Source organism: Podarcis tiliguerta (assembly GCF_965153285.1).
Source record: "Podarcis tiliguerta genome assembly, chromosome: 6".
In the NCBI taxonomy this organism is placed as follows: domain Eukaryota; kingdom Metazoa; phylum Chordata; class Lepidosauria; order Squamata; family Lacertidae; genus Podarcis; species Podarcis tiliguerta.
The window spans coordinates 22,986,176-23,054,545 of record NC_139539.1 but is presented as its reverse complement, the minus strand read 5'-3'; the positions used below and the strand labels follow the sequence as shown (position 1 = coordinate 23,054,545).

Here is a 68,370-nt window from a genome sequence, read left to right as displayed (position 1 = left end):
TTAGGTTTCTGCCTCAACGCTTATCCCACCATTCCCCAGAACCACTTCTCTATTCCCCTTACCATTTAGAAGCAGTTACATGCCAACTACGTGAGAGCAGCATGTGAGAGTGATATAGAACAGGTTGTAGCAGCCCTCTCACAGAGTCCCCCACTCAATATCCATGAGGAAAGAGAAATTGAGGATTGAGAAACCAACCATGCTTGTTGATTCCAGATTATCTGGAAAAGAGATACAACAAAGCCCTAAAAAATGACATCCTGTTCACTTCCGAAACACACACAAATCCAGTTTGGCACTTTCAATACTTTAATGTGGAAACAATAAAAAGATGACTGTTTTGCTGATAACTAAAATTATTCTCTGCTGGCTTGATAAAAGAAATTAGGATCTTCCCCTTCATGCACCATTAATAAATACAACTGATGACAGGAAACAACTCTGTCAAAACAAAATTCAGCCACTAGGAATGTGCAAAGGACAGAGCCTCTACAGCCCTCAAGTAATCCCTGTTGCTCCAAAAATTATCCTTGCTGTTCTTATGCAGCTTGTAAAATAAATAAAAAATGAAAAAACACTTTAGCAATTGCAGCTGGAGGCCACTTATTAAAATCTACCACCAAGGTCACCTGGACTGTAAGTAAAGTATGTTTAATAGTAGCAGGGGAGTAGACAAGGTAGATAAAAGCATGCTCAGCTTCATCATAAATGATGTCTCTTTCCCTGCTGCTTCCATTTCCCTATTCTCTTTGGTGAGGTTTCTGGGAGTCACGTCACTCTGAGATTACCCGTAGCCTTTACTACATTCTCTCTACAGGTTTTCATGTCAATATACTTCAATTAGCAAAACAAGATATTCAGCCTCAAAGGTTTTCCCCTTTTCCCTGTAGCAATTGCATTCTTAGAAGTTTAGAGGATGCTGTTTTACTGTGACAACCACACAGTAAGAGACCGAGATTTCAGAAAAAGAAGGAAGAACAATTATGGGTGCAAGATGTGAACTTTAATACCCAAATAACTGTTCTCTAATTTCTATGAACTACTGTATAAGGAAAGATGGATCACTAGTTAGTAAAGCATTCCTTCTAAAAAAAGGGCATTGCGTTATTCAGCAATATAAACTTTTTGAATAAAAGAGAACAAAAACCTGTATTAACCTGCTTTGCAATTACAGTGAAGTAGCTATCTTGAGTGACTTTCTTCACCAGATAAACCTCAAAGGGAACAATGGAGAAATGCTTAGAATCCTATGGGCTTTATACCAAGATTGACTTCAAGGCTTTATAGGCAAGTTGAATTTTCCCTTCACATTTTCCCCATTTATATAGTAGCAGCTGACAGTGGCATAATGCAAAGTAGTTTACCTGTGTCAAAATGAATGAAGGTAAGCTAATGGGCTGGCACAGGTGGAGGGAAAATAGAGAGATTTGTACCTCCAATTTGCTTAGTGTGCTTGCTGGCTGTGGGGGGTAGCATTGTAGTTAGATGCAGAGGATTGATGGGAGGAACCAGTATGGGAGTGGCGGTGGGACAACTATGAGTGGTCAGAGGGAGAAGACTAGGAACAGAAGGTGTCAGTAGCTGAATGGGTAACAGAGCTTAGCGAGCTGGGGGAGTCTGTGGCAGAGTGAAGTCAAGAATCAGTAGTTAAAGCTGGTGAGTGGGAGGAGGGAGGTCAAGAGGCAGATATGAGCCAGGCTGGTGAAGAGTCATGGTTGTCTCCCTCTCCTACTACAAAAATCTCCCTTCCCCCTCTGACTGCCAGAACCAGAAGAGGGCTGAAAGGGGCAGAGCAGTGACAGGATGCCCACAGGTGCAGTCTCCAATTGCTTGGAAAAAAACCCTGAAGAGGAGCAAACTTAGATGGCTATGGGGAGGCAGGGACTTTCAGTCTCAACATCTGCTTTAATGGAGTAAGACAAACAGTGAATGAATTGCTGTGTTCGTTAGGCCTGACACTTAGCCAAGAGATCATGTGAAGATCATGTTTTCCTAATACAGAGCTAGCTCCAAATTTGAATTGTGTGATTTACTGGCCGGATCACTCTGTGACAATCACCAGCAAAAGAACTGTGCTATCAAAATAGGCAACTGGGTGCTCTCCAGATGAGGTGGACAAACTCTAATCCCTAACTCTTGGCTATGCTATCTGGGACTGATGGGAGTTGTAGTCCATAACATCTGGAGGACACCACATTGACCACCACTAAAATTTTTTTTAATGTACTGCAGCCTTCAGCAATCTGATACTCTCCAGATATTTTGGACTACAACTCTCATCAGTCCCAGCCAGGATACCACACATCTGGAGAGCACCAAATTGCTAAAGGCTGATTTACTGAATGTGTTAAGCGCATGCATGGTTCAGCAAAAATGCTGCTTCAGTACCTCAGCAGGAGAGAGACAACTGTTACACAATTGTCAACTTCAACCTGGCATCCATGGAAGAGATTTTTGCAGGCTGATATACTTCTGTGCTGAAGACGGTCACTCGGGGGAGGGCGAAAGAGGCAAGGGAAACTGGAAGAGAAAATATACAAAGTAAATGTAATTTAAAAACTGACTGGGAATTGCACAAACATGGAGATTTCTCCTCAGAAAGGAAGTAAAGCAAACAGTGACATTCCAGATTATTATTTTTTACTCTAGAATAAAGAATTGCTACTGAAGTGCACTACAGTATTTACTTTGTTCATCCTCAGTAGTTTAGGAGGAGAGGGAGGCTTGTCCACCTCACATTTTAAAGAACCAAGTCTGAGAAAATATCACCAAGGATGTTTATGATGGAGAGAATCAAACTTGAATCTCCCAGGTTCAAGCCCACCACTTCAAACTAAACTGTCTTGTGCGGCCTATAGAATTTTATTCCAGTTATCTCAAGCAGCAACATTTTAGACAGCAACTCTTGTATAGGCTTCAGGCTGTTTATCCATCATATTTGCATAGAAGCTTCACACATAACTAGCTAAAACACAGGTACCACAAAATGAACCAATATGGAATGAAGATGTAGCAGAATAGTTACTTCATGCTTCTTATGTTTCCAAGAAAGCATTAAGACTTACCAGCCAAAGAACTAAAAGCCACATGTTACCCTAGTTGCAGAAAGCTGTTTGCTTCCAATTTGCAGTTAAAGGAAAATTTCTTACTTTTAAGATCTTTAGTGCTTTTGAACAGGTGGGGGGCACTAAAAATGTATTCTCATCCCCAACCCACCATATACCTACTGAGCCACATACACACTCTGATGAAAAGAAAAAGTACTCAGAAAATGAGGTAGAAGCAAATCTAATGTTCAATGAGCTCTTCAATTAGGTCTTCATTAGGCTGCCAAAATCAAGGATTGCCTTGACCCCAGAAAACACAGGAAAGTTTTATCAAACAGATTCTGCCATTTCTACAATCTATTTAGCTTTGAAGTATTCATACTTTTAAATATTTGGTGCCAACTGTGCATGGGGTCCTGTACAGAATATAGACAGTGATCAGAAAGGAAGTTACTATGCATAAGGAGAACAATTTATTTGGGGGGCGGGCAGGAGCAGCCAGTGTGGTGGAGCTATGGAGCTCAGCACTGGTGCTGTTGCAGTTTACCTGGACAGTGCTAGGGTGGGGCATGACAGCAATGAGGTTGGGGCTACACAGATGCATTGACAAAGCTATGCTGGTGCTCCCATCAGTTTATCTGTGCGGCTCAGACTAGCTGTCACTCGGCCCTATGTCCACACTAGGCATAGGCAAACTCGGCCCTCCAGATGTTTTGGGACTACAACTCCCATCATCCCTAGCTAACAGGACCAGTGGTCAGGGATTATGGGAGCTGTAGTCCCAAACCATCTGGAGGGCCGAGTTTGCCTGTGCCTGGTCCACACCATCCAAGTAAGGTGCACCGCTATTGGCGGGGGGAGAACTTGCAGCCCTTGGCCTAATGCCATGCATGCATGGCCATGAGAGGGGGAAATGGGGAGAGGAGGAGGAGGGATGGCAAAAAAGAGAGAAAAAACAGGGCAGAGGAAAAGAGAAGAGTGGTGCCACACCCACTGTTCATTCAGGCCCGCCCACTACTGACATTTAGTTTCTGACAGATCACACACAATGGAATTTGGTCAACTGAAAAAAGACTCACCACCCCTGATTTAATGAGAGAGTAATATTTTAGGATTAGGCAAGTACTGCTACTTGGCAACAACAGACCATAGTCTTCTAGTGACAGTCCACCCTCCTCCTTTAATCATTGTCCTGCTGGATGCCTCTAAACAGCAAACAGGCATTAAATGAAGATGTTGCTCTTCTCCAGCACCTGGTACATCAAGGTTCCATTTAACTATCTTGGCTAACAGGCACTTACAGACACACAGCTTTGTCTATTCCTTTTTTTTAAAAAAACACATATTTAAATACACATGCACAAACACTTAGACGTTACAATTTAATTTGTGTTTTAAATGAAATCTAGGCAGTTGTAGTATACTGGCATGCTGCTGTTTATCTTACTCCCCATGCAAGCTACTTGAGCCATTTCTTTTGAATGGGAAAGCAGCAATGTCTTGCAGCCCCTTCAGATACTATTGCAACTCCCAGCCCCACTGATTATCACCTACGCTGGCTGCGGGCTGATGGGAGTCCCAACAACCCCTGGAAGGCCACGAATTCTCCACCAGCTAGAGATCGGTCTTAATAATCCAAGCGCACAGTCGGGAATTCGATATGCCAGAGGTTGCTAACCTGTGTGTGGCCCTCCAGATGCTGCTGAACTCCCAATTCCCACCAGGCTCTATCAGCACATCCAAGGGGCCAGGAGTCCACAGGGCAACGACACCTGGAGGGTCCACGATGTTAGAATTCCTGGAACTCCTGACACACAACACCTGACACGAGCCGATCATCACTTTTAAAGGGGGGGGGAGGGCAAAGGAGCAATTCATCTGGTCCACCCCTGAACCCCGACACACCGCACGTCAATTTTCACTGGACGCAGAGCGGGCGGAGAGGGGGCAGGATCGGCGCCTGGGCCGTGTCCGGCCCACACCTGTGGACACGGCGGAGCTCCCAATGAGGAGGCCTCGGTTCAAAAACACCAGTGGGGGGGATTGAGGGGGGTGGCGCTCCCCATGGGGCACAAAAGACGAGGCTGGGGATGGGGAGAAGCGAACAGAAAGGAGGCAGACATTCAGCGGGGGGGCGCTGCGGATTCCTCGCCGCCCCCCACGGCCGAACCCTCGCGGGCTCCTCGTTAAGGTTCGGGAAAACGGCACTTCCCCACCCCCACCCCGAGGGACGGTTCCACCCTCAGAGCTGACGCGCGGAGCAGAACCACCCCGGCAGGAGCTGCCCCCTCTACCGCGAAGACATTCCCTCAGTCGCCCCTTCTCCGTTCCCCTCATCCGCATTACCTGCGCTCCTCGCCATAGCGCTGCCTCGCCGCTGGGCCGCTCTCCCTCCCTCCCTCCCCGACGCCCTCGGCTCCGTCTCTGCGTCTGTCACTCCCCGCAGGACCCCTCCTCCTCTCCAACTGCCCACTCAGGACCAGAGCCGGGCCGCCCGCGCCGCTGCCTCCTTTCAAGGCGCAAGCAGCGTTACACACCCACTACCCCTTACCGAAGGGCTGGGCGGCCTGCTTTAAAAGCGGGTCTCGTTCCGTCCGGCGAAGCGGTGCCTGGTCACCAGCTCAACCGTCCCGTTGTGTTTGAAACAGGCATTGCAGTAAACAGCCCTTTCAGTTTGGCTCTAGCCCGTCGGCGTAACGGGCCTTCCGGCTGGCTCGACAATTCCACGATGATGAATATGCAATAAGGGGGCGGGGCCCGGACTTGGTTGCAGGCAGGAGGGCGGGTCGTGCGCGAAACTGGCAGCCGAAGTTGGTTCCTCGTGTTACACGGGTGCGGAAGCAGCAGCCTGAATAAGCAGCCAAAGTTTTTGCTCCTGCGCTCCTAGAAAAGTAATTTTGTTACCCAGAGGCTGGGCCCAGGATGGGTTCCGACCACTTCAGGAGACAGGCATAGATGGTGCTTTGGAATTCTTCTTTCAAATTATTTTTCATTAATCTTCCAAATTATTACAAATCAAACCAAATTTATTACAATTTCTTAAATTCAGGTTTCCCGCTCCTGTTGCAAACATATGTTGATCTTTTCCTCTCGTAGCCGCATCATCTACTTTTGAATGCTTCTGTTGTCTGTGCCAAAAAAAAAAAAAAAAAACCCACCTTGCAAAAAAAAAAAGTGAATCGACACGGTTCTCACCAAGCCCTCTCTCTGCCTGGCGCGCTCCTATTCTGGTTGCTGAAGCTTTTTGAAGCGGGAAGCGATGGGAAATGCGGTATCTGCAGTCTGGAGTGCTGCAAACGCTCCCTCACACCCGTGTCTATAAGCGAGAGAGCGTGGACCCGTGATTTCCTGTTCCCGGTTTTGTAGAACAGCATCCCCTTTTGAGATGCAACGGGTACCCGCTGTACTGTATATAGTTTTCAGAAGCAATTGGAAGACATTTAGGTTTCAGTAAACTTCTCAAACTGGCTGAATTTTTATTTTTAAGGTTTTTCTGCCTCTGGTGTGTTTCCACACCCCCGCCCCCCACATGTTTAAAAAAACCTATTTTTATTGTATGCTTGCAAGTCAGGTTGCAAAAAGCATGTGAGGAAAGCTACCATCATTGTGCATCATATAGATGAGCTAAATATTTTTGCTGCCTCTGCCATCAGACAAGAATGCTGATGTCAGCAGCTAAGGTAACACCAATACACCTGCAGTGGGGGCATGTTTATGCAATGTGAGAAGCCTTCAGGCGATAGTTGTTGTTTTTAGGCTACTCAGCAGCTCCAGATCAGCACAGTAGAGACCACAGGCAGCATCTGCTTGATCTGCAACAGGGGGATGGCAATGAAAGCAGATGGCGTTGAAAATAGTGCAATATTCCACCCCAGGTCAGTCAGTATAATAAAACACACAGCAGGGTACCTTTCTGTCAGTCAGCTAGGAGCACTCAATCAGATTTGCCTTTTCCAGACTGCTGAATCTTCACCATGGCAAAAGACATGGACATTCAAGTCTTGCAACATTTCTGCACAGCCTAATGCTGCAAACCTACACACTTCCCTGTGAGTAGGTTCCATTGAACTCAATCGTATGCATGCACTTCATCAGCCTTGTGCATGAATACTAGCTGGATTGTAAAATGCATGTGCTAAAAAATAGTCCCCAAGATAAATATATATTTATGGTGGAAAGCAATAGGAATGGGGAAGGGCTATAGGTCAGTGCTAGAGCAGATGCTTTGCATGCAGAAGGACACAGGTTGAACCCCTGTCAGGTACAGGTAAGTTTGGTAAAAATCCTTCTCTGAAATCCTTAATAGTCACTGCCGGTGTACAACAGAATGCTGAGAAAGATGCAGCAAGTCAGACTTCGTATAAAGCAGTTTCCTGTGTTCCACAAATGCTACTTATGATAGTGATTTAGGAACACCTGCTGGTTAGGAGGAGACACTGCACACAACTGGAAAAAGAGCAGAAAAAAGGTATTAAATCAGAGATAGTTGTACCTTGGTTCTCAAACGCCTTGGTACTCGGACATTTTGGCTCCCGAACGCAAACCCGGAAGTGAGTGTTTCTGTTTGCAAACGTTTTTTGGAAGCCACAACTTCTGATTGAGTACAGGAAGCCTTGGTTTTCAAACCATTTCGAGAGTCATGAATGGGCTTGCTATATGTCACAGTGTGCCAGTTAGTTATCACACAGTTCACAAAGGAGTTAACTTTTTATTACCAAAACAAAACCACGATCTCCACAGACTTGGCTAAGTGTCAGCACAACAGCTCATTCCCAGTGGTGTTCCTCCATGAAATCAGTTGCTGAGACTGAAAGTTCCACCTTCCCACAGCTCTTTTAAGTCCCCTCCTCCTCTCCAGGGGTTTTCCCAAGCAATCAGAGACTGCGCCTACACGCAGCCTATCGCTGCTCAAACCATTTCAGCCCTCTCCTGGTTCTGGGAGACAGGTGGGCAGCGTGTCACAGGAGGGGGAGATACTCGTGACTCTTCACCAGCCTGACTCATCTCTGTCTCTGGCCTCCCTCTTCCGACTCACCTGCTTTATCTTCTGCCGATTCTTGACTTCTGTCTGCCACCCCCAGTTCACTAAGTCCTGTTACCCCGTCACCATCTGACACTATCCTGACACATCTGACACAATTTGCACAGAAAGCAAATTGGAGGTGTGAGGCTCTCTGTTTTTCCTCCACCAGTGCTGGCCCATTAACTTACCTGAATGGAATTTTATGCATTCACCTGCATGGAATACCTGGCTACCTATAGCTACCAGGAGACATGTTAAGTACAAAGCTGATTAAAACCTGTGTTACGGAAGACATAATCACCACACAGCATTTATTTATTGAATTCCTTATCCATCTGTGACAGTTGGTTTTTTTTGTCTTCTTCCTCTTATGCAGCAAACAGTGGTTATTCCCATCACCAGCAGATACGAACGCAAATCAAATTGGCATCGACTCACACAGCATGGTTTCCCTTTTATTTCATAGTGTCCCCTGTACCCAGCCTGACCACCCCAAACCCCACAGTCTCAAATGAACCCCCCCTAGCAATTTTCTCAATCATAGCTGCCTCCTATCCTCACTTACTCTCTTCTCCAAAACAGCAAGAGACAGCATGCTAAAATTAGATAGTCTGAGGCCTAAAATGCTATTTATTCTCTCTGTTGCACTCTCTCTAGTTGCCTTCAGTTTTGCCATTTCCCCAAGCATTTTTTCTGCAAGCTTTTTTTCTCTGACCTGAAAAAAGGTTCAGCGTTCCAACTACATCCATTAAACGGCAGCTCAAAAAATGATAATTAGCACAGCAATCAGTTGCTGTGGAAGAAAATGAAAAACAGGTTGGTGAGTTAAGTGGTGCAGGCTCTAGTGTTTGCGCAAGGCCAAGGTGATCATAGTTCAGAAACAGGTCATGTTTATTTCCAGTGTTTTTCCAGCAAATGGAAGTTCCCCTTAAATTAGCAAGCTTCATCCTTGGGCATTTTGCCCAGTACCAGTGATTGCTTCCCTTGCTGGTGGCAGGCAGGCACAAACAGCAGATTTATTGGCTGTGAAGAAACTAGAGGGCAAAACAGGTGTTACATCTGCCTTAAACCAACCTATCCTCTTGCAGCTTTGTCCCAGCAAGTCTTGGCAGTAGAGGTCCTTGAAGAAGCGGCTGCATCGCCTGCCCTCAAAGAAGTGGGACGCCTCTCATTTTACGGATTATGTTTGCCAGTCGCTTGGCTAAGCCTCCCCTGTTAGGTTCTTCTACATGGAAGGTTCTGGTCAGCAAGTTATAGAAGGAGCCATAGCAAACAGCTACCACTGTGCAGGTCAAGCAAATGACATTATATGGCATGCTGAAGTCTGGCGTTGGCAGGTTCACTAGCAGCGGTTCTGTGTAGAGGCGCACAAAGTAGCTGGAGCCGTCCAAGGAAGGAAACCTGGGGAAAAGGAAGGAGGAGATCAGCAGAGCTCAAAGGGCTGATTCAGATAATGATGTGTTACCACCCTTGTCTCCAAGAATATCAGATCAGGAGATTAGGCAAGAGTGAAGGAGTGCCACATCTTTGAGGGCAGCCTCAAATTGCAAATCACAAATGGAATATTCATGTGAAAGGTTTTGATGCGCAAGTGCTTTTCAAATAAGCAACACCTCGTAGACACTGTGCCACATGAAGAACTCAACTGGTTCTCTTCTGCAATTCCCTCTATGCAGATTCCCCTGCAAAACTACATGTGCATACACACCCATTTCCATGCATCCCATACTTGTGGAGAGGTCTGAAGATGAGCCTTCATTGCAATGCAGCATGCAGAAGTCCAATATCTTGCAACTTTGGCTAATGCCTCTGTCTCATGCAACCTTACAACCTTAAACTTACCACAACAGTAACACTATTTGAATCCAAACGTTGCTTACAAAATCAGCACTAACTGATCACTGTTATTTGGTTTTAAGTTGGAAGTATAACAGCAACTCTGTTTCCAGATTTCTGAGACTCTGAAACCAAGGCTAGATCTACACAGCTATAAAAATGCTCTGCAAAAAACCGTTGCAAAGTTCACAATTGAAAATATCATTTGAGTTGTGATTTCAGCTCTACTGTGCCATCTGGTTTCATAATGCATTTATAACGCTATATTTTAACTAATGTAGCTGAGTCCCCGGTGGGCAGTCTCCTTTTCCGCAGCAATGAATGCTAGATTAGGAGCGTGATAACCCATTTACACCTGGGGAAACTGCACAGCTACTCTGCTGAGTGCTTGATTTGAAAGGGGGGGGGGGGAGAAAGCAATACAATTTTTAAAGTAGGGGGGGGGGGAGAACAAACCGAACAAGGAAAAATGTGAAGAGGGTGTTTTGTTCATGACATCATGTGGTTGCCCTGTAAAATGCAGATCAGCAAAGCATGGCTATTTCACAGTAAATGCCAGTGTAGAGGCAGCCAAATAATTTACTTCTTGAATCTGCTAAAAATATACATTCAGTTTGGAACTAAATTTTAGATTAACCAAGGTTGTAATTTCTGAAAACAGTTCATGAAAAGTCTTTGATATCTATGTTTGCACAGACTTCTGTCGTGCTGGTCTAGCTACAGCCTTTGCTAGGTTAATCTGAAACGTCTGGTAGGAAGCAGTTTCCAATAATCAACAGAAGTACAATAACAATCTCACACATCTCATTCCCACCCTTCTCTGTTCTGCAGCCATCAAATGCACTCACAGTGAAGCAAAGAGTGGACTTTGATCTTCATCTTCCTCTTTCATCGCAATGACACTGGGCACTAGGGCACTCAGAACAGATGGGCTACAAACCAAACAAAAAGAGATTACTTAGAGCTTCGGCCCAAGGATGGGGAATCTGTGGCCCTTTAAAAGCTGCTGGGCTCCCAGTTTCCATCATCTCCAGCTGCTTGTCATGCTGGCTGGGGCTGATGGGAGCTGGAGTTCAACCACATTTGGAGATCCATATAGGTTTCCCATTCCTTCATGGGTCCCTCTTGGAGGAGAGGGGGTTTATGAACCTGGTCACAAGGGACCAGACCAACCCAAGGCCGACAAACTCTGATGGCGAGTGGCTCGAGGACGGCTGCAGCCTTACCTCACATAAAACCCGTGGTTGGGGTCAGGAGTGTATTCTGTCCACTTCAGCAAGGCTCTCTCAAACTGGATGGTGATCTTTGTGACAGAGTTTGCCGGCAGCTGAATCAGCATTTCCAAGAGATGGGGCCGCTGTCGGTCCTGAGCTGGCTGATAGTGGATGTAACCTAGCACCAAAGACATGCTATCATCGCACACCACTTGGGTCAACATGAATAAATAAAACCCTCCCTTAATGTTTACATAATGCCCTGAGGAACACTCTTAACATAGGCCTGACTGATCTCCCCGCAACTCTGGGGAGGAAAACAAAATATTTCTCCAAACGCCTCCATTCCCCTTGTTTGGAATACGAGCTCTTACGCACTGAGATCAGTCAGAGTACTGTATGTTAAGACTGTAGTCCCGTATCCGAAGGGCAGGGAACCTTTTTTGGCCAAAGGCAGCATTAGCAATAAAAGCTGCATTCCAGTGGTGGATGAGGCCAGATCCATCTACAATCTCTCACAAACACACAGCCATTTCCCATGGGAACAGAGACATATATAATTCATAACCACTCAAGTTTCACCTTCCATTTTCCTTCTGTTGTTTTAACCAAAGTTTCTTTAAAAAGAAAAAGCAGCTCTATAGCACCAGGTCTTTGGCCAAGGCACAGTCTGACCCCCCTCCTTCGGTAATCCACAAAGAACTCTAGCCCAATGGTTACCATTAATTTGATTTTGAATTGATCTTAGAATGAATTGATTTTAGAATGCATTTCAATTAATTGATTGTGATTTTATATAAACTGTGTTACTTTTATTGTTGTTAGCCACTCTGAGCCCGGCTTTGGCTGGGGAGGGCGAGATATAAATAAATTATTATTATTAATTATTATTATTATTATTACATAGGTTAATGATAAACTGCATCAAAAGGGGGGTGGGGATGGGCTTTGGACCTCAGCAAGCCAAATCACTGAACACATAGAAAAAGCAAATTACTATGGCTTGCCTACATATCCAGTTGTTGACAAATGCATATGTAATGCCAGATGTACTTAAGAGATGCTCCTTAAGGGGTATAGATATGAAGGCAAAACTTTGTGCTTTTCAACTCAGGCCTCCCTTTCTGAATCTGCTCCATTTCCTTGGCATATCAACTTAGAACATGATCCAGTACATATACTGGAACACAGAAAGCTGCCTGCACTGACACGCAGAAGCTCTTCACTGCACTGTTGTCTGGGGCTGGTGGAAGTTGCCGTCTCAAACATCTGGAGGGTATCAGACTGGGAAAGGGTGTATTACTAGGAGGCTCCTTCTTACTTGGTTTGTTTTCCTTGCCCTTGGTGATAATGGTCAGCGTGTGGATGTAGAGTCGCAGATACCAGGGCACAGTCTCCAGCAGAAGCACAGGGAAAGCTCGGTATGGGTGTGTGTTATAGATTAGGGTGCTGATTTCTCCTGTCTCGAGGCCATAGCCACTCACATAGCGCTGGGCATGGAGCACAGGAACTGCCAGATCCACTGCAGGAAGGAAATGAAACCAGGTTAGGAGTCAAACTACAGGAGCACCACCAAATGCAAGAATATTATCCCTGGGATAATGCGAGTTCTTAACTAAGACAAGTCTGGTAGCAGTCCCAGCAGAAAAGTAGCTGTACTATTTTTCTGCTGTGACTACCACTAGATGTGTCCCGATTCATTAATGAACAAGCTTAAACGATGCACAGCACAAGTCTCTCGCATTCAAAGGGTGTCCATTTTCTACCGATCTAAGAGAGGACAATGCATTAGAGACAGGAAACCCATTGATAACTCACAGCCATCCTGAGGGCGCTTCCATTTTAGTTGCACATTGAGGCTGCGAGAGCCATTAAAAAGTCCTGGGTTCAGGAGATCATAGACTGCATATGTTCTCCTGTCTCCTTGGACGGATGCTTCATGTACAGACAAGGGAGCTGGGGAAACTTCAAGTAACTCTTTCTCCTGGAAACATAAACAAAATAAAGTAAAATCATTATTAGCCATCAAAAAGATAACCAGCCCATCTATGTCATATTTTTGTGTATATTCGGCACGTGGGCAGGGTATGTGGGGGAGACTACCTTCAACTGGCCCCAATTCTCATATTTTTAAAAAAGCTTTCTGGCCTGTTTTACAGGATAAAAACATCTCTGCAGAGCGCATTACAACATACTTTGAAATGCAGAGGGCAGTATCCCACCCTTCCCTGCAAAAGGAGCCCAGGGTGGCAAAGGGCTTAGCTCCATTTATTTCAATGGATCTACTCTTGAGTATAACTAACACTGGATATCACCCAGAAAGAAGCAATCTGTGCACCCAGCCCATCAACTGAAAAGAAAGCCTATATAAAGCTGTATTCACAATTGCAGAGGGTTCCTAATTAGGTGAATAACCTACATGCTTATGGATGCAGGCATGTAGTTTCTGCTCCCAATCACTGCTAAACACTGGTGTTTGAGGGTATAGCCAGTGGGGTGGGGGTCCCATTCCATTATCCATGCACTGGATATACACATGGAGATTATTTGAGTAACCCTCTAGTCTCAAGACTCTGTAATATTACTGGAGACACAAACACCTAAAGAACCGTAAGCATCTGGTTAAGTCCTCCCTCGATTATATATACAGTGGACACTCAGGTTGTGAACGTGATCCGTGCGGGATGCACGTCCTTAACCTGCAGTGTCCACAATCCACAGCGATGCACCTGCGCACGCACGGATTGCAATTTGGTGCTTCTGCGCAAAGCGTGATTTAGCGCTTCTGAGCATGCATGACCGCCGAAACCCGGAAGTAACCCGTTCCGGTACTTCTGGGTTTCGGTGGTCAGCAACGCTTAAAAAAACGCAACCTGAAGCGGCTGTAACCCAAGGTATGACTGTATTCCACTCAGTTACATCTGGGGTTTCCATCAAGCTTCGTTCACCCAGAGAGAGCTCTGAGTAAGGTGGGCATCTCCTAAAGGTCCTGATGTCCTAGTCCTATTGGAAGGTTACTGGAGAAAGGATAGGCTACCTGGCCTTTACTGGAAATGTCAACGTAGACTTTGCTTTGAGACGCCAGTGGGCACGCTTCAGTAAGAGTGCGGGAGAAGATCTTGAAGAGGGACCAATCTGGTGGGAGAATGGCAGAAAGGCCATTATTAAGAAGTGAGCAAACTGCTGTAACAATAGCAGAGCGGTGATGTGCTGCAGGGCGATTTGAGTTACCTTTCTTTCCATGGCCGCTGGCAAAGGAATCAAAGACAACCATGAGGGTCTGTCTGAGCTCCCAGGACATGCTCAAGCACGAGGCATCCTGAGAGAGAAGGACAAAGCATCAGAAATGGCAGGAGCAAGGGCAGCTCTAAGGCAGGCCTCCCCAAACTCGGCCCTCCAGATGTTTAGGGACTACAATTCCCATCATCCCTGACCACTGGTCCTGTTAGCTAGGGGTGATGGGAGTTGTAATCCCAAAACATCTGGAGGGCCGAGTTTGGGGGTGCCTGCTGTAAGGTAAGGCTTGTGAAATGCGATCATAGGTTTTGGCAGATCATAGGTGATTGGGGAATCCTGTCTCCAGCTCTTTCCACCAATTTATGACACAGCACCAAATCCTTCAAGGACTCACCCTGCAAATGGGGCGGATATGCACAGCTTGGGAGTGGTAACTGCTGTGGAACAAGCGCTCAGCCTTCAGCAGAACAGCCAGGCCAGCCTAGGAAGAAAAAAGAAAATATGGCTGAACTTTTGCTCCGTAGTATAGCTAGAAACAAGCCCAAGCACCATGCAACAGTGCGCACATAGTTCGCTCTCCTCCAGAGTACTTGCTCCAATTGAAAACAGGGCCCCAAAGCTTCAGATGTACAAGCTTTGGGAAGGGGGGGCTAGGATGAGGGAATCCAGAGCAATGACACAGGTTGGTTCAAGGCTCCACCTGCATGATCACAGGAATGTGCCTCACCTTTGAGCTGCATGGCAACAGCTTCTTCCAGGGTGTGAGGTTCTCAGTGCAGACAACTTCACGGGGAAGGACGGCATATCGTAGGAAATGGTGGTCTGTAACTGAAGGAGGAAGAGGAAGGGTTAGAACATGTGGCCCTCCTCCTCTTGATGTTGGTGAAATTTCCATCAGCCCCAGCCAGCATGGTGAATTCCAGGAAATAATTGGTGGTATATAAAATTTAAAATAAAATGCTCTCACTCAATGATGATGGAAGTCAGCTTCTAGAAATCACCTGCCCTCAGATCTTGCCTCCACTAGCTGGCCTTAAGAATTCACTAGCTGGCCTTAAGAAAAGCAGGCATCTGACATAAAGGGTACTACTAGATTGAATTCCTTTAAGGATTACTGAGGTCACAAGCGTGGAATACTTGGAACTACTGTAGAGTGTAAGACTCTTAATCTCAGGGTTATGTGACTGAGCTACACATCGGGCAAGAGATTCCTGCTTTGCAGGGGGTTGGACTAGATGACCCTCATGGTCCCTTCCAACTCTACAATTCTTTGATTCTACTATTAAAAGCTAGGTATTATAATCACACAAACCACTTATTTATTGAATTGTTGTCTGTGCTATCCTAATGGTTCAAAGTAATATAAACAAAACAGTCAAAGAGAATCAATAAACACATTTAAAAACTAAGTCAAAACCTATGGCATTGGCCCAATTCCAATTAATTCTTATTACCCAGTCAGCCCAAACAATCATTACAATGCTCTCAAGAAACACAGATTAATTACAAAACCAGCAACCCTAATCATGATAACGAACAAGGAGATGGGCAGATGTTCCAAAAGTGTCATGCCTTTCAGCACCCCCAAAACTTTCTGAAAATCTTATGCCAGAATACATTTGTTAACTTTTAAGCTGCCACAAGACACTTGGGTGTTTCTAAGAAGTTCCGGTCTCCCTTTAATTTCATCAACTAATGCATGCCAACAACACAAGGATTCCCACTAGTACAATGTGACTTTTCTCTCTCCTTCCTCTGCATGCACCCTGCACTCTCACCAAATCTGTGCCAGAGGGTTTGGGAACCCAGAGAAAATATTTAGTGAGTGCACAGGGGATAGAGGGGGGAGATATCATTGCACTGATGGGACAACTTAAGTGCTACGCTGGACACAAGTCTTTGTCATGTAAGTATTTAGAACAAGCTGCAATTCCGCGGTGCCCCTTCTTGCAAAACAAGCCCTTCCAGGCCAGAATAGCCCAATCTCTTACCATTTGCCAATCCCAGAGGTTTGAAGGATGCTGTTGGAACGACAGTGTTGGTGGAATCAATGAAGTTCAGAGAGGCACAGAATATTCCTGAGAGGATGTTGCTGAGATCTTTCCAAGCTTTGTCAACGCTGAAAATGAAAAATATACACATTTACTGTGAATGATTTGCCTGAAACTTGCAAGAAGCCATTTGGAAAGCAAATGTGTTTTCAAGTCATAGATCGTATTTGCAGTTATATGTCACTTCAGGTGCCATTCTAGTGGCAGGAGATGCTACATATAAAATTCAAAAATAAAATAATGAAAAGCTTGGGCTTTGCTTCAGTACTGCATTAACACGGCAGCACTAGTATATGGAAACGAGCCATGTTCACAGCCCACAGCTACAAGCACTATCTAGCACCTGATGGCCTATTCCAAGAATGAGAACCTTTTCTAGGACAAGAACTGCATTCCCTTCTGGGGGCCACACACTTGTGGGTGGGCACAGAGGCAAACGTGGACAAGGAAACGGACACACATTTTACCTTTGCATCATGGGAAACTTTCTACACACACCACTGTTTCCTTCACCCAAGCAAGCAAGAGGTATTATCAGACTCCAAGAGCACATTCCAGTCTGGCAAAAAGCAGTCAAAAAGGCTGTGAAGCAAGGACTGTGAGGGATATGGCCTGAAAATTGGCTGTTTGGTACGGAGAGTCCTGAGAGCCAGACAGAGAAGCTTAGAGGGCTACAACTGGCACCCCAGGGTCCAGGGACCACCAACCCATGCCTATTCTGATGAAACAGCAAGGGAGAAGAACTATGGCCCTTCTAGAGGCTACCACTGATTTAGGTGTTGGGATGTCCCAGGGGGCCTTGGCAGCCTTTGGCAAAATTGTTCAATGCAAAGGAAAAACCCAAGAGACATCAGAATTTGAAAGTGAAGGAACAACGTCCGCTCATTTAAACCATATGATTGCCTTCATGGAATGGACCTTTGAAATTTATCTTGTTTATGCACTTGAGGAGGTGTGCAGGCGAGAAAAGTAGAATGCAACAGCCTTCTTATGATTTACCTGAGACCCCTTCAATCAAGTAAAATCAGCTCAGGCTTACTTACTCAGAGACAGACTCCTGAAACCAAACCCAGAGCTCAGCCCCAGCCGGAGCTTGCAAGTAAGGCTGTCCCCAGCTCCGTGTCCGCCAGAAGCCCTGAGTGAGGGAGAGATGCAGTTCGCGCACCGAGTACTTGGAAATGAGCTGGCCAAGGGCTTTGGGGAATAGCCGGTAATGAGAGACTGTAGGGAGCAGGGGGGAAAAATAGGAGCATTACAACAGCATATCTTCACATCAACCTCTCCACCTGCCCCACTCCCCAATTCACTTTCCCTTCTCCTGCTCCATTGAAGAGGAATGCTGCTGCAGTCCTGCTGGCACCCAGGCAAGTCACCCAGTAAGTAGCCTATCCCTCAATCTATTATTGCTCAGGGTTCCTTGACCCTTTGCTGCACTCATTTTCCATTTGCTACCTCAGGCCTTTTATGCTTTCCCAGTGAGACTGGCTTGTACTCCCGGCAGTTCAGAGTCCCCACCGCTCCCCAATGGCTACTAGACATTATCCTCTCTACCCCTGCAGTCGGCGGCAGCAGTGCTTCCAGATACCTGTGGCTTGAAAACATGGGGGGGGGGAGTGCTCTTGCATTCATGCGCCAGAATCCCAGAATGGTAAGAGTTAGAAAGGAACCCAAGAGTCCAACCCCCCTGCAATGAAAGAACCTCGACTATAAAGCACCCACAACAGAATGGATGGATTTATTCATTCATTCATTCTTTTCCAAAGGGGAAAGGCATCAGGTGTGTGAGGGGGAACCTTGTGGAACTACAACTCCCATCACCTCTTGCCACTAGACACGCTTGCTGGGGCTGATGGGAATTGTAGTCCAACCACCCACACAACTGGCGCCGGAGAAGCCCTGTCTCCGGGGTTCACAGGGACCCCCTTTCCAGATAATGCTTCGCTTCCCCCCCAAAAAAAACCCTCTGTCGCGACAGGCCCCGCCCCTTACCGCCCTCCCGCTGCAAGTCGGAATCCCAGCGCGTCCGGAACTGGAAGGTGGCGGCCACGTCCCCCGACGGGAGCGGGCTGAGCAGCAGCTCTTCCCGCAGGGAATCCCGCGGCTGTTCCGCCCCGCTCGTCGCCAAGAAGAGCAGCAGCAGCAGCGTTCCGAATGGCTCCATTCCTCCGCTGCGCTCCCGGGAAAGCGGAGCAGCTCCGCCCACTGCCTCGGGCGCGTGTTAGCCAATGGGGAGCAGAGGAAGGAGGTTCCGTGGAGGCCGGCCTCCATTCACCCTGTGAGGCAATGGAGGCTTTTCAGGAAGGGACAGAGACGAGGCTAGAGCGACACTTCCCGTTGCTTTGTTGTTGTTCGGAAATCTGCTTCCGGGTAGGAGGCAAGGGATGCCGGAAGGAGCTTGCAGGGGCAGGTTTCTGCAGTGGCTGAGGTTGGGCGCCCCATGTGCCCAGACAGAGGCAGAAGGTAATAGAAGCAGCAGGAGGAGGGGGAGCAGACATGCTGCTTGTAGCTTGATCCTCGTTTCGTTTAATATCCTTTTACATGCCATATATAATGTAATATTATATTATATTATATTATATTATATTATATTATATTATATTATATTAATTATATTATATCGTGTTTTATGTTATGTTATTATAGTATTATGCTTTGTAACATATAACATCATTTCTTTAAAGAAAAAACACAGAGAGAGTTGCGTTATGTTGAGCCAGACTTCTTCTCTACCTTGATATTGGCACCCCCAAGTTTGTTCCTAGCTCATACCTGGAGATGCTAGGAATTGCAGCTAGGACCTTTTGCATGGAAAACATCGTCTTCTGCCTCTGAGCTAGAGCCCCTCCCCCAAACACTGGACCCAGTTCTCCTGGTCTGGGAATTTGAACCCAGGACCTCTTGGAGCCAAGGTAAGAATAATACACCAAGACTAATGGTGGCTAAGCTGTAGCATTCCAGAGGTTGTCGGACTACAACTCTCACCAGCCCCAGCCAGCCTGACCAATAGTCGGGACAAATGGGAGTTCTAGTCAGTAACACAGAGGATCACAGGTTTGCCACCCCTTTACTTTAGTTTACAGGCATCTGTTGGGGATGACAGAGGTATAGGATGTTGTTTCTCGGGACATGGGAATAGGCCAGAAGAACTACTTCCATTGTGCATGCAAGCTGGAAGTGCTTATTTATTAGTAAAGGGACCCCTGACCATTAGGTCCAGTCATGGCCGACTTGGGGTTGCGGCCCTCACCTCGCTTTATTGGTCGAGGGAGCCGGCATACAGCTTCTGGGTCATGTGGCCAGCATGACTAAGCCGCTTCTGGTAAACCAGAGCAGCACACAGAAACGCCGTTTACCTTCCTGCCGGAGCGATACCTATTTATCTACTTGCACTTCGTGCTTTCGAACTGCTAGGTTGGCAGGAGCAGGGACAGAGTAACGGGAGCTCACGCCATCGCGGGGATTCGAACCCTTCTTTATTTCTTTTCTCTGCAACTTCCATCAGCACCAGCCTGTATGGCCAATGGTAAGGGATTGTAGTCCAAAAAACATCTGGAGGGCCGCAGGTTCCCCATCCCTGTTTTGGAGCAAGCGAATTTGTTCCATTGTCTCTCTGGCAAAACTATTGAGAACTGCAGCCTTAATTATGTCAAAGCTAGGCTATGGCTTAAGTAGTTTTCTGGCAGGGTTCCCTGCAACCATTTCTTTCTGAAAGATGCCATTACTGTAACCTTCCTGCACCCAGTGCTTTTTATTACTAAGCTGTGATGGCTAAATGGAGCCTCTTCGTTTGGAATTGGTGTCAGTTCCTTGGGAGGGCTCTTTCCATAGACATCAGATTGGCCACTGGTGGATGCTGAACTAGATAAATGGTTGATGTGATTCCTCAGGGCTCTTCTTATGTCCTTCTCATTAAACACGTTGTATTTTTGAAGTGTAAACACTTCCTAATATTAAATAGAGTTTACGTAGTCTTGTTACTCATATGTGACAATAAGCCAAATAAGCTAGCAATCCTGGCTTCTCAGAAGGAAAAAAAACCATGATCCATGGATCAAAATAACACCAAGCTATACCCTTTGTGGTGCATTTACTTGTTCATGCAAAAGTAGAAGCAAAGTGACAGCAATCAGTGTGCTCTAGTATGTAGTTTGTGCACAGTATGGTTGGTTGGCTTATCATTTTCAGCAAATGTGCCCTCTATGTGAGTGGTTCTGACAACCTTTAGTATAGCAGCTCATGTGTGAGCAGAGATTTGAACTAGGGACCCAATGACCCCTAATTCATTGCTTTAACATCCTAAACCATACCAGCTTCCTATGCAATATTTTATCTTGCCAATCCTTATGCCATTGTTATTTCCAGTAGATAAGTGAGTCCAAGTCTGAAATGGGATTTAAACCGCCATTTCAGGGCTGCTGAAATGGGCATTCAGGGTCATAAGACCCCAACTGCTGTGGGTCAGTCATCTGACATAAGTCTGGAGTGGGCACAGAAGAGAAGCCAACACAGTGTAACGAAACATATACAGTGGTACCTTGGGTTAAGTACTTAATTCGTTCTGGAGGTCTGTTCTTAACCTGAAGCACCACTTTAGCTAATGGGGCCACTGCGCCACTGCTGCACGATTTCTGTTCTCATCCTGAAGCAAAGTGCTTAACCTGAGGTAATATTTCTGGGTTAGCGGAGTCTGTAACCTGAAGCGTATGTAACCTAAGGTACCACTGTACCTAGTTAGAAGTGATTCCCAAACTAATTATTCCAGCCTCCTGCTTAGGCAGGAAATCTGCTATTGCATCCCTGATAGTGGGGCTGGCCCTACCATTAGGGAGAACGAGGTGGCTCTTAAGTGGCAGATTTGGGGGTGTGGGAGGAGTGCTGAGGTTTTAGAAAACAGAAGAGTCTTTGCCACATGACCTGTCCTGTACCTTCTAAGCCGGGTATGTCCAGCTCTCTGGAGACTGCGGTCTACTTACGGTATAATAAAACTGGCAGTGATCTACTCATTGTTATTGCATTGCCCAGAGTTGTTGAGCTTTTGGGGGAGGAGGACAGAGGGTTTTTTTTGTGGGGCGCTGGCAGTCTGGATCAACCAAGAACACCTCGCGATCGAAGCAGTAGATCACGATCAACCGGTTGGACATGCCTGTTCTAAGCTATCCCACAGCCCCTAGATACAGTGCAGACGTCCCGTCACCAGCATTGAAGTAAGATTTGACTGTCAATCTTGTCAGCTTCTTCACATGAGATGGTGGGGGTACCATCTTGTTGATTGCCTCAGACCGTCAACTGTTTTGAGCCAGTCTTGTAAGGCTGGGATAAGGCCTCTTGCCTTAACCAAGTTGCTTAATTTCCCACAACTTGATAGGAAAATTTCCCCACTAGAGGGCAGGCACAGCCTTTTTCAAATTCCTGTCATTTTCTTCTAGAGCCCAGGAATGCAGTGTTGAATTTCCTTCCTTTTATCTAACTCCTAATCACATACTTAAGTGCAAGCTTCACTTGAAATAGCCAGGAAAGTCCCACTGGTTTTAAATTTCAGAATTTGACCCTCCATTTCCTGATAGATTATAGCTCCTAGTCAGCCCAGCCAGTAGTCAGGGGATGATGGGATTGGTAGTCCTACAACTTCTGGAAGGCCACAGATTCCCAATCCCTGGAATATTCTGTTGTCACTTCTTGTGAAAGGCACAGGAGCATGTCCAGAAAAGGGGATGATAACCCTAGTTGGATCAACAGCATTGAAAATTCCCGTTCACTTGAAAATTTCCACTCCCAGTTGGTGGGGGGAGGAATGCATGTTTCTGTTTGTGTTCAGAAGAGAGAGCGCTTCTCAGCTACCCAGTCATCAAACATTTTCTGGTTCTCCTGAGGCAGCAAAAGGTAATTGGCCAAACCTGACTGAGGATAACACTATGCATCTGATGACATGGACAGACATGAACTCACAGAAGCTTGTACCACAATAATAAATAAATAAATTTGTTATTCTTTAAGTTGCTATAAGACTTTGTTTTTCTGTGAAAAGCAGTGCACTTGGTGCTCAAACATGTTCCTGTCAGGAGTTCTCCCTCCCCCCCGCCCCCCCGGCACAGTTGCTAAGAAAAGTTTTCTGTGTTCGCAGTTCACCCTCTTTCCAGTTGTATTTTTCCAGTGGTTTCTTTTATTGCTTCGGGTGGGTTGTTCCTGTGGCTGCTAGATCTCTATCACTGGTCTCTCTCCCCACCCACCTGTGCTGTTAGTTCCCTGAGTCACTTCCTCCTCTCAGTCCTTCGCCCTCTATTCAGACCTCTCGCTGGAAAGCAGTTGCTGGAGTTGTTTGCAAATGGAGAAACTATGACTCACTTGCACCTGGATGGAAGCTCAAATGCTAGATGTTATTGCCAGGACCCAAGAGGGCTGGCTGATGTGTTGAGTCAATGCCGATGCCAGGCAGCTAAAGGGAGCTCCCCAGGAACTGGGCCGGCCCAAGGTTATTTATACACCAGGCTCCTTTTATTTCTTCTTGGGATTCTTCCAGTTTCACAATCAGAGTGGCTTTCTTGTTCAGTTTACAACAGGGCCAGCACCTGTCTGGTTTAAAGCAGACTGAAGACTTCAAATCGCTTGAGTGCTACTCCCAACATTAATTTGACATGCTAATTTACAGTGTAGGGGAAAGCATGAAAAATGCATTGCTTTCAGGTGTGGACCATTGCATACACATGCATTTCCGCTGAGGCTGGAAAGTTGCAATTAGCTATGGCTTCCCACTGTATACCAACCCAACAAAATCTGGTTGTGATCCTGATACAAGCTATGCATGGGGAACCTGGTCAGGGCAGATGGAGGATGAATGTCCAACAACATTTGGATGGCCATATATTTATATGGTTTGTTTTCTGTATACCCAATCAAGTGGCCCAGAGTGGTAAGACAATTTTAGACTTGTATACATTTTAGCTGCACTATACGGAAAACAGTACTAGGCTTGAGCTTGGAAGCTCAGCTGAGAACAGGTGGCTTTTAAAATGTCACTGCCTCTCAGCCTCAATTACCCACCTGTAAACTGACATTATAATTACTTGTCCTCAAAACTGACTTGAGGGTGAGCCACATGGATGGTTATTCTTGGTATTGTCCATGTGGTTTTCCTGTGCTCCCCCCCCCCCCCATTCTGTCAGTTAGGTCCAACCTCTCAGTTTATTGCACACTTCATTGCTCACTTTTTTTGCAGCTGTTGCTGCATATACCAAGGGGCTGCTAGAAGTTGGGTCGTGCAACTATTTGTGTCTTGCACACACAACCGATAGCTTGTGATCAAGTAGCGTTGCCAGCCTGCAACCCGGATGCCATTCATCTACTTTCCAACCACCTGATGCAGTGAAGATTTAATTGGGAGCACCTTTCTTTTTTAGTCAATCATGATGTTTAATCAGTTAATCTAACCAATTCATTGATAATATGTAGTGCGCCATCTGTGATAGTAGCAATTTTACACAGTGAGGTTATCAACAGATAAAGTACATTAGGCAAGTAATCTAAAGCTTGGGTGGAGAATGTGTGGTCCTCCAGATGTTGTTGGGATACGACTCCCATCATCCCTGACCACGGAACTTGGGGGTCCCAATAACATCTGGAAGTGGGTGCACAGGTTCCCCATCCCTGACCTAAAATGTCATGGATATTCAGAGCTCCACTATTTATTCTGCACCATGAGATGTTTCTTTTGATTCATCATCCCATCTCCTATGCATGTTTGCATCCTGGTTCATTTTGGCTTCTGTTTTACAATCAGACTGCTCACTGTTAATGTTAGAAGGGGGTAAGAAAGAGTTCTAGTTATGAGTAAGTGTGACTTAAGCAGTGTCTAACGATGGCACCATGAACCCCAAATTGGTGGGGGACAAACACACCTGAACACACAGTCTGCTTTTAGTGGCAGTTGCATGGGAAAGCCCTAGGCAGAAATCTTCCCCTGTTCTGCTAGCTGAGATCGTTTAAACTGGAAAAGGACTTCCTGTATACAATGCCTGTACTCTACCGAAAAGCTGTAGCTCCTCCCTAAACCACCATTTTGCTAACAGAGAGTTTTCAGGTGTGCCTCTTGAACATTCCCCATGAATTAGTGTTGAGCCTGACAGTTGAGAAACATGATGAATAATAAGAATACTTAGCATTTAGTGTTCAAAGCTCTTCATGTACATTGTTTCAGAAACTCTTTCAATGTTCCCGTAAGGTGGGTCATTGCTGCTATTCCCCCTATTGAAGGAGGAGGACAGGGCCACTGTGCAAGTTCATGTCAGAGGAAAGATTTGAACCAAGGACTCTTTGAGACTAATCTCATGCATCCTGTAGCTACTGCACCAAGTGAATTCTATTGCGTCGTTGAAAAACTAGCCACATAGCAGCAGGCCAAGGCAACTTTTCTACCTAGGGAAGGTCTACACAACTTTGTCACCCATCAAGCTGAATGCCACAACCAACCACCAATTACAGCATACCAGAAGCGTGAGAACCGATTTTGTAATCACTTGGAAACATCAGAAGGGGGGGGGAGGCAGACATGGTTGGGGTAGGTTGCATTCTGCTCTGTGTGTCAGAAGTTATGTGGGCCCACACTAAGTACATGTTATTACTGCTGCACCCCTTTTCTGAAGCCTTTCCCCCCCCATTCCTCTGCTTCTTACCTTCCTTACCTACCTGCATATTTGCAGTGTAAGAATGCAAAATTATATTTGTAGGGGAGGAAGAATAAACAACTATGCTCCACTGCTTATCAGTGCCTCCCCCAGGAATCTAATCCTGTTCAGGCATCTCTTCTTGAGCCACAATGCCTTACTGGCCCTTTCCCCCCAATAATGCACATCCTCCCAGTTGTAGACTCATTGAATTGCAGAGTTAGAAGGGATCTCGAGAGTCGTCCAGCCCAACCCCTGCAATGTAGGGGTCTCAACTAGATCATACATGACCATCTGCTTGCTTGAAAGGAATACAATTTTCTTTTATGTTACAACTTAGACATTTGTTGTGTGTATGTGGTGTGCTGGAACTGGAGAGACTCTAAGCTTGCACAAATGCCTTGCCTGAAATAATTGCAGCCGAGGTCATGGCTAACTTGACAGGGTGAGTGAACCAAGAGCGTTAGCTGTAAAAGGCTGGAGAGTTAGTTGAAAAGACCAAAAAACTGCAGTCCCTTTGCCTCACCCCTTTCTCCCTATGCTCTTTACCTTTTCAATGCATTGACCATCTTGCAGGGAGAAAGCTTATTTCTAATTCTCCCCAAGTACAAGAAATGAGATAGGGAACCGCTGTGACGTTTAGTCACTGAGCCAGACATCCACATTCCTTCTTCATCATGTCAGCTGGCAGAGTCAATGCGGTGGATTGGCAACATACACACAAACGCACACACACACACCGCTAGCTGCTGCTCTCCTGCTCCTCGGGGCCATCTTGCTGCAGCTCTTCTTCATCTGACTGCACCACGGGGGTCTCGGCCCCTTCCTCACTGGTGTCTAGGCTGTTCAGGTCTGTAGAGGCAGAGGATGTGGATGAGATCCGGGATTTGATCTCGGTCGAGTTGGGCACTTGCAGAGAAATTTCCTCCTCGTAACGGTTGGAATCTGGCCAAGGAGGAAGACAAAAAGAGAACAAGCGCTTGATGAGGCTGGCCAACATTTTGCTGCCCTCTATACCGATGTGAAGCTGTTCCTGCAACATTTCTAGCTTCTTAAGCTATGCCGGCTCTGCCTATATTAGAGCAGAAGAAAACCTAAGCTTTGTTGCTGTTTCCCACCATTGGTTATTGCAGCTAGTTAGCAGATACATGCATGCCACATCATAACAGAAAATGCAAACGTTTCAAGTTTTTTATAATGTCTGCAGCACCGAGGGCAGTATGATGGCACGTGCCTACCCCTTCCCCCGCTCTATTCCTAAATTTACTGCATGCAAGTTGCTGCAAGGGTATTGCAAACATAACATCAACATATCAACACCTACGCTGAGATTCTAGGTATTCTAGGGTAGGCATAGATAGGCAAACTCGGCCCTCCAGATGTTTTGGGACTACAACTCCCATCATCCTTAGCTAACAGGACCAGTGGTCAGGGATGATGGGAGTTGTAGTCCCAAAACATCTGGAGGGCCGAGTTTGCCCATGCCTATCCTAGGGTAATGCCTCACGTACATAAGAGCATAGGAAGAGCCTGCTGGATCAGGCAAACAACCCATTAGCCCAGCATCCTATGCTTGCAATGGCCAACCAGATGTTTCTGGGAAACCTGCAAGCAGGACCTGAGCCTAAGAGCCCTTTCCCCTCCTGCAGTTTCCAGCAACTGGTATTCAGAAGCATTACTGCCTCCCGCTGTGGAGGCAGAGTCTAGTCATCATGGCTAGCAGACACTGAGAGCCTTATCCTCCATGAATTTCTCTAATCCTCTTTTAAAGCCATCCAGGTTGGTGACCATCACTGCTTCTTGTGGGGGCAAATTCCATAACAGCGCATTAAAATGCATACAATTTCATATACACACAAGACTCAGCCTGTCATCTCACAGACAGGCTACCCAAACACAAGGATCTTGAACGATTATTTCTTGCAGTCATTCTGCAAAGCCTAAAATGGGGCGGGACAGGCTGGCTTCTTGCTGTCTGGATAAGCCTTTGTAGTGTCAGAGGAGTCAGACACAAGTTAAGACTCTGTGCATCTCGCCATGCCTGACCTAATTTAAGGTATTCGAAAGATTAGCATCTCTGGGCATTTTCTGGCTGTTGCACACACACAGTTTTTTTGAGACTGTAAACTGCAAAATGTAATCTGAGAAGGTGCCCAGAGAATGCCTTTCTATTTTGTTTAGTTTTGTTACTTTAAAAAATTGCCCAGTGCCTTGAGCAGTCATATTTCCCATTGCTGGAGCCTGTCAAATTAATACAGCTGACTGCTGCCCACCAGTTTGACTCCGCTGTTTGCAATGAGGAGATTTCAGGTGTGGAATTGGCTGAGGTTCAAAAAGGGCACTTTCTGGAGCAGCTGCAGGGACAGAGAGAAATGTGGCTACCTTTTGCATGGCATTGAAATCGCCACACAAGCACAACCTTGTAGAGTGCAAAACCTAGCTCTACAGCAATCTCACCTTAAGAAGAAAGGAAACTTATTCCTTCTCCTTTACGACTCTGGAGAAAGGCTTGCAAAACAAGAGAGGTATTTGGGTAAAATTTGAGATTGCAGGGCACCCAGGGATCCAACATGAATAGCTCAGTAGCTCCCTTTTGCTACATCGGTTCGCTCCAAGCTTTAGAAAACATGGGACAGAACACCCTCCGGGGTGGGAGCAGGGCTGTCTTAAGCATATCTGGTGCTGTGGTACAAAGATCCCTCTGGCTCCCCCCCCCATGGCAACTCCAAAACAAGGGAGGGGGCAGTGGAAAATGTCCTCTGCCTCCCCCACCGCTCCGATCCCTGGCGCCTGGTGGCAGCGATCAAGCAGGAAAATGTGCTGGGGGACATGCTCTCTGGCATCAGGGTGCCCAAGAAGGCAGCCTGGGAAGTCTGCACGCCGCATTTCGCCAGGAAACAGGAGGAGGGCAACGACCAGGAGCAGGGCCATCATTAGCAGATGCAGAGGCTTGGGAGGAAGCTGCACGCCCGCCAGCCATATTGTTGGCAGGGTGCAGCTGGCGGGCGTGCAGGGAAAGGGGAGGCTGCCAGTAAAGCCACATAGCTCTCCCACTCACTAGGGCGCCCCGAGAGGCTAGCGCCATGGCCCAACGAACCACTAACACCAATGGGAAAGACAGCTCTGGATGGGAGTAGCTCCTTCTTCCAAAAGCTGCTGAGAGGTCAAGGGAAAGCAGCAGGGTTGCGTTCCCCATCGCTTATCTGACAGAGGCCATCAATCTGGCTGCTTAGGTGCCAAAACCAGGCCTGAAACCAAGATTGGATCCAGATAAAATGCTTCCAGCTGGCTAGCCACCACGCACTCTGTCACCTTGCCCCGGAAGGGAATATTAGAGTCTGCAGGGTAGTTTTCTAAAAACTTACCAGAACATCGTAAAATGGGGACTTGCAGACAGAGCTATCTGGCACAGCTATCAGCAGGGGGGGGGGGGGCTTGTTGGGGTTCATCAGCCCACAGCAGCTGCTGAAAGCTGGGCCTGTGCTCCCTTTGTGGTTCTTATGCTCCATGCCTGCTAATGCTCATAAAGTTTACAGGCCCCCTTCTTCCTTCTATTCACCGCTCGTTGCCAAGACAACAATACAACTATTTGACAACTTGCGTTTCGAAACTAGAATGAGTTATGCAATACAACATATGGGATTTTGCTTAATTTACATCTTCCCTTTTGCTGCTTCTGCACAGAACTTGGCAGCCCAGGCTTCCGTATGGTTCATTACCTCTCGATCCTGTTCAGAAACAGCCCCCCGTGCTTCTGCGCGAAAGTTATGTTGCGCGGATGGTATTATCTGCCCTGCTAATAAATCATTAGCCAAAGACACTGCTGAACATGCAGTGCAGCGTGTGACTCCATGACAGCGGGAGCAGGTTGACCCTGCAAACCCTTTCCGTCAAGAGCCTGGCCTGGCCAGATCTCCTCCGTGAATCCCTGGCCGTGTCATTGTACAAGCCACGTGCCTCACATTCCTTCTCCATGTTTGGCAACGGGAGCTTTTGTGCATGGCTTGTGAATAACGTGGCTTGGAGACATCATCAGTGAGGCCGTTTAACTGGAATGCAGGAGGCTGTGCCGGTAAAGTGCTTGAATCACACTCTGGCTGAATCACTGCATAATAGTAGGGTCTTGTCGCCTTCTCTTTGACCTCCTGCACAGGGCAAAGAGCCTTCCAACCTGAGAGAGAACAGAGCGGGGATGCAGAGAGCTGTATTTTAAAAAATGCAATCAACATAAATTCAAATACTTTGGGAGACGGCTCAGTGATGTTGTCCATTTAGGGACAACTGGCCCATGCTTGCAGAATAAAAAAAGCTGATTAAATGGTGTGCTGGGTTTTGGTTGGTAGGTTGGTTTGGCAGTTCGTTTCCCAAATACTTTTAATTAGTTCATTCAGTGGGAACAAGCAGCCTTCTGCTGGTGGTACTGCTTTTCCAGAAAAGGCATTAACCTTCACAAAGTGGGGTGCGTGGCCAGTCTTTCTGTGTCCTGTCCCCACCCCTGAACATTTATTGAAAAGTTATGGTGCTGCATTCATATTGCACTATGCAGTAAGATTAGCTGAGGTCACAGAGTAATGAGATAGATCAGTGGTAGGAAACATCTAGCCTATGGGCCGTTTAAGCTTGCCAGACTGCCACATTTGACCCGTGGCATAAGTTTGTCCCAAACCTCATCACCTAACATCATAGAACGTCAGGCGTGGGGCAGGCAAACCTCCTGGAAGCCCGTTGTACAAGCGGAAGTTCTTCCACAGGGCTCTCTCTCCCTTGGACGTCGCTCATTAGCTCAGGGGTCAGCAACCTTTTTCAGCTGTGGGTCGGCCCACCGTCCCTCAGACCATGTGGTGGGCTGGACTATTTTTTTTTGGGGGGGGGGGAATGAACATAGAAAAATTCCTATACCCCACAAATAACACAGAGATGCATTTTAAATAAAAGGACACATTCTACTCATGTAAAGACACACTGATTCATGGGCCGGATTAAGAAGGCGATTGGGTTGCATCCTGCCCACAGGCCTTAGGTTGCCTACCCCTGCATTAGCTGAATCCCAGCCTGTGCTAAATTCTACTCAGTAGATCCATTGGGTGGAATTTAAAGTTGTGCTCCTCCAGCCATGCTGCATGCACAAGCATTGCAGCTTGGCAGGTGGAATGATCTTCCCTCCTTCCTCCTTGCATCGATCCCCTTTTTGAGGAGTGGCTAACCTGGGGCGTTTCAACTACAACTACATGCCCCATCACCCCTGACTACTGGCCATACTGATGGGGCTGGTGGGAGTTGTAGTCCAACAACTCTGGAAGGTGATTAGTTAGCTATCCTTGCTCTATTTGAGAGGCTGCCTGGTTCAAGCTTGGTTTAAACCTTAAGAACAAAGAGTTACAAGGGCTTGTCCATACTTCCACTTCCCCTGTCACTGGACAGCATGGGTCCAAGCAGTTTCCCCCTTTCCCTGTGCTTTCTAGCCATTGGTCTCAGATGTTTTGCCTTGGCCTTGCCACTCTCCTCCAGAAAACCGGCTCTTTCGCACTAAATCAGAGCAAATGGCAATTGCCATTTGTTCTGATTCAGCGCTAAAGGTCCTCCACGCCTCCGGGGGCAAGCTGAGGTGTGGAAAAGCCCTGAGTCTCACCCATCAGCTGTTAATACACGGGCAGAAGACTGAGCAGGCACAAAGTTCCCCTAGGCCCAGTGTTCTCCACTATAGTGAGATGGACTGTATGTTTATTCAGATTATATTGCTCATTTCTAAATTTGCAACCATACATATACAGTAAGTTATTTCATGCAAATTTTATGCAAGACTGTGCCCTCGTGTGTTTTTTGGTGGCATATTTCTTTTGTTGCATGGTGAGACATAAATCACCATCCTATTTCACAGATTTCTTCCGGGACTTTTTCTTTCAGCCTTTCTACTAGTAGACTAGGGGTTGTCAACCTGGTCCTTACCACCCACTAGTGGGCATTTCAGGATTCTAGGTGGGTGGTAGGGGATTCTAGGGCACAAGCTGAATCCTCCTTCCATTGAGCGCTGGTGGGCGTTAAGGAAATTTTACCATCAAGAAAGATGCAGTGGGCAGTAGGTATAAAAAGGTTGACTACCCCTGTAGTAGACAGAGGTTAGTCTCAGTTTCATTCCCCTCTGCTCCTTTAAGCAGAGAGCATTTCACCTGTACTGCTCCTCTTCAGTCTTAGGAATCTTTGCATCAAAGTCCCCATCACTCAGGCTCAGAAGAGCATACAGCCAAAATGCTGTAAATGGCAAAGCAAGCTACTTGTTTAGCCCCCAATCCATGGGAACCTCTGTGACATTTGAATAAAATGTCAGATCTATCCATCAGCCAGCATTAGATCTGTCACATTTGGTGCTTGCTCCCTCATCTATTCTTGTTTGGAAATATTCAAATGAGCATGTGGGCCCCAAAGAAGGAAAAAAATGTACTTTTCACTGACTTAGGATTTGAAGGCTTTGAAAACAGAAGAATAGTTAGTAATAGGGAGCAGGGACAGGTCCAGGTGGGGTGGAATCAGCAGGTAGGCTGAAAGGCTAAATTTGTTTCTGTGTGCTAGTAGCAGAGTTTGCGTTGATATTGTGATGGCTTTTTAACTAACACACCAACAAACTGATTAATTTCAAGCATCTGGATTTCTCTGCTACGGAGAAAAAGCCAATCAATTTTTTGGCACACAACCCATAAAGGTTATGGTCTGCTCCGCTGACTGTTTGATAATCTGTTTTGGCAATGGCAATGGCAATGGTTTCACGTCCTAAATTATAAATCCCACTAAGAGGCAGCACAATTTCACTTTGAAGAGCACATGCTCAGAAACAGAATGTGTTTGGTTTGACCTGGTCCTGCACCATCATCGTTTAAACACATAATAAAAGAGACTTTCCATTGTTTACTTCCACATTTAACATGCACGTTGCACAGAAAAAGAAGCCAAACCGATACAAGCATGACATACCAAATGCGTAAGTAGAAAGTGCATAAATTTCATTTTTATTTTTCACTAGTGTATGTGTGGGTGCAGATCAGTGCAACAGAGTACTGCTGGTACCTGAATGAGTTCCATAAATCCTAAAAGCATGGTATTTGTGAGTGTGATCCCCATAACACCTAACCATATTCCAAAATCAGGCAGAGTTTAGCTAGTTTTGAACCTCTAGCCCTCGTGATTATGGAGAAAAATAAGAATTTGGCATGATCTGCCAAAGGTGTACAAGTTAAAGGTGGCACTAGACAGTACTTCTAGTAAGCAGTACACCAAGCTTTTGCTTATCTCAATGTCTCTCCTTATTTCTCTTGCCTCTCCTCCAAACTATTGCTTCTCCTTCCCAAGCAGCAAGCTGGCAGACCGACCCAATGGCAGAGCTACTCATAAGTACCTGCAGTTGGTCAACTGAGCATCCCACTCTCCCTATCCCAGGATAGTAGGTGGGGGTGCTTATTCTCAAGTAATTCCTGTATCACCCCTTTGCACAGAAAAATGCGAACAGTAGGCTGCAGAGGGATAGTCTGCTCCACCTTGCCTTGGTAAGAAACGCAGGTGGAGCAACTTGCACAGGTGCAACCTTAGCACATGCCTGTTAATGATGTTGTTGCAGTAAGTAACCTTGGCCCCACTTGACCCGAGAGGATCCTGAGCTAAGCCAAGTCCATTTTTATTGTATGTAGCCAAAGGCCTTTACAATGGATGACAGAAAATAAAAGGAAAACTTTCCTCTAAAATCATGCAACATAGCCTATAGCAGTGTGTAACATAAAAAGAAATTTACAACATTAAATTTTAATACTGGAGTGCATTCACATAGCTGGAATAGAGTTTCTTGGCTGCCAACGCAAATTTGGATACCTGGTGTGTAATATAGATGTTTATCTGCTAGCAGTTCAACTGTCACTTCCTGTGCGGATTGACCTGGAAGCCAATTAAAAATTGGCGATATGAAATTTCCTCTGGGCGTTGTATACAGGGGGCAAATCAGCAGGTCGTGTGTGATGTCCTCTACCTGATTGCATCCATATATACATTTGCGATCCATATGGGGAATTCCCCGATATCTCCCCTCTCAATATGCTGAGGGCACCTGTTGGAATCTTAGTTCTACAAAAGCCCTGCGTAGTTGTGGGAAGGTCAGAGTCTCAAGGTAATGAGGCCTTGAAGGATTGGTCTTAATTGGGGTGTAACAAGTAGAGTAATGGGCGGCAATGATGGATGCTCTTTCTTGGTTGGCATCCTGATCAAAAATCCAATTTCTAAGGTCACGTGGGCTAAGTAGTTCTCCATTTGAAGATTATAAACCCTAAGCTTATTTTGGCACCTTTGAGCCAGCCCCCTGCCCTTGCTTGCTCTAACCAGCAGAGCTTAGTGAGGGTATGATCCTCAAAGGCGTTCAGCCTGTGCCAGTATCTCAGATAGGCTAGATCAATTCTCTCTACTAGCGAGGGGAGTCATGGTCCAAGGGCTCACTAGGCTCATTCCTAATCTCAGCTCTTCGGATCCCTTTAGTAGCTCTGCAATTTAGTTGGTCTGCAATTACCTACCAGAAATCAGAAGGCTGCCACCTGAACACCCTAAGTAGCTTTACAAACAGTGACACACACACACAAACCCAATAATAATAATAATAATAATAATAATAATAATAATAATAATAATAATAATTTTATTTCTACCCTGTCCATCTGGCTGGGTTTCCCCAGCCACTCTATATGTTCTTTCCTCATTGTAGCTTCCTCAATTGATGTCAGTGATAAACTGTGATTGGTCTAAAATTAGCTAAAATGTATAAAATAAGTAACAAATGTTGGAAATGTAAGGAAAAAGAAGGTACTTTCTATCATTTGTGGTGGGAATGTAAAAAGGTGAAAGGTTTCTGGGAAATGATTTATAATGAGATGAAAAAGATGTTGAAATATACATTTATATAAAAAAAGAAGCATATTTACTTGGGATTGTAGGCATGGATATTAACTGTTTTATATGCGACAACGGCAGCAAGAGTATTATTGGTACAGAAATGGAAGCAGGAAGAATTGCCGGCAAAAGAGGAATGGCAGATGAAATCAATGGACTATGCAGAATTGGATAAGATGACAGGAGGAATTTGAAACCAGCAGGACCAGAAATTCTTGAAGGACTGGAGTAAATATGCAAGTTATTTGAAAAACAATTGTAATCAGCTGACTACGCTTGTAGGATTACAAGAGGTTTTGTAGGGAGAACTATACGAAATATTACAGAAAAAAATTAGGAGAATGGATTCTAAAGTATGGATTATTAAAAGCAATAGTTAAGAGGAGATGCAAGACTAAGAGATGAAGGTCGAAAATCACTAGACGTGGTTGATGGAAGTCCTAGGCTTATAGCCAAAATGTGGTATAAGATGAGAGATGTTATGTTATGTTTTATGTGGAAAATATATGTAAAACCAATAAAAATGTATTTTTTTAAAAAAGGAGGAGTTATATTTCAACAGGCCCCAGAAAGAGTTGGATGCGGCTAGAAGTTGATGTGGGTCAGTTAATGGGAACTGAACAAACCTGGCAAGAGAGCAGCTACATTGTTATTGTCCTCGGTCCCGCAGCTGAGAAACACGTCCACAGTGTCTTGGTCAGAAAGGTCCATCATGTCCATCTGTTCCAGCATGTCCACATTCACCTCCATGGAGGAAATGCTGCCTAAGGGAGCTAGCAAAGAGACAGAAGCCATCAGATGTCGTGCTGCATGGCCATCACCTGTTAATTTTTCACATGCAAGCGGGGCAACCGTGTTCCATAGACTAACGCACCGCCTATGACACCTCCCCAATGGTACTTACGTCTCCTGTGCTCTATCTGCAGATGGGATACTGGGAAGAAGAAATCTACGTCATGTTGGAAAACCTCCTCAAAGAATCTCTGCCTCTCCCGTAGCTTGAGCTGCTGTTGCTGCATCTGCTCTGCATCCAGCCCTCGCTGCCCATTGTCCATGTCGGCTGCAAAGGAACCAGAGAGAGGAAAAGAAATCAGAAGCGGCTTCCTCTCATTTCTTATCTGGAGGGAAACACTTCCCAGAGCCAGATGCAGGGTAAGTGGGCAGGCAGAATTTTAATGAGAGTTTAAACTGCTTTGAGAGAAGGTTCAGTCTGCACACGTTTCTTTGCCATAATGTCACTGGTCTTCAAGAAGTATTTTATTATTATTACCGATGATGATTTGAACTTACGAGTGACTTATTAATCACTTGCTACGCAAAAAAAAAAGTCTCCAGGGGTCTTATGCATTTTTTAAAAGTGTGAACCACCATGAGACCTGCTGGTTAGGAAGTATACAAAATAAACAAGCAAGCAAGCATAAAATGAAGACATTATAATAAAAAGATGTAGCAGTTCATAAAAAGATCCACTGACAGTCCCCAATAAACCTCAGCAAACATTTCATCAGCAAAAAATCATCAAGTACAACCAACAACCAACATCATGGGTTTTAATCTGACACCAAGAAGTTGTTAGTGAGAGCCCCAGACAGACCTCACTGGGGAGAGCATGCCACAAATGGGGGGGCCACAACTGAAAAGGCCATTTCCCTTGCCATCACCCCAGACTTCCTCAGAAGAGGGACTCGGGGCAGGGCCTCAGAGGAAGATCTAAGGGTCTGGGTAGGTTTCTTAAACAAAACCTGCAAAACCTGTTTACCAAAGGTGAAAACAGAATGACCATGCAGTTCACAGGCAGCATTCTGTTTTTCAAACTACCTCAAACTCTGGGGGTAGGAAGGACCTCCTGCTTCTGTCTAACCAAACCAGCTACACTACTTGCTGCAGAGCTATAGCAGGGTAGTTGGGAGAAAGGTGATTGAAAACAGAGAGGCATTGGGCTCTTATCTACCCTTGTCAGCCACCTTTCTTTCCAAGCTGACAAATAATTTGCATCCCTTTCTTGGGTGTGTTTTTTCACATTTCTCCCACCTATGAAGAATTGTCAGAGGGCATGCATAACCTCTCTGGACAACAGCCTTTCGTACTTCAGGCTTTTTGTAGGTTTCCTAGGCTGGGGGTATCAAACCTGGTGTTCTCCTGATGTTGTGTGTGGAAACTCCCATCAGCCTCAGCCAGCATGGTCAGGGATCAAGGATAATAATAATAATAATAATAATAATAATAATAATAATAAATGATTTGTACCCCGCTCATCTGGGTGGCTTCCAACAAAGATTAAAAATACATTAAAATGTCACACATTAAAAACTTCCCTAAACAGGGCTGCCTTCAGATGTCTTCTAAATGTCAGGTAGTTGTTTATTTCTTTGACATCTGATGGGAGGGCGTTCCACAGGGCGGGTGCCACTACTGAGAAGGCCCTCTGCCTGGTTCCCTGTAGCTTTGCTTCTCATAGCGAGGAAACCGCCAGAAGGCCCTCGGAGCTGGACCTCAGTGTCTGGGCAGAACGATGGGGGTGGAGACACTCCTTCAGATATACTGGGCAGAGGCCATTTAGGGCTTTAAAGGTCAGCACCAACACTTTGAATTGTGCTTGGAAACGTACTGGAAGAAGAAGAGTTTGGATTCGATATCCCGCCTTTCACTCCCTTTAAGGAGTCTCAAAGCGGCTAACATTCTCCTTTCCCTTCCTCCCCCACAACAAACACTCTGTGAGGTGAGTGGGGCTGAGAGACTTCAGAGAAGTGTGACTAGCCCAAGGTCACCCAGCAGCTGCATGTGGAGGAGCGGAGACGCGAACCCGGTTCCCCAGATTACAAGACTACCGCTCTTAACCACTACACCACACTGGCTCTCTACACACCACAGTCCACTGGGAGCCAATGTAAGTCTTTCAGGACCAGTGTTATATGATGGGAGTTTCTGAGCACAACATCAGGAGGACCCCGGTTGGCTACCCCATTCTAGAATGATAATCTCTGTTTTGAGCAAGCCTGACAGTAAGCAGCATGGAGAGCAGTCATTAGGCTTAAGTATATTCTAAACCATTGGTTCTGAATTCTTTCTTTCTTTCTTCCATGGATCATTGGAAAATTGCTGGGGATCTTGACAGGCCGCATAATAAGGAAGTTGTTCTACCAGTCAAACCACATAAAGAGCTCATATTTTAAACCACACTTTCCCCCCACTTAAGCACAGGCATCATTGTCAAAACCAATATAGTACTGTGAAAAATATGAGTCCTAGACCCAGTCACTGAGAAGGGTTTCGTTAACTAGCAAATTGTTATGGAAAAAAATTAGGAGATTGTACCAAGTCTCTGTTATGAAAATCACATGCCTTGTTAAGTGAGCCAGCCTTGGCAAAAGAAGAGTCCTTGATCTCCACAATTGGAAAAGAATAAATAAAGTGCAGGGCCAAGTACAGTACTGATATTCTAAAGTGTTCCTTTCTGTGGACATATCCACTTGGATGGAGCTATGGACCACCAAAGGACCACAGTCCACATTTTGAGAATCTATGCTCAGAACCAGTCTTCTCCAACCAGGTGCCCAGATACTTTTTACCACAACTCCCATCAGCCCCAGCCAGAATGGTCACTGGTCAGGGATAATGAGAGCTGTAGTCCAAAATGATATGGAGGGACTCAGGTTGGGGGAAGGTTGATTCAGACCCAGCCATCCTGTGACCCAGTAGACTGAAGGAAGCTTGGGCACACAGAGGTTCACCCTCCTCTGCTATCTACACCATCTTCACAGTTCATTATCTGGTAGCCCTGTTCCATATGTAACCATTTTTTGAAATTATCAAGGGGAGAGGTTTAAATCTTTCCCTCACAGTACTAGATGGGAGCAACACCTCCAGTTTCAACTGCCTTGACCGATGATGAAAGCAGAAAACAGTGGTAGACATTTTAATATTTGCAAATTTAGCATCTGCATTCATTCAGACAGTATTTTTAGATATGTGCTAAAAAGCAAACCATGTTCTGCCTGGTTTGTGAAATTGCTAGATCAAAGCAAAGAGTCAGCTCCCTTGTAATCTAAGTGGACTTACACAAGGGCAGAGCTGGGTTCCAAAGTGTTTCACTTTGATCTAGTACTGGGCAACTAAATTGCCAATAATATGAGTTAGGGACCTGGCCATAATATTTCTAAAAATTGGCATTGGGATTAGGGAAGAATGAGTCTGTCAATTTTGGTTTCTCATTTTTCCAATCTTAAATTCAATTCACCTCTTTTCTGCATCAGTTCACAACATAAAAACTCTGTCAAATACAGGGTATTTTTGGTACGTGTTTTCTTGCCTGGAGAACTGTACTGCAAAATTTGGAGAATTTTGAAGGATAGCTTTATTTCAGTTCACAATTGGTTCAAGAAATGTGAATTAAGTAGGTTTCCAAATGAATTTCCCCTCCATCCCTATAATTTTAAAGGGAAGGAAGGAAGTGAGCTCTTGGTTACCCATTTGAAGTAGAAAAGTTGCCAAGTCTGCTTGATTATTGCTTCTTTTGTTTCATGCTCACACTTTTCTTCAGTCCATCAGCATACTTCCCCAAACCCATAAAAAGATTTCCTCTTGAACACAGATAACTCAGTTCCTGCTCAGTTTTTTTTCTTAACAACAAAAAAATGAGTCTCTTAATTCTTTCCATGATGAAAACCACAGAAGAGGCGAAAGTACCAGTCAAGAAGCTCAACAATCAATCGCAGCCTGTTATGAACAGGACAAAGGTTGGGCCAATCTCCCATTTTGGGGAGAAATCCAGAGGTCAATGATCAAAGCAACAGAGGAGGAACAACAAAACTGGGTAGCCATCGGACTTTGCCTTTGAGATTTTCCGCAGCGAATCTCAGATGCCTCCAAGCTTCTTGACTCAATAGCCATCGAGGCAGGGACCAGTCTGTCTGGTATAAGGAAAATGTGATTACTGCGTTGGGCAGTGCCATAACCAAGGAAACCAAACAAACAGTGAACATTTTAATTGTCTGTGTCTCAGGCTCAGCAGCCTTGTCTGTTGCTTCAGGGGAAATTTCAGCCAAACAGCAGCAACTGTTGAACTTTGTGTTGGCTGTGGAAAAAAAGAAGTAGGAGGAACCAGACAAGGCTGTGTCTCTCTACTGGGACTAAGGTATTCAGTGCCAAGTTTCAAGAGAAAACTCAGGAGATGGTGCAGCAGCTACCAGAAAAGGGGGATACAGCTGCTGGGCTAAGTAAGGCTCATGCAGCCTTCTTGACACATGTCCATCAGCTAACAAGCATGGCAGTCATGGACTGCTTGAATGCAGATGAGTGGTGGGAGGCACCAGCTGGGGAAACCCAGGGGAAGAAGGCTCAGAGCCATGGGAGTGGTGGTGGGACGAAGATGAGTGGTCATTGGGAGAAGAGGGAGCAGACTGACAGGAGGTGGTGTCGGAAGCTGAAGAGGTAACAGGGTTTAGCAAGTAGGAGGAGACTGTGGCAGAGAGCAGTCCAGACTCAGAGACAGAAGAAGAAGCTGCAGAGGAGAGGAGCCATGAGGCAGGTTGCTGAAGAATCCTGCTGCTGCAACTAGCTCCCCTACCCCCTGCTGCAACTAGCTCCCCTACCCCCTGGTCACCTAGAACACAGCGAGAAATGAAAAGGGCAAAGGAAAGATTGGTTGCATGCAGCTGCAGTCTATGACTGCATTTGGGGGGGGGCTGGGACTTGGGCAACTGTGGGAAGGCAGGGACCTTCAGACCTTGCAACTGCCTCATTGGGACAAAACCTACAAGCAAATGTTTATGGGATCACCTGTGTTGTTTTGGTACCTTTGAATGAAGAGTTGACTTCACAGACACAGTGTTTTTTTTTTATTGCTGATCTGCACCTGACTCTGGCTGCTGACAGTGGCTTTCCTAGGTCACCAGTCAACACTGGAATGTGTGCTGAAGCACAGGAAGCAGAGGCCACAGCTCAGTAGCAAAGCATCTGCTGAGCATGCAAAACATCCCAGTTCCATCATCCAGCTTCTCTTGGTAGGGCTGGGAGTGTACTTGGTCTGAAACCATGAAGAGCCACGGCCTGCCAGTGTGGACAATACTGAGCTAGAAGCACAAATCAGTAGACGTCCGCTTCCTTATTTTCCTAACTAGCTGATCCATAAGGGTAGTCATGTCGTTTTATTCCAAATATTACACGACTCAAGAATGGGGGAACTCGGGAGGAAGGGAAGATATATACCTCCATGGAGACTATTCTGCCAACCACCACCATCACCACCCCTGGCAGTTTTCACAGTGACTAATAGTAGTAGGGATGCACAAGTATGTATTGTGCAGTAAGTCCAGCATACTCCCAATGAAGAAGTAGTCATGGATGGAACTTACTCATGTGAAAGGGCTATAGCTCAGTGGTAGAGCACCTGCTTTTGAGGGACAAGGCCCCAAGTTCAGTCCCTGCCATCTTCAGCTAAAGCAGGAATGGCCAAACTTGGCCCTCCAGCTGTTTTTGGGACTACAATTCCCATCATCCCTGACCACTGGTCCTGTTAGCTAGGGATGATGGGAGTTGTAGTCCCAAAACAGCTGGGGGGCCAAGTTTGGCCATGCCTGAGCTAAAGGGAGCAGATGATTGGAAAGCCCATTGACCAAGACCCTGGAAGATCTTCTGCCAATGAGAATAGACAATACTGTGCTTCATTTTCAGGGACTGGCAGGACACTTACAAGTGTGCACTGGGGGAAGGATGGCAGGAGCTTGACTCAGGAGAGGGGGTCAGTGGTTTGTGGGGACCTGTACCAGCCAGGGGGCAAGAGGCAGAGGCAGGGGGAGCTTCAGAGCTGGAGGGTGGAGCACAGGAGGAAGAGGCAGGAAAGGCAAGTGAAGGGCTGGGTGTTTCCCCACCCTTTCCTGCAACATTGTCTCCCAGAAGCAGGAGAGAATTGAAGTGGAAAGAGCAGAGGCAGCTTGCATGCAGGCATAGTCTCCGGCTGCATGCACAGCCCGTCGGGGGAAGATGCATAAGCATGGCCTCCTGTTGCTGCAACTGATCTGTATAGTGCAGACCTGGGAATAGCTGCCCAGATGCTAGACTGGTTCGCATGGGTATTCAGAGCAGTAGAAATGACTGTGTCAGTTTGGACAATAAAGAGTAAACTAGCTCCTGGGTGCATTTCTTTGGCTGGGGAGCTCCCTTGACATTAATGGGGTAAAATTCCAGTCTGACCTGGAATAAAGAAGTTTTGGATGTTCTTATATCCAAGTAAGCATGCCTAGGAGGTGCTTCTGCATGCCTCTTCCACCATGGTGAGCCTTTATTCCAGCAAAGCCCCAGCTGTATCACAACTGGAATCCTTTACTAACAGGCCAGACCAGTCAGCTGCTTAGCTGAGTTTTCCCACAGAAAGCAGCCAGCAATTAAAACAAGAGCAAATGAGTGATGAAAAGGGCTTGTGGGGAGAGACTGCTCTAATAACAGGCCCTCCCAAGGCTAAACGCTGGAAGCAAAGTTGTTGGATTTCACACAAAGCCATCGACTCGGTCAGGACACCTGTTGTGTGTTCTCTAATGCAAAGCTACAAAACTTCATTCCAACAGAGCGCACGGGGGGGGGGGGGAGAACATTCATTTCCCACAAGAATGCAACTCCTGCGAAGTTCCCCAGATCGAACCAACATAGTAAGAGACAAATACTGGACTTCTTCTCTACAAAAATAAAAACTTCCAAGCCGTGGTAACCCAAATTCGGCACCAAAAAAGGCTGAATGTTGCAACATATATGAGCTAGATTGGCCAATGGTCTGGCTCAGTATAAGGCAGCTTCCTAATCTCCATTCGCCTTGTCCTCTCCCCTTTGGAAGGCAGTGCAGATTAGGACCAGCAGGAGAACCAGTAATGGTCAGTAGCAACAGTAATGGCTCCACTGAAAGCATCTTCTCCAAGGCCTCTCTAAGCCCTCCTATGCAGACTATGCGTGTGTGTCCTTCTGGGTATCCAGGCACCTTTGTGTATGTATGATGAGCCCTGCTGGATCACGCCAAAGGTCCATTTAGTCCAGCATCCTTTTCTCCCAGTGACCAACCATTGCCTGTAGTTAGCCAATAAGCAGGAGCATTCTCCCTACTTGCAAATCTCAGCAACCAGTATTCAGAAGCATCCTCTCTCTGGCCGTGGAGGTGCAGCATAGCCATCGTGGTTGGTAGCCACTGACAGCCCTATCCTCCAGGAATGTGTCTAATCCTCTCCAAGTTGGTGGCCATCACTATGTGGTCACGTTGCTTTACGTAGCACCATTTGCATCCATGGTCTTACTCCAGACAAAGAACCATATTCAGTTGGCTGGAATTCTGGCTGAGAATATTAGCAAAAACAACAACACCGTTCTCAGAACTCTGATACAGCCAACATTCAAGTTTTCTGCTTCAACGGGGCAACAGAAGAACATAAGACAACTCTGCTAATCAGGCCAATGGCCCATTTAGGTCAGTATCCTGATCTCACAGTGGCCAGCCAGATGCCCATGGGAAGTGTGCAAGATGGACATGAGAACAAGAGCACTCTGCCCACATGTCATTCCCAGCAATTCCCTCCGACAGTGGAGGCAGAACCTATTCATTGTAGCTAGTAGTCACTAATAGCCTTGCCTTCCATGAATTTGTCAAATCCTCTTTTAAAGCCGTTGGTGTCCATCACTGCCTTCTATGGAAGTGAGTTCCATAGAATAACTTTGAATAAGTACTTCCTTTTTATCTGTCCTGAATCTTCCAACATTCAATTTCTAGTGTTATGAGAGAGGAAGAAAAACTTTTCTCTATCCACCCTAGTACAGTAAACCTGCAAATTACACAGGGGCTAACATTCCAGGGATTGCATCTAAAGCCAAAATTGTGTATAGTCAAAGCCCACTGGGTTCAATGTCAAGTGGGATTGCCAAAGTCATTTTTCCTGGAACCCCCACTCCCTTTCCATCCCTTTAAATTTTTTGATATATTTTGGTCATGCACACAATGCACACACAATTTAATGCACATGTTGTGGGCTTACTGCAACTGAAATTAAATCTCCGGTCTTATTTCATAATTGTGCAATTCTGTATCAGCTCACATTGCATTCGGGCCCATTGCTCCGTGTCTGCTCCTCCTCTTCCTTGTTCCTAGCACACACACACACACACAAACACCAAGGAAATGCGCCAGGAAGCCAGGCCACAGAAAGGGTCAGGCGTCCAGACAAAGAGAGACGGGACTGATGGGTACTGTGTCAGTACATGCCAGAGCTCGCACAGAATGTCTTATGTTAGCATCGGAGAGACGTGTCAGGATTGATTCCCCGGGGTAAATTAACAAACCTGCTGATAAATTCCCTGATGAGATTTCATTAGCCATCTGGGCAGCCGGCCACTAACACTGAAATGCCATTATGTAACTTGCACAGATAGCCAGCAGGCGAGATGAGCAGCTGGTGATGGGTCCTGACCACCCCATGACTACAGGGAGGGTCAGAGACAGTGTCTTGTTCACCACTTCCCTTCCTCCTTTTATCTGGCGATGTTTACTATTCTGTCCATTTATGGATGGGAGGAAAAAGGTCTGTATGCACACTTTTCCTTCTTATTTGCTAAGGCTGCGTACACACTGCACATTTAAAGTATACCCCACCAAAGAATACCGGGAACCGACACTGGCTAAAGAGGCTGGGAAATATAGCTCTGCGATAGGGAAACTACAGTTCCCAGGATTCTTGCTGGCCAGGGGGAATGTGCTTTAAATAGATGGTGTGCAAGCAGGCTAAGACAGGAGCAGAAGAGAAGAGAACGTACCATTCTCCCTTTTCCCCTGTGACTGATGGTCTCACCATCTCTCACACACTGCTGAGATTGCCTCACTGGGATGGCATGTTCGCCAAGACTGCTAGGCATCCACACACAATGCTGCCCCTGTGTGCTACAAGCTGTCTTTAAGGAGGGGAGGGGAAAGAGAAATACCTGCCCCTGCTGCTGGGGTCTCTTTCCCATGGCAACCAGCCAATGGGGGCCTGAGCGCATTCACAGCTGGGAGAATGCAGCCCCACTCCCCCCGCCATCCCTGTCCCCGAAACGCCGACCTCCCAACCCGGCTGCCACCGAGACCATCAAATGGGCAACAGGGCTCCCTACTGCCTGCTTAATCCTTCCGGCTCTCATGGTTCATTCATTACACAGCGAAGACGGGGCCTGAATGCAAGTGTGGGGACCAAAGGGAAGGGAGAAAGAGACCTGGGGTTTTCCCTCCTAATTCCTCTATTCAGTGTACATGCAGGGAAGATTTTGGGCAAACGGGAAGAAGTTGGAAGCAGGTGGGTTGGCCGCGCCATCAGTGGCTTCACATGTTCTCAAGGGAATAAGAGGAGAAAGCCGCCTTGGATGCCTGAGTCATAGGAAGATGGGCTACAAAACGGCAACTCTTTTAATAAATCAAAGGAAGGAAGCCTCCTGCCATGTCTTCCTCCTCGGTGCCACACAGATCATATTATAATTTACAAGACTGTGTTTTTAGTGCGCTCTTTCTCTCAGGCAGGAGTTGGGAAACTTTTTCAGAGCAAGGGCCACATTCCCTCCTGGGCAAGCTTCTGAGGGCCACCTGCCAGTGGTGGATGGAGCCAGAGATGAGAACGAGTGGAGCAACCAAAGGAAATTTTACATTTTGTGCAGCAGGCTAGTTTCTACATCCACTCAAGTGCTCCCTTATTCTTCATCTGGGCAAGCAAGTAGTATTATCAGACTTCAGGGACACATTCCAGTCAGGCAAAAATGCTTGGGGTACAAAGCAGCGCCAGTCAAGGGTGTGGCCACAAAGAGGTCTAGAAGGCCATATTTCGGCCCTGGACTGGAGCTTCCTCACTCCTGATCTCAGGATCTCGGGGTGGTGTATATGGTATTCACTGCGTTTTCATCTTCACAGCAGCTTTGTGGGGATGGTGCCTAGCCCAGGGTCACCCTGTGAGCTCCATGGATGTTGGGGAGTTAATGGTCCAGTTCTTCCTGATCCTAATTCAACACAGGAACCACATAAGAAGAGGCTGGAAGGCCTTCTATCGGGTTGGACCAGCCCAAGACAGTTTGCTGCCTGAGGCAAAGAGCAAGTTGGTGTCCCCTTCCATTCCGTAGAGAGAAGCTGAGTGGATTGGCAGACAGAACTTACTTCAAAACTGGTAACAGGACAGTGCTGTCCATAGTATCTTGGGCAGTGGATTAGCTTGGAAGGCCCAAGGCAGGCAATGAAACCTCGCCACATATCCATACACTACCGGAGGCAGCCTCCTCACTCTACCTAATGGTAGGGCCGGTCCCACAATAAAGGAAGAAGGTAGCAGATTTCCTGCATCAGCAGGTGGTTGAAATAATATTATATCTGAGGTTGCTTATAACTCTTACAATTCACTGGTCTCCCTTCTGCCCCCCCCAAACTCCAGTGTTTGGGAACTGACCTCTACAGCAATTATGGGGCTTATGACCACAAATATCCATTTCAGTAACCCTAATGGGGCGCTGACCCACACACTTGCCCACCTCTCAAGTCAGCACCTGATTTAAGGTGGTTTCCCAGAACAGGACACCAAGCCATGGGGGTGCAAAATTGAGAAGATCTATTTTGGGGCGCCAAATTTTGGCCTTGCATGGAGCATCATATTACAAAAGATTACCAAAGTCAACTCCTGCCGTTGCCCTGAATGTTTGCCTGCATATTACTACTGAGATGTCCAAAATGGTGTCCTCTTTCCGCTACATGGTGTGCTTCCCATTTTGAAATACCCTGGCATATGGAATCCCTGGCTGTTTTGAGTTAATAATTGTGGCCCGCAGACAGCATTTCAGCCTGGGAACTCCACTGGAAGGAGAGCTGGAGCTGAACTTGAGGACTCAAGTCCCGTTTTAGACATGGATTTGCTTGGGCATGTTGTGCAAGTTGCTTATCTCATGGCTTCCCACCTGTAAAGTGGAAATAAGAGTGACCTACCAGGAATGACATGAGGATGTGCAAGATAAGAGATTGCAAAGGAAGCTGGCGTACCACAGGGGGTTAAGAACATGAATTAGGAGTCACTCTGGTTCAAATCTCAGTCAAGCCATGAGCTGCTACAGGCTGTCAGAATAACTTGGATAATGTAAGGCACTTTAAATACCTGAAAAGAGACACAGCAATTCTACTTGGTCTGAGAAAGTGCTCTGCGCTTTTAAAAGTGCTACGTGCAGATAAGAGTACTGCAAGCCCAGTTCTGAGCACCACAATTTAAGAAGGATATAGACAATCTGGAACGTGTGCAGAGGAGGGCGACCAAGATGATCAAAGGTCTGAAAACCAAGCCTTATGAGGAGATGAGTATGTTTAACCTGGAGAAGAGGAGACTGAGAGGAGATATCATAGCCACCTTGCAATATCTAAAGGGCTGTCACATGGAAGGTGGAGCAAGCTTCTTTTCTCCTGCTCTGGAGGAAAGGAGTCAAATTAATGGCTTCAAGTTACAAGAAAAGAGATTCCGACTAAACCTCAGGAAGAACTTTCTGACAGTAAGAGCTATTTGACTGTGGAACAGTCTCCCTTGGTAGGCTGTGGGCTCTCCTTCAGTGAAGATTTTTAAGCAGAGGTTGGATGGTCATTTGTCTTGCATGCTTTAGCTGAGATTCCTGCATTGCTGGGGGTTGGACTAGGTGAGCCTTGAGGTATCTTCCAACTCTGTGGTTCTAAGTGCCCTGCTGAATCAGATGAAACGTTCAGATCTAGTCCACATTCCTGTTTCCTACAGAGGCCAACCAGGCGTCAACTGAAGGCCTACAGGCAGCAGGCATGAAATCAACAGCCCTCCCATGCTGTTTCCCCCGATACCTGGTATTTAGTGGCTGATTCCTTCTGAAGAAGGAAGCACTAGATGGTTAACGGTAAAGAGACCCCTGACCCTTAGGTCCAGTCGTGGCTGACTCTGGGGTTGCAGCGTTCATCTCGCTTTATTGGCTGAGGGAGCCGGCGTACAGCTTCTGGGTCATGTGGCCAGCATGACTAAGCCGCTTCTGGCGAAGCAGAGCAGCGCACGGAAACACCATTTACCTTCCCGCCAGACCTATTTATCTACTTGCACTTTAATGTGCTTTCAAACTGCTGGGTTGGCAGGAGCAGGGAGCAAGTCCTAGGCTCTGTGGTTTACCCACAGCACCACCCGCGTCCCACTAGATGGTTATTGTGGCTAAATAATGAAAAGCACAGAACTTACAGCAAAACCTTCTCTATGTCGTCTCAGAAAGCAATGGATGTAGGAGATGCTGCCAGACAGTGGATAGAATCTACATGGAAGTATTGGGAACAGAGGATGGGGTGGACCCAAGAGTTCTGGAGAATGCAGGCAATGCCCTATTCTGGCCAAGAGAGTTGGCAGGAGTGTCTGGTTGCATTTCTGCTGGGAGTGGTGGCATTTGTCATTATCCCTTGTCCTGCTGGATCCTGAATACAAAACGCCCTCTATGCATCAGGCAATGCAAATGAAAGAATGGGATGGAGGGGGAGGATTGTTAATGTAGGCATAAATCCAAGAAAAGATGGGGGGGGGGAGGCTTTTCTTCATTTCCAGGCTCTTTGGTGTCCACGAAAAGCTCCCAACTGCTTAAAATGGCAAATAACTCGGAATAGAGCTGGGGCCTAAGGAACAGCTACAACCACATTTGCAAGATTGAAGAACAGCGGTGTAACTCTTTGGGTCCAACAAAGGCCACAGATTCTGGGGTTGGGATGGGAGATGCAAACCACATTTGGATTTCTAACCCATGGTTCATGGGCTGCCCACCCGGCCACAATGTAAAACAAAATGCTTGCATGTGTGAGAAAGAGACTGTTTTCCCAGACTCTATTACGGTTGCCATCGCAACCCTTTGCCCTTCTTTTTTTATTATGCTCATAATTGTTCACAGTCAACACACATGGTGCCGAATTTTGCTTCCTCAAGTTTCTAGATCTCGTAGTTCAAGCATGGAAGACAAATGGGAAATGTTCAGATAGGAAGGTTCAAAAACCAAAAGGAACTAAGCAGCCCCCAAAACGTTGAAGGGACCCCGTAAGGGGCTCCGGATCGCGGAGGGGGTAGCGGCGCTGTGGGTCGTTGCGCAAACAGCGAAGTGAAGCCGCGTTGCTGTTGCCGGTCAGCGCTGTCCTTTCTTCCTGCAACTTTTCTGAATTTTGGAAACTACAACCCGTGAGTAAATTTGGACATTGAAAACTTTCTGAAACTTTTGTCAACTTTCTGAAACTTTTTGAGAACTTTCTGAAACTTTTAAAACTTTTTTAAAAAAAGTTGAAATTTGGCTGAAAACGGAGTGAGGATAAGCAGGAAGCCCATCTCCCGCTATACTGAACTTTAAGCAAAGAGCAGGAGGAGTGGAGACAAAAAGTTATGCGTTAACTAAATGCTGGCACCCTGTTAAAGCAGTTTTCTGAGTGAAAGACTTTGAGCTATTGACTTTTGCTGGTCATATTGGGAGTGCATTGATACTCTTCTTCTGTGGAACCAGTGGATTACAAAATAAATAAGAATCTCTGGTGCTGGAGCTGCCTGGAAGAGCACCAGTTTGCAACTTTGGATACATTGAATTCAGGTTTTGAAACATTCTGAGTTGGAACTGGATACTTTGAAACTGTTGCAGTCAAGGCACTGTAAGAAACACTGTTTTGCTTTAAGTTTTACTCTGCTAAAAATAATACATTGTGGAGGCGATGGACATGGATTTAAATTTACAAGTTTAACTTGGATTTGATCTTTTCCCTGAAGACGTACTAAGCTCCCTCTAGAGGATTTTGGATTTACAGCAGTGACTTTGTCCTACTTTCCCTTTCCCGGCCTCTGTTTGACTGTTGTATCTGGGACTCTGCTTTCTCATGGGAACAACTTGGATTGACCTTGGATTACAGATAACTTTGGAATGAGTGGCGCAAGGAGAAGAGGAAGGACTAAACAAACAACTCTAACTTTATCTGCAGCCTCACAGCGCAGATCTTCTGTGCCGGCCTTGCCTTCCACTTTGCCTCCAGACATAGAGGCGGCCTCCCTAATACAGGCAGGGGAGGGAGAGACAGAGGAGCTGCACCTGGGAGATATGGCTTCAGGGACAAGTAGCTCTGTCTTGGAGAAAATTTTGGAGAAACTGGAGGCTCTGGACAAGAAGGCTGATTTGCATACAGCTAAAATTGAACAGAACACAGAAAGTTTGAATAAGCTGACTGGACAAGTTGCACGGAATGCCCAGTCTATTGGAGAATTAAAGGAGGCTGTAGGTGAAAATCGTAAACTGGCTGAAGATACTAGTCAAAGACTGGAAGAACTTGAGAAAGAAGTAAGACCACTCAGCAAACAAGTTGGAGAACATCAGATTTACTTTTCGATGACAGAACTGCGAAACAGGGAGACCAACTTGAGGATACGGTCAATACCAGAGGTGGAAGAAGATAATTTTATTGAATTTCTAACTAAGGAATTTGCCAAGTTTTGGAAGTTAGAGGAAAAAGACTTCAAAATCGTATCTGCTTTCAGGCTTGGCAGAGTCAGAAGGACAGAGAAGCCCAGAGATTGTTTGATAACACTGAGATCAAAGGAGGAAAGGGACAAGATTTTGGGCCTGCACTACGAAAAGTCACTAGACATTTTGGGCAAGAGAATTGAAATCTACAAGGACATTCCTAAGCAGTTGCTGGACCTTAGATCTAACTACACGGAATTGGCAAGACTGTTGAGAAGCAACGCAATTATCTTCAGGTGGGAGTTCCCACAAGGATTATCCTTTACCTACAGAGGGAGAAAGATCAAAATCAAAACAGTGGAAGATAGAGACAAGTTTTTGGGAGCACACGGAGAAGACCTCCACAAAGGACTTGGATTGCCAGCGCCAGAACTTCCAGGGGAGCCCGCCCCCTCGGATCCTCAAGGACCGGAGAACAAGGTACCACCCCAGAAAGAATAACCAGACCTATCCAGGATGTCTCTGCAGCTTTTGAGCTGGAACATAAATGGCTGTAACAGTCCCGAAAAAAGGTCTAAAATTTTTCATATTTTAAAAAAGGAACAATTGGACATTATATGCTTACAAGAAACACATGTGATTAGGCTCCATAGAAAGGTGTTAATAAATAAAAGGCTTGGTCAAGAATTTATATCATCGGATACAGTTAAAAAGAGAGGTGTGGTGATCTATGCAAAAGAGAGCCTTTCACCAAAATTTCTCTTTAAAGATGAAAGTGGAAGAATCCTCGCAATAGAAGTACAGTATCAAGGAGAAAAAATTTTGATATTAGGAATTTATGCTCCAAATGAAGGAAAATCGGATTTTTATAAGAAGTTGCACGAGACCATGCTGGATTATCTGGATTACAACAACGTCATCATGATGGGGGACATGAACGGGGTAGTATCAACAAATATGGATAAGTCACAGAACCAGAACATTACTAAAGAGGGAAGACTACCTAAGACCTTTTTTGAAATGACTGACAATATGGACTGGGTTGACATCTGGAGAGTTAGAAACCCCTTGGGAAGAGAAGGAACATTCTTTTCTGAAGCTCAACTGACTTGGACACGAATCGACCAAATATGGATAACTAGAAGTCTGGCACCTAAGGTGAGGAAGGTGAAAATCTGCCCTAAAACATGCTCCGACCATAACGCCTTGAGAATGGATATGACATTGATCCCAACCGGCTCCTTTAGATGGAAGATGAATGATGGCCTGTTTAGAGACCAAAGAATTGTAAAGAAGGCCCAAAAAACTTTAAAGGACTATTTTGAGATTAACTTGAACACTACGGTGGAAAAAAGAACTATCTGGGATGCAAGTAAAGCTGTGATGAGAGGGTTCTTGATTCAACAGAATTCTTTAAAGAAAAGACTGCAAAATGAAAAGAAAGATAAAATTCTGGAAAGTATCAAAGAGTTGGAGAAGAAGTTAAGATCTAACCCGAAGTCCCAACCGATTCTGAGAGAAATTAAACTCTATCAGGCACAATATTCCAAACTGATAAATCAGGAAATAGAATGGAAGATTAAAACAATGAAACAAAAAACTTTTGAATCGGCAAATAAATGTGGGAAACTGCTAGCCTGGCAGCTGAAAAGGAGACAAAGATTAAATACAGTAACAAACTTAGAGGTTGAAGGAAGGAACATTCAGAACCCGGGAGAGATTAGAAAGTGCTTCCAGAGGTATTTTAAAAAGCTATACACTCAAGGGCCACAAGATGAAATAGAGATTACACAATTTTTGGAGAGAAATGGATTAGCAAAGCTGTCAGAAGAAAATAGAACAATTTTGAATGGCAAAATAACACGACAAGAGATTGAACAGGCCATCCAGAGTCTGAAACAGGGCAAATCACCAGGGCCAGATGGACTGACCTCTAACTACTATAAGACATTGAAGGATTATTTGATACAACCTTTGTTGGAGGTCAGTAATGAAATAATGGAGGGGAAGAAGGCGCCTGAATCGTGGAAAGAAGCATTTATCACATTGATTCCAAAGTCAGAAACTGAAAAGACACAACTCAAGAACTACCGTCCCATCTCCCTTTTAAATGTGGATTACAAAATATTTGCAGATGTTTTGGCACGAAGATTTAAGAAAGTTTTAAGTGAGATAATCCATAAAGACCAGGCAGGCTTTCTCCCGGGCAGACATATGTTTACTAACACAAGGAACATCATAGACATATTGGAACTTTTACAAACAAACATAAACACTAAAGCAGTTTTAATTTTTATAGACGCGGAGAAAGCCTTCGACAACATATCTTGGAAATTTATGAAGGGGAATTTAAAAGAAATGGGAGTGGGACGGGGGTTTGAAAACGGGATTGAGGCAATATATTCAGAACAAAAGGCTAAACTGATAGTTAACAATGTGGTTACAGAAGAGTTTAAAATTGAAAAAGGTACACGACAAGGCTGCCCGATTTCCCCATTACTGTTTATTTCGGTTCTGGAAGTGCTCCTGAATATGATTAGGGGGGACAGGTTGGTGGAAGGGATTCAGGTCGGAGCGAAACAATATAAACTTAAAGCTTTTGCAGATGACCTAGTTCTGACATTACAGGAGCCGGAGTCTAGTTTGAAAAGAGTACTACAACTGATTCAAAACTTTGGTCGAGTGGCAGGATTTAAGTTAAACAAGCAAAAAACTAAAGTTTTGGGGAAAAACCTGACAGATACTGAGTTGGAACAGCTTCAGAAAGAGACAGAACTAAATGTGGTTAAAAAAGTTAAATACCTAGGGGTAAACATAACAGCAAAAAATCTGAGTTTATTTAAAGATAATTATGAAAAATGTTGGTCAGAGATTAAGAGAGACTTGGATAGTTGGTCAAGACTAAAACTTTCTTTGTTGGGCCGAATAGCTGCCATCAAGATGAATGTATTGCCAAAAATGTTATTTTTGTTTCAGACACTGCAGATTGTAGACAAGACAGAGTGCTTCCGGAAGTGGCAGAAAGATATTTCTAAATTTGTCTGGCAGGGCAAAAAGCCCAGAATCAAATTTAAAATATTAACAGATGCGAAAGAAAGAGGGGGCTTTGCCCTGCCAGATTTAAAGTTGTATTATGAAGCTGCAGCTTTCTGCTGGTTAAAAGATTGGTTACTTCTTGAAGATACGGATGTCTTGGATTTGGAAGGTTTTAATAACGCGTTTGGATGGCATGCATATTTATGGTATGATAAAGCTAAGATAAATAAGGCCTTCAAGAACCATATTGTCAGAAAATCAGTTTTTAATGTCTGGACAAAATATAAAGACTTACTGGAGAATAAAACTCCGAGGTGGCTGTCACCCCTGGAGGCTAAGGCTCGGAAAAGAGCCAATATGGAGGCCAACTGGCCAAAATATTGGGAGATAATAGAAAAGGATGGTGACAACTGGAAATTGCAGAGTTTAGAAAAGATGAGAGACAAAGTGCGAGACTGGTTACAATATGCTCAGATTAAAGAAGTGTTTAAAAATGACAAAAAGCTAGGATTCCAAGTGGAAAAGTCAAAGTTAGAAACTGAACTGTTAGAACCTAAGACTAAGGTACTTTCAAGAATGTATAACTTGCTGCTGAAATGGAACACACATGACGAAATGGTAAAATCAACAATGATAAAATGGGCGCAGGACATTGGGTATAATATTATGTTTGAAGATTGGGAAAGGTTGTGGACCTCTGGGCTGAACTTCACTGCATGTAATGCGTTGAAGGAAAATGTGATGAAAATGATGTATAGATGGTACATGACCCCTGTTAAACTGGCTAAAATATACCATTCGTCTGATAGCAAATGTTGGAAATGTAAGGAAAATGAAGGAACATTTTTTCACCTCTGGTGGACCTGCCCTAGAGTGAAGGCCTTTTGGGAGAAGATATATAATGAATTAAAAAAGGTGTTTAAATACACCTTTACTAAGAAACCAGAGGCCTTTCTCCTGGGTATTGTAGGCCAGAGTGTGTTAAAAAAGGACAGAACATTCTTTATGTACGCAACAACAGCAGCAAGAATATTAATTGCCAAGAATTGGAAAACTCAGGAGCTACCCACTGTGGAAGAATGGCAGATGCAACTGATGGACTATATGCAATTAGCCGAGATGACCGGCAGAATTCGAGACCAGGGAGAAGAAAGGATGGAAGAAGACTGGAGGGAATTTAAGATTTATTTACAAAAATATTGTAATTTGGCTGAGTGTTGAATTGGATGCCAGTGCAGATAATTGTCTACCATTAAATTAGATTTAAGGCTGAATTATATGTCAAACCAAATTAAGATTATTAATTAAGATGAGTTAAATGATAATTTGTTTGAAATAAATTTAATAATGATGTAAGTGTATGCGGGAGGTGTGGGGGAGTCCCATGTAATAATTGAGAGATGTTAAATGGACAATGATAAGTTGTGCTTATCTAATATATGCTTTATTTGAAAACTTCAATAAATATATATTAAAAAAAAAACAAAAACCAAAAGGAACTAGTGTAGGGGACCTTTTCCCTTCATGCAGGGTTAAATCTGAACCAGGGTTCAAACCCCAGACTCTGGTTCAAAAACAGCACTCATAGCTGCCATACAATTTGCCAGAATGGTTTCTATACAGCACCTGCCCACAGCATCTGGGCATGTACAAAATACCTACCAGCCAGCCTTTGCATATCTAGGACTGAGAAGGGTAAATATTTGCAGATTAAAGGCAACAGCTTCTAAATTATGTTTGAGCCCTACCCGTCTCATTTTGCAAATAAGGACTACCTGAACAACTTTTCTTCCTACTTCCTTCTTCCTCCAGGCCCCTGGAGAGCTGTATGCTCACATATGATCTGGTTTTAACACATTTACAACACACCTTTGAAAAATATTCCCTCCTCCTGACCTGACAGCGGACATGCATTCCAAAGATGTCAATTTAGCAAGCAGGATTTTAAAAATGCAAATAGCATCAGCCGAGAGCTGGTAATTATGGGGGTGGCAGAAGGCATGGTAGAAATGTAACCCTTCTATCCCTTGCTACAGTTCTGATAAAAAATTATCATCTGCAGCTGAGATTTTCTTTGCAGGGAGGAAGCTACTGGCACCAATGTAAATTAGCAGCATCAAAAATATCCTTGCCAGGTTGCACCTCATGAGACTGCAATAGTGGATCTAGTAACCATGCATTGCTACATTTCAGGTATTTAAAGGACCTTGCATAAATTAATCTTTACAACAACTATGCAAGTAGATTAGCACTGTTATTCACATATTGCAGATGGAAAGTGAAGTTCAGCAATGGTGACTTGCTTAAAGAACCCACCGAGTTCATGGCTGAAGTGAAATCTGGGTTTTTCAGCTTACATGCTTAGCGCTTCCACTACACTAATGCTCAGAGTTTAAGATCTCTGTCTTCTCTAAAACATTTTTTTTTCATTGTCCTATATTGAAATATTTTTGGCAGAAGGTAACTGAAACTATCAGCAGAACTGTACGGAATAATCTTACGTTTACAGTGTAAAATATCCTTTTGAATTATATATCCAGCACGTGGAACCTCGCAAAAGGACAAGATGAGTGGCCTCTCACCACAGCAAAAAGACTCATATTGATGAATTGGAAAAATAAAAATGTAGCTCCCTTCTACATTTGTATTGAAGACTTAAACAAACTCACAACATATTAACAACTTGCATATTATCACAGACTTGCCATGGACAAATTCAATGATATTTGGAATCCATCCTTACAAATACTGTAGAAGGTTAAGATCTGGTGAATTACAATAAAAACTTTGTAAAGTATACAGTTTGGGTTTTCCCTCCCCCCCCCCTTTGCTTTGTCTTCTACACAGGTGCTGTTTCTCGTCTTCTTTTACTCTCTTTTACTTACCATGTTTAGTGCATGGTACCATGTTTTCTAACTTTCAATAAAGATGTCTTTTTTAAAAAAATAAATAAATCTGTCTTCCAGGAACATGAAAGGGATATTCTGTGTAGTTCTGCCAAACAACTAGTTTCATCAGCAGCTGGGCCAAGAAGCGCATGTAATATATAAATTGTGCACATTTATTTTGCATGATTTATTCTTCTTTTGCTGGTCAAAAGACAACTGCAAAGAGCTGTACCAGCATCTTGCTCACATCCACTTCAGGCTTTTGAGATCCCCCAAGGCATTGCACAAGCACTTTCAAGTTTATATTTGAAACCTAAGGGGCTAGAAGCTTGTTTTAAAAATAATAAGGAAACTGGGCTGCTTTGAATTTGGTAAATTCTGCATTCCATACCAGGTTTGACACTCATAAATTATGATTACAGAACACACACAGCCATGAATATTCCACAAAAATATACTACAATATATTCCAGAAACTATGTAGTTCAGAGATCATGTGTCATCTAGAGGAGCATCCTATATTGCTCCAGCCAGGTTTATTCAACCTGCTCAACTGCAGTAGTTATTTTCACCAACGGTTCATGAGTTTATGCATCACTGGGGTCTGTCTGGTTCTGCATTTGTAGAGCAGCTGGAGAGGGCAGTTCCTCTGAGAATATGCAGAATGCCTTGCCCTCGTTGCACATAACCACTTGTGCTTGAGATTAAACATCAAGGTTTTTCTCACCAAAGGGTGTGGCTTCCATCCAAGTTTAAGTTCAGACACCATTCTTTCCCTAAAGACTGTATTTGGGCTACTGGTTTAATCCGCATTAAGGCTGTTCCTATGGCCTGTGTGAGACCTTTCAAGAGAACCGCAAGATTCAGGAAATCTCTCCCACAGGGGAACTCGTCTGAAACCTTCTTTTGATCAGTAGCCAAGCCCCAAAGTATCCTTTACAAACTGCTCAGGGAAGGTAAACAGCAATTAGGTTGAACTTAGGTGGAAATGATGGTGGTGATGATGACTTCATTCAGTCTGGATAAGGAATTAGGCAGAAGCTGTCACAGTTTGTTGTCCTTGGTGCTTGGAGAGCCTGTTGTCCTCCCGTCATCCCCTCTAATGCTCTCATGGTTTTATCCTACTCGTCGTTCTATATAAAGCAACTCCTGGCCCTGTAAATAGCAGGGTCTTATGATGTATTCTCTGCTGGAGAGGGATCTGTGGGGATATTTTTAGCTTTGAGACTTGAGGGATTTGGGGATTGGTTGGTCTAGCTTTTTATTATGAATTTGTGACAGAGAGAAAAGTCATGGGTTGCCACCTCCTCGCCCCCATTCTCTTCCTCTCAGCCCTCTGTCTATCTGTGCCAAAAGCCGCTGCCTTCCCTCCCTCCTCCCTCCTACAATTCTTCCCACAGTGGTTTGAATTATTTTATGCTTTTGCTGCAGTATCATATCCCAGAGGAAGGCTGGGTGGAGCGTTTATACAAGAGCCTTTGATGGATTCTGGCTGGGCCTCTGGTTTCAGGCCAACTCATCTTCAAATACTCTTATCTCTACGCTGTTCCCAAGTTCCCCTTCTCCTCGTCCCCATGAAGCAGAAGACTGTTTAGGAAGTCCACAACCTCTCTTGCACAGCTACGGTTCTCCAGGAACGACATAAGCAGTAGATCCCTCAGCGTCAATGTTATGGCTCTTTGTAGCCTATCCTTCAAGGAATAGGCCTTCAGCCTGGACCGGAAGAGATGCCCGATAACCCATCTCAGAAAAACATCAGTCCTGCTGACAAACGATGGCTGTGCATATACACAAGCGCACACCAAAGAATAATTCCAGTAGCACCGTCACTCAGTGTGATGTTAAATACGTCATTGCATTTAATCTGCAGTCTCTTCTCCTATTTTTTAAAAAATCTGATGGAGCAGCAGAATGTACTCTATGTGCAGGGATACACTGGGAGGCGGCAGAGTGCTGAGCTTGCCTGTGCATGAAATGACGTGAAGATGGGCACTGCGTGGCAAAGGAAGCTGGCAGCGCACAACGCGAAGTGTGTGGGGGAGTCGTGCGACTGTGTCAGAACTGGCGAGTGGGCTGCGGGGATGGCGGGTGACGTATTTCACAAGGGAAAGTGTCAAGCGGGGCAAATGAGGAAGGATGCAGCCCACCTGGCATCTTTTTGCGGGGGTGGCAAACATCTTGCTATTGTAGTAAGCAATGGAATCGGTACCCTGGCAACAGCTGCTGGAGCAGCTTTCCCCAACGTAGTGCCCTCTGGATGCTTTGGATAGCACATCCCATCACCTCCAGCCTGGGCCACTTGGGGCTGATGGGAGCTGTAGTCCGAGACACATAAAGCACCATGTTGGGGGTGGCTGTGGCACATCCTTTACAGCTTAACATGCATGGAGGATAACAGTCATTGTGTCATGATGGATATAGGCTGGAAATCAGAGGGAACATGAATATGGAATGCCAGTGCTAACAAACAACAGTGCAATGCCACTGTTGCGCTCACGGCTTGCCTGTGGATTTCCCATTGGAAAATCCCACTGTGGGCAGCAGAAATTGGACTAGGTATGCCCTGCACAGATCCAGAGGAGCTCTCATGTTCACTAAAGAAAAATGCTGATGGGCATGTGGGGCCCAGAGGGATTATGACCTCTAGAGGAATGCTCAGTCATATTACAGCAGGGTGCATGCCCTAAGCCCTTACCTTTGGCCTCCTTAGGTGCTGTTTTTGAGAGGGCTATTGGGGGATGTGTGATTTGGTTATAATGCAAGCATTCACTTGGAAGCAAGCCCCCCCTCCACCACCACAGGAACCTTGCAAATCAGCATGCTTAGGAGCATATAGTTTGGGCTTCCTAACCCCCCCCCCCCCAAGGATGAGTAAGAATATTTAAAACAAAACCAAATGAAGTGAAGAGGACAAATAAGAAGACCCTGCTGGATCAGATCAAGAACCCATCTAGTTCCATGTCCCGTTCCCCACGGTGGTAACAGTAAGCCCTAGTGGTGAGAGGGATCTACAGTTCGTGGCTTGCAGACCCAAATATAAACCTATGCTCTCCCTGCCTATCAGAGCTACATTTTCTCCCTTCCTGGAACAAAACATCTAGTAGGAACATGAGGGAGAGAGAGAGAAAGAATGATTGCCAAGAAATGACCAAACACATCCATTTTAGCCATAAATACAGCGCAAGCACACATCGAGGCTCCTTTAAGGCTTGCAGGGGAGGCTCTGCCAAGGTGTATTTTCAGAATGCTAACGAGGAAGGGACAGAAGGCCAAGGTTGACAAGTGGTCTGCTCATAAGGTGGAAGCCACAAGATTGTGTATGTGTGTGTGAAATGAGAGAGACAACAACCGCAGGCAGGCTTGTCAGCTCAACTTGTGAAAGGAATGCCGTGGGCTGCTGTTTGCATGATATACAATACTAATGGGTGACTACAATTACAAGACAATGGCTAGGATGCCTCCCAGCTGTTGATCATTACAAAGAGGTGTCAATCCTCTGAGCTGTGCCCAGAGCAGCCCTACAGAATTGACATCTATCTCCAAGCTGATGAGCCGGCGTTTCCAACAGCAAAGCCGTGGGGGGCATGGGTTTGTCCAGCGAGCTACTGCTCTCGGTAGCAGTAAACCCCTTGTTTTGCTTTCAGTGTACCTGGAGAGAAGGGCTTCTAACTGGCCACTGAGCCATGGGCTGCCGCTGTTCAACCCTGCATGTCTATAGCCTGGAACAATTCGCAGAGACGGGTAGAATGATGCCCGACGCCTCCCTCGCTGCGCCTGACAAGCGCCTGTGCCTCTCAGCTCAGACAACGGCAGCGCGGAAAAGCTTCAGCCCATTTCACAGAAACGCCTGATAAAAGTTTGGGATGGGAAGGCAAGAGGGGCGCTGCTTCGCCTTCCCTTCCACCCCCGCCCCGTCCCACCTTTCTCCCCATGCACCCACCAGCTCCTGCCTCCCTAATTCAGCAAATCCCAGACTTACAGGGCAGCCTCCTGCCGTGGCTGTGAGCTTCAGGTCCTGACATCGCCTTCAGAGAGGATGACAGCCCAAGCAGTGAATCAGCCTCTGTCCCGGGGATCCCCCTGAACCGCCCCTCGCAGCAGGTCAGAGGCGAGGTCCTTCCGCAGCTCTCAGCAGTCTTCTCATCTTCCCAAGGAGTGGTCCAACTCAGGGGCTGCTCTGGCCGCCAGAGGAACTCACGCTGCCTGCCTGCCTGTCTCCCTTCCAGCTCTGGCTTGGGAAGGGCTGGCTGGGACTTCAGGCAGAGCGTACCAAGTGGTTTATCAGCGAGGGGGGGGGAGGCGCAGCTCTCAAAGGGGCTTTCCCCCACCTCCCTACGCTGCCTGTACCATTGGCAAGATCAGAAGCGAGGGGGAAGAGGCAGGGAGGAGGAGGAGGAGGAGGTGGGTGTTTTGGTTTCACTGCTGGCGGCTGAGTCTGCCGCAGAAATCCCCTAAGTAAGAACATCCGAGCACCCACTCCCTGCGACTTGAAAAGGCTCGGCTCCGCGGCAGCAGAAAGGCAGCAGCGAAAGGGAAACCACGATTCACGCAAACGAGGCGAGCTGGCGGCAGGCAGGCCGATGGGGGAGAAGCAGGAGCCATTAGAGAATTGGGGTCTTAGTGGAGGTGTTTATTAACTGTCAGTCCCTGACGACAATGCCCACCCCGGCAAACCGAAGTTGTGGTTCTGCCAGCGTGATGTTCTTTGCAAGGGCGGTCGCTCAGGGGTAGAGTATTTGCATTGCATGCAGAAGGCTTCAGGTTCCATCTCCTGCATCTAAAGGAGGAACTGAGAAAGATCCATGAGTGGAATCCTGGAGAACTGCTGCCAGCCCGTGTAGACAGTACTAAGCTAGATGGCCCAGCGGTTTGACTCAGTGCAATGCATCTTCCACTGTGAGCCTTCACCCTGCGCCTATGAGTGAATAGCATTGGTTCACACTATTCCTAGGTATACCACAGTTTATGGACAGGGAACCTGTGGCCCTCAAGATTTTGCTGGTCTGCAACTCCCAATATCCCTGACAATTGACCATACTGGCTGGGGCTGATGAGAAAACGACATGTTTCCCCATCTCTGCCACAATACCTTGCTATGCCCCTTGTTCAAATTACATTTTAAGACACACACACACACACACACACACACACACACAAACCCTTTGCTTAACAGGACAGCTTTCCCTCTGAAAGTCAGCCTAAATTTGCACCTGTACATATAAATTGGGATATGCACGTTATGCAAATTTGCATTTCAATGACCTAGCAGCACACATGAGTTATGATTTAGGCTGTCTCACATTTATTGGGTGACCGCAGGGGAGAGGGGAGGTATTCACTTTCTACCTTCACACCCCATTGCAGAGGGAATTCGAGCATGTAGGGCAGGCGCCACATTGTAAGTGGAAAATCAAGGTCTGTCCTCTTGCCTGAGGATGATATCGGTAAAGAATGCTTAGTGCTTCTTAAAACACATGGGGCATGTGATGATAGATACGTGATGGTTCTAAGCAGCTAATAGCCTTGGGAGTCCATTTTTATATAACCGCCTATTTTGTGTCTTTCCTACCTGTTCTAGAAATCCTATTCCTAAGCTACATTTGTTACAAACCACCTCAGTCATATTATTGACTGGTCTGAAGAAGTTCTTCCCACCATGCCTAATTTACAGGATTCTGCACCACAAGATGTGCTTATGGCCACCAGCTTTGATCACTTTCAAAGCAGATCAGACACATTAATGGACTGTAAGCCTTTCAATTGGTATTAGTGATTATGACTATTATATGGGCTCCCTTTTTTGAGCGCATTAAGCCGCTGAATGCCAGTCGCTGGGGTGGGGGACAACAGCTGGAGAGGGCTGCTGCCTCTGTGATCCACTGGTAGGCTACCAAGAGGCATTTGATTGGCCACTGAGGGAAACAGGATTCTAGGCTTGGTGGGCTGTTGACATGGCAGAGCTCTTCTTATGTACTTATCCCTGTTTGGGATCTGTGCCTTGCGGCCCAATCCTGAACTCCATCCACTCAAAGTTATGGAGGACCAGCATGGTATTGTACAGGGATATACACAATTCACGCTTCCTTGAAATTGTGTTAGTTTTTCAATAGACCACAAGCAAGGTCCCTCAATTAAAAATGGGGGGCAGGGGGCGGTATGCAGTTAAATTTAAGGTTTTCTCTGAGTATGCACGCATGCACGCACACACACACACACACACACACACACCCCAGGCATTTGTTATAATACCAGAACAATCTTTTTACACCGAAATCCATTCCTGGTTTTGTGTTAAGCTTTATCCATTTCAGCAGCCTAATATGGAGGTAGGGGACCCCCTACCTTCTTTGCAGGGGCAAAACTAGACTTTATTTCAGCTGGGTCAAATACCCTATTTGACACTCCCCCCCCCCCCATGAGGATTTGTGTACACACACAGAGAGACTGGGAGCCTCAATAGCACCCCTCTGGAGGCTTCGCCTGTGGCCAAAAAACCCCCAAACATCTGGCTAACTACCATACATTTTTTTAGATATACAAGAAAATCTAAAAATTTGGATGTAAGGAATCCACTTCTCTCTATGATTTGCTCCTGCTTTGTTGGACAGGCAGTGCAGGACTTTCAGGCAGGTGCACTCTATCCTAGCCATGCCTGCATCCCAGAGACTTGCTGCTTCGCATTCCCAGCTGATCACAGTCAAGTTAACATCTTTCCATTCTTGTTTTTCCAGAAATGGCAAGATGAAGACAGGTACTGCCATTCTTCCAGCAGTATTGGGTGTTGGTGTGGGTTATAACAATAGCCACTACCGATAATCTCTAGATCAGGGGTAGCAAACCTATACAGGCCAGCGGGCAAATTTAGAAAGTGACATGGATGCTGACAGGTCACAAAATGGCGGCCATGAGCTTGTGGCATAACACAAAATGGCTGCTTTGATGTGTGAAATAACACAAAATTGGGGGAGGTGGTAGGCTGTTTGCCAGGACACTTCTAGTTCCTGGATCCAGCAAGTGTTAAAATCTAAGCAAAGATTTGATTCCTGGAATAGCCAGCCTAGCTTCCTGGTGAGGTCATGGCCCCAGTACGGGTCATTAAGGTAACAAAGGACGTGGCTCTGTGCCAGAGTACAAATGGGTGGACTCCCCCTTCCCTCAACTGTCTGGTAGTTAGAAAGACAAAGGCAAGGGTGGAGAGTTGAGTTAGGTGAGCTAGAAGCTAGAAAGAAGCAAGGCTGCAGGCTGGACAACTGGGAGACAGAGCCATGCCTGATTTCTGCTTGAATCCAAGGCTAGGGCTATGGCAGAAGCAAGGTGTTAATGTCATAAAGCCCTTCATCGTAGGCTCAGGTAAGTAAATAGATGTCTAAATAAACTATGTCTCATAAAGACACCACAGTCTCTTCTGTACTTCATTCCAAAGGAAACACGATCCCTGGGTAAATGCCTGGAATTTCGCACCACTCAGAGATTGGGGTGGTGTGCAACAATCTTCTTAAAATAACACACTTATGTAATACAAAACATTATAAACTTGTATCAGAATGCATTTCTTGTGTTTTCAGATTTCCAGGGCAATTTGCAGCAATAGTGCCTACATACTTTTTCCTACATATAGCAGCCTTTGCTGCAAAGGAGAAACCTTCTTTACCACATGATGATTAGTGGCTTGTAAGCAGGAAACCCAAAGCTTCCTTTCCGCATCCCAAAATAAATAAAATAAATAAAATGAAGTGGTAGAAAGGACTGTACTACTTCAGACTGCAAGTTTGTTTTATGCTGTCATGTGCCTCAGAATAAGCCTGTAAAGTCTCATATGTTTGCCAGCCTCATATATATATGAATACGTGTAGATATGTTTTCGTATACCAAGTAAAGCAATGTGTTATGTTTTAAACTCTGGTGCAGTCTTTTCTATGAGAGAAAAAGAGAACTGGTTTGTTTTTTTCAAGGATCAAACGGCCTGGGGCAGCTTTCGCACATATAAATACCACCACAACAACCCTTCAACATAGGCCAGAATCATAATTTCCACATTGCATATGAGAGGCTGAGAAAGAGCAGCTTTCCTAGCACTGCTTAGTGAACGATGGCTCAGATGGGATTTGAAACTGATTTGATCTGGGGAAACCACAGAATCAAAGGAAAGAACACTCTGACAGTCTGAACTCCATCCCTCAGACAGAGGTTTATGGGTAGATGTCTGGGTTTTATTTGTTTGTTTGTTGTATTATTGCAGACTGTTGTAAGCCACCATGCAGACAATTTGATTGTAAGGCAGGGAATTAATCTTCAAAATAAAATAAAACACAGCACAGCAATTTAGTGCAATCAAGCCCAGAGCTATATGAAACTCAGTGAAAATGTTTCTACTCCTCTTTGATGAGATTACTTTTTAGGAAGGGGTGGGAGAAGATGCGTACAGTTTCATTTATTCATTTGTTTAAGAAATGTATGCCCCTCCATTCTGTTTGTGACCTCCAAGACAATAGAACAACAAATAAATTACAGTATATTGCATCTAGAAACCAAATAAAAACCCACAAGTAAAAAGTCACACCTTCAGCACCACCATTACTAAGGTAAAGGTAAAGGTACCCCTGCCCGTACGGGCCAGTCTTGACAGACTCTAGGGTTGTGCGCCCATCTCACTTAAGAGGCTGAGGGCCAGTGCTGTCTGGAGACACTTCCGGGTCACGTGGCCAGCATGACAAAGCTGCATCTGGCGAGCCAGCGCAGCACACGGAATGCCATTTACCTTCCCGCTAGTAAGCGGTCCCTATTTATCTACTTGCCCCCGAGGGTGCTTTCGAACTGCTAGGTTGGCAGGCGCTGGGACCAAACAACGGGAGCGCACCCCGCCGCGGGGATTCGAACCGCCGACGTTTCGATCGGCAAGCCCTAGGCGGTGAGGCTTTTACCCACAGTGCCACCCGCGTCCCACCACCATTACTACCATCAATCAAATAGCTCACAATTAAATATGCAGCATACAATTGCAGCAATCAAGTGAACATGTGTGGAAGGGGGATGTTGTATGGTCAGGGTACCCCCACTGAGAAAGCTCTGCCCCTGATAACCACTTACAGCCCACCCAATCCCCAAAGGATGGAGCAGTCCAAACAGAGCCTCAGCTGATGATCTGAATGCACAAGCAGGTTGATATGAAGGAAGGTTTTCCTTTGGAAATCCCAGTACTAGGCTGTTTAGTACTTTAATGATCAAAGCTATTAAGAGCCGCTGGGTTGTAGTCGTTAGAACAAGCTTCCTCAACCTCGGCCGTCCAGATGTTTTGAGACTACAATTCCCACCATCCCTGACCACTGGTCCTGCTAGCTAGGGATCATGGGAGTTGTAGGCCAAAAACATCTGGAGGGCCGAGGTTGAAGAAGCCTGGGTTAGAATGTCAGACTCGGACTGACAAACTCCTCGTTGGCTATAAAGCCTTGGGCCAGTCACTGTAAACTGTCCCTATTTCTTAGAGTAAACTGCCAAGGGAGTTTTGATGATAAAATGGGGTGGTGGGGGAGGAGAGAAAAAACATATGCCACCCTTTGAAGGAAATGTGCAGTGTAATAATGGAAACCATAAAATCATAAAAGTATACCACCAGCAGCCTTGGAATGGTAGAAACTGCTTGGGCTCCGATGAAGCACATTGGCAAGATGAAACTTGCAAGGCAGTGGGAATGAACGCTGCAAATTAATACAGAAGTTCAGAAGGAGCAGATCCGGGACTTATGTGGCAGTTTCCCAGTACAGAACTCTTTGCTGAGTTATGAAGCTGCCCACTGCCTGCCTGCCCCATGACCATTATGTCCACTTCTGTTTTCTGTATGGATTTATGGCTTTTCATTGGCAAAGCGGGTGGAAGGATGAGCATTTACAGTTGCCAAGGAACCCCAGCTGATGTTCCTCCACAGTCTTCTGTGCCCTCAAAGCAAAGCTATACTGCCTGAGAGAATTGGGGAGCAAGGGAGGGAACAGAAAGTGGGGTGCTCAGATCCTCCACCATGTCCTTGGAAGGAATCTCTCCTTCTCCCCTGAATCTGCAACAATTCCTGGAAAATTAAACTAAAAACGACTGAGAAACCAACATCCATTTTTATTGTCATTGTCCATTCAGATTACTTTTTCAATATTAAAAAACCCACCCTAAATAAAAGCATTCCCTATTCATCTTAGCGCTATCTGAGAATGAAAGAATTTGGCATACTTTTCATACACAGTACCTATTGTCCAGTACCTGTGTCACCACCAACTTAAGAATGAGTAGCTAACAAAGCTCTGGAGCAGAGGGGCGTAGAATGAGCAGGGCTCCCTCCCAAAATGCAACATGACTGCATAACCACATTTTAAACACACATTCCCATCGAAAGAGGTGTGGATGGTACCCTGTAAACCATAAAGTCTAAAATTGCCTAGCTGCCCCCCTGGGGTTCACAGACAAGGCTCCAGCCGCCAGCATCTTGGAGGGGCTCTTAGCACTCTTCTGCTGTCCAGTGTTCTAACTCCACACTGATCACCTTCTCCCTCCTCTCTGCCATATTAGTTGGCATACATATAAACATCACTGTCACACTACAGAATTTAGACTAAGATCCAGGCGTTGGCTCCCTAGTCTTTATGCTGCCAGAATAGCTAATCAGGAGATGGGAGCTGCAGGCAAAACAAGCCAACTAGGAAACTGCAAACCTTCCTAAGCCAGAGAGTCATGTGACAATTGAAGGCCTATGTCACTCTGTGTCCGGCTATACAACCTCCAGGTCTCTCCTTCAGTAAGAGCAACAACATGTTGTGTCCTGGGCAAATCACTGGCTGTGTGTTTGGCCTTAGGCCAGAAGGGAGAAAGTAGGCAGCAATGGCAGAAGGAGCAGCAGCATGGTCTGGGGACTCTGGGAGTGAGTTGTGGGTTATAAAAAAGACAGCAGAAGTAGTATTATGCCCCAACTAGTATTAAGAAGCATTTAAAATTCCCCCATTGCTCCTTCAATACATGCTGGCAACTGTTATCTACCAGTGCTGCTGTCCTTCTTGGTTCTGGTGGTGTCCTCTGGGTGTTCCCTGCTGAGGTATGTGGGCCTGATAATATCAGCCTCTTTTGCCAGCTCTGGTTAAGATTTCTTTTCTATCTGCTTGCCTGTGGGTTTCCTGTGCCTCCTTGCTTGCCTTCTTATGTACAACTCTGTTCCTTTAGGCTGCTTCCCTAATTTAGGATTGGATTCATTGCTTGCTCCTATGAAGTTGCCAGGGCTGGCCCTATCATTAGGCAGAGTGAGGTGGCTGCCTCAGGCAGTAGGTACTCAGGTGGGAATGCAGCAGTGGCAGCCCCCGGCCATTCCACTTGAGCCCCCTCTGTTGGAGGACAGCTGGCACTGCGCCCCTTATGGTAGCCTGCTGCTCCCAAGTGGTGGACACTGTCCCATCACCAGTGCTGAAGCAAGAGTCAGCTTCCAGCCCAGTCAGCTTCTGTACATGGAATGTTCGGGGCACCATCTTGTCCTTTGCCTCAGGCTGCAAAATGCATTGAGAAGAAGAAGAAGAAGAAGAAGAAGAAGAAGAAGAAGAAGAAGATGATTTTATTTATACCCTGCCCTCTCTGGCCAGAGCCAGGCTCAGGGCGGCTAACACCAGTAAAATTACAATAAAACATAATGGGGGGGGGGGAGAAACCAATTTAAAATACAGGTTAAAAGTACAATTTAAAATGCAGACTCATTTTAAATAATAGCCCATAGATCAAAACCACAAGGGCAGGGAAACATAAGGGTCAGACTGAGTCGAAACCAAAGGCCAGGTGGAACAGCTCTGTCTTGCAGGCCCTGTGGAAAGATGTCAAGTCCCTCAGGGCCCTAGTCTCTTGTGACAGAACCTTCCACCAAGTTGGGGCCAATACTGAAAAGGCCCTGGCCCTAGCTGAGACCAATCTAACCACCTTGTAACTTGGGACCTCCAAAATGTTGTCATTTGTGGTCCTTGAGGTCCTCCGCGGGGCATGCCAGGAGAGGTGCCAGGAGAGGTCCCATAGGTACGTGGGTCCTAGGCCCTCCTGGCCTCTGCCTGTACATCTTTGACTTCAGAAAGTAGGGACCCAGGTCTCTACTTGCAGATATGAATGGGGATGTTTGAAAGAAGATGGCTGCAGTGTAGTGATCAAAGTGAAGATGCTCTTAGGGCAAATGGGCATTACATCACCAATTTCAGTCTGCCCTCAGCCAGTCACCATTGTCTGTCTGCCTTCTTACTTACAACAAGCCCAGCGGATAGCACTCTTTATCAGCCTCCTTCTCCCTAAGTCTCAGAGCTTGTAGGGGGAGCCAGCTACCGTGGGCTTCCCTGCCTTCTGCCCTACCAGTCCCAGGGGGCACCAGCCACCGCTGGAAGATACCCAAAACTCATGAGTGCTCTCAAGCTGGATAGAATCCGGAGAGGAGTAGGCAGGGGTTGTGTATTGGTGGGAGGAGAATCTCCAGACTGAGCCAGTTTGGGCCTATTCAGGTCTTTCTGAACAGAGATGCACAACAAACACAGCTGAGTAGGCAGGGACCGCTTTTGAGTATGCCAAGAATCTGCCTCTTAACAACGGCAAGGAAAGTGTTAAGGCATAAAAGCAGTAATCACCAGCCACGAATTGATTCACTACAGGTTTAAAAGGTGGAATTAAAGCCAGGTTTTAACCAAAGCTGTCTTTTGTAAGAGAAAGTTCAGTGCTGACGTAAACAATTTTGTAAGTCTTTTATTTGCGTCTTTTTTTATTCAGGCAACGTACTAAGTATTATTTGGGGGAAGGGCAGCTTATAGAGCAACCCTGGCTGCCTCAGGCTAAGTGTGCTGATCTGTGGGAAGAAGCAAGAAGGCAGGAAAGGGGACAGAGAGCAGGGTGGCCTGATTGACCCCTTTGACTCAGGGGCAAGCTACATGTTATATTCAGATGAGCACCAATGTTGGTAACTCCTGAGATCTGTGGACACCCACCCCAGGTGGTGGTCAACTGCTGGACTTCAGGTAGCATTTTCTCTGTGAAGTAT

General features: G+C 45.7%; 3 protein-coding genes and 1 long non-coding RNA gene across 6 annotated transcripts in view; all 4 read right to left on the bottom strand.

Annotated features, from left to right (window-relative positions):
* BLCAP (BLCAP apoptosis inducing factor) overlaps positions 1–5,521 on the bottom strand; it is a 12,703-nt gene extending 7,182 nt beyond the window's left edge. Inside the window, exons 1-2 of the mRNA XM_083447163.1 lie at positions 5,394–5,521; positions 2,389–2,520 (exon numbers count right to left, since the gene is read on the bottom strand). The gene's annotated coding sequence lies outside the window, so the exon portion shown is untranslated. The remainder of the gene's footprint in view (positions 1–2,388; positions 2,521–5,393) is intronic.
* Positions 5,522–7,741: 2,220 nt separating this feature from the next.
* Positions 7,742–18,709, bottom strand: PIGT (phosphatidylinositol glycan anchor biosynthesis class T). Of its 2 annotated transcripts, none has more exons than XM_083446923.1 (12): positions 18,398–18,709; positions 17,452–17,629; positions 16,349–16,476; positions 15,085–15,185; positions 14,752–14,838; positions 14,352–14,439; positions 14,158–14,255; positions 12,939–13,104; positions 12,442–12,642; positions 11,133–11,298; positions 10,755–10,838; positions 7,742–9,471 (listed from the first exon to the last, which is right to left on the bottom strand). In XM_083446923.1, the coding sequence occupies exons 1-12, from the start codon at positions 18,567–18,569 to the stop codon at positions 9,219–9,221; spliced, it is 1,722 nt and encodes a 573-aa protein (XP_083303049.1). In that variant the 5' UTR covers positions 18,570–18,709; the 3' UTR covers positions 7,742–9,218. The 2 variants fall into 2 exon arrangements, with proteins under 2 accessions (XP_083303049.1, XP_083303050.1); XM_083446924.1 differs by having other exon boundaries at positions 7,742–10,286; positions 10,721–10,838; positions 18,398–18,618.
* Positions 18,710–23,790: 5,081 nt separating this feature from the next.
* DBNDD2 (dysbindin domain containing 2) lies at positions 23,791–59,956 on the bottom strand. Its single transcript, XM_083447143.1, has 4 exons — positions 59,323–59,956; positions 34,886–35,041; positions 34,608–34,754; positions 23,791–26,010 (listed from the first exon to the last, which is right to left on the bottom strand). The coding sequence occupies exons 1-4, from the start codon at positions 59,363–59,365 to the stop codon at positions 25,808–25,810; spliced, it is 549 nt and encodes a 182-aa protein (XP_083303269.1). The 5' UTR covers positions 59,366–59,956; the 3' UTR covers positions 23,791–25,807.
* An 8,109-nt stretch (positions 59,957–68,065) lies between these two features.
* Positions 68,066–68,370, bottom strand: part of LOC310680431 — a 7,390-nt gene continuing 7,085 nt past the window's right edge. For both annotated transcript variants that reach the window (XR_014512745.1, XR_014512746.1), the window contains one exon: positions 68,066–68,370. This exon is cut by the window's right edge and continues 165 nt beyond it. This is a non-coding gene — a long non-coding RNA (uncharacterized lncRNA).

What these genes read in the sequence shown, in the direction of transcription:
- PIGT (XM_083446923.1), bottom strand. Translation starts at nt 18,569, where the DNA reads ATGGAGCCATTCGGAACGCTGCTGCTGCTGCTCTTCTTGGCGACGAGC. An exon ending in TTTCAGGAGTCTGTCTCTGA is followed by an intron (nt 16,477 to 17,451) that starts GTAAGTAAGCCT and finishes TTTCATTTTCAG; the next exon opens with CGTTGACAAAGCTTGGAAAG. An exon ending in GGGCAAGGAAAACAAACCAA is followed by an intron (nt 11,299 to 12,441) that starts GTAAGAAGGAGC and finishes CTTTGGTGCTAG; the next exon opens with GTTACATCCACTATCAGCCA.
- DBNDD2 (XM_083447143.1), bottom strand. Translation starts at nt 59,365, where the DNA reads ATGTCAGGACCTGAAGCTCACAGCCACGGCAGGAGGCTGCCCT. An exon ending in GCAGATAGAGCACAGGAGAC is followed by an intron (nt 34,755 to 34,885) that starts GTAAGTACCATT and finishes TCTCTTTGCTAG; the next exon opens with CTCCCTTAGGCAGCATTTCC. An exon ending in TGTAGCTGCTCTCTTGCCAG is followed by an intron (nt 26,011 to 34,607) that starts GTTTGTTCAGTT and finishes CTCCTTGGCCAG; the next exon opens with ATTCCAACCGTTACGAGGAG.